At 42.1% G+C, this 72,089-nt stretch overlaps 2 protein-coding genes across 2 annotated transcripts; one reads left to right on the forward strand and one right to left on the reverse strand.

Annotated features, from left to right (window-relative positions):
• Window positions 1-6,158: 6,158 nt before the first annotated feature.
• LOC137906785 (phospholipid phosphatase-related protein type 5-like) lies at window positions 6,159-29,843 on the reverse strand. The gene is made up of 7 exons (XM_068751073.1): window positions 29,736-29,843; window positions 18,898-19,086; window positions 8,938-9,058; window positions 8,417-8,667; window positions 7,534-7,710; window positions 6,557-6,687; window positions 6,159-6,267 (listed from the first exon to the last, which is right to left on the reverse strand). Exons 1-7 carry the CDS (start codon window positions 29,841-29,843, stop codon window positions 6,159-6,161), a joined length of 1,086 nt encoding a protein of 361 aa, XP_068607174.1.
• A 17,762-nt stretch (window positions 29,844-47,605) lies between these two features.
• Window positions 47,606-55,431, forward strand: palm3 (paralemmin 3). The gene is made up of 6 exons (XM_068751375.1): window positions 47,606-47,650; window positions 48,429-48,509; window positions 50,599-50,711; window positions 51,294-51,370; window positions 52,147-52,170; window positions 53,639-55,431. Exons 1-6 carry the CDS (start codon window positions 47,606-47,608, stop codon window positions 54,607-54,609), a joined length of 1,311 nt encoding a protein of 436 aa, XP_068607476.1. The 3' UTR covers window positions 54,610-55,431.
• The last annotated feature ends 16,658 nt before the right edge of the window (window positions 55,432-72,089 follow it).

Here is a 72,089-nt window from a genome sequence, read left to right on the forward strand (position 1 = left end):
CTATAGATAGATATGGATATATAGACGCTGAAAAAAAGATTGATTGTGCCATGCAAAGAAAGAAATGTTCATTGTGAGGATATGGCGGTGGGGGTGGTGTGTGTGTGGGGGGGTGGGGGGGTCTTTATAAACTGCCTCTGCGGTGGGTAGTAAATCTCAACACTAAAGCACTCTGCTGTCTGACCAGTTGGTCGCAGATGGGATGTGAGGTGTTCTCCATTATGCTGCGCTGTTTATGCAACATCCTTTTCTTAACAATCAACCCCAGGGGCTCGGCCGCAGCACAAAGCCAGCCCTTCCTCACCGTCCTGTTCGGCCTCTTTGTGCCAGCAGCTCTGGTGCTGATGCTGCAAACAGAATTACACTTGACAATAAAAGGGCGAAAAGATACGCATCCACATATTAAAGGAGCCAAGCCTTGTTCTGTCCCTTTCTGTTCCCTAACAACGGTCCTTCTTTAATCCACGGCCATCTCCTTTGCCTTAGTGACCAATAAGAGAAGGTGGCTGTTTGCCGCACCGTGCCACAAAGGGATCTGCCAGCTTACTGTGTCTCCCGTTCAGCGCTAACACACCCCAAACAACTGCAGAGACATCTGAGAATGCAAGCAGATTGTTGCTGGAAGTCTGAGTTGTACAGCTTAAAGAGGAAAGGTGAGAGTTCAGCCCCCCCCAGGGTGCCCAAACCGTGGCGTGCCTGTCAGGTAGTCAATAATCCCGTAGAATTGGGAGGCATTCTACATCTCTGGGAGCCTCAACCAGATTGCATTAAAGGTACCGGAGAACTCAAACAGCAGGATTCCGACTGTGCTTTATGCTTTGGCTGGAGATAATGATGACGGCCCGGCATCCAGTTTTTTACATTGTGTGATGCTAAGACAACCTCTTCTATAATTACTATAATAATATCCAGGAGACTTTAGTTTCCGCTAGTATAAAGCAAAATCTATATTACTTGTGGTTTATGTAATGTCTAGTTTAGGTGTGGCTAAAGACGTGTCTCTCGCACAAGGATTAATTGTCTGTTTTATGAAGGTCTTTGAAGTCCCCGGGGCTGACCTTCCTACATAAATGTTCAAATGTAGTGGATTGTGTTGAATTTATAGTGTCTCCTTGGTGCTTGATGATTCCCACTGCCTCCTTATAATCTTCCTAATAATGGGATCAGAGAAACCTGAATAATCCAATTCAATTCAGTCCAAACCCCGCGATAAATAACTTAAATGCCTAATCGTTCTGCGAGGCTATAAAATATCGTGTTAACGTTACACCTCCTTCTGCAGAGGAGGCTAAATCAACAAAATAATTTATACAATATAAGCTGAAATAAAGGTTGTAATATAATGCTGCCTCCTGGGCTGCCTCATTGCAATAAATGTTGTTTGACTCTGACATTTACTAAGCTGTTTATTAGTTTTATCTATGTTTAATGTAGGCTTATCAAAGTCATTCATCATCGTCATTTTATTTATTTTTTCACACAAATTGTTTAGAAATCACCTAAAACCTCACCTATTGTAAGGCTTCAATTATCAATGACAATGTTTTAAAGCAATTATTTCATATTAACCCTAAAACAAACATGTGGGTGTGTAATTTTCCCCATATCAGCTCAAAATGTGTTTTTGTTGTTGTCATGGCTCGGTTTAAATCCTCTTTGGTTTTTCTGCCTTTCTATGCTCGCTCATTTAGTTTGTATCAGAGACAAAACTGCAGAGAGGCAGCAACAATTTAAATTTGATGTAAGGCAATGGAGCCCTCAAGGCGCATTTTCCGACACACATACATGCTCACACGTACAGCGATAATGGCTCCGTAATTGCCAGAGGCAGACCACGGAGCACAATCAGGAGGCTGCAGCAAGGCACAGCCCAATATTTAAAATTTATTACGACAGATAGTACATTTTTATTACCCAGGGGCCACTGATTTGTTTTGGGATTCGATAAACCACACTCATCCACATAGTTCTTATCACTTTCTTTTTCTCTGCCCCCCCCCCCCCCCTCTCCCACCCTGCCTCATGCACTCAGAGTGGTTCAGCCCCAGACAGCATGTGACCTCAGGGTTAGGAGCATTACACCAAACAGAAGACAGACACTGAGTCAGGGAGCAAAGTTCATTCAACACCCTCCTAAATCATAAATGAAATGACAATTTGGGTTTGGAGGACAGATTATCAAGTGTCTTCTTGCACGCAAAACGTTTCTTGCACAATGAAACGTCAATGTTAAAGGATTAATTTTGTAATTTAGAGCCGTATGACAACAGAGCGGCTCAAGTGACATCACTTGAGGACATTTTGCTCCTCGTAGCGCGACTGGATACTTATTCCACTTTGTCTCAGATGCGACAGGACTCCCTTTAAAGACTTGTGAGCATGTCAGCATGAAAAAAAAATAAAACTTCTTTCACGAGAGCCAAGCATGCACCATATGTGCTGGCACACATACATGTTTCATATTTCATCTGGCTGTGTCAATCAGATTCATTTCAGCTCGGCAGCACTTGGAGTAACTGAACGTGGAAGCAACTGAAGCAAATACAAATCACTTGTGTCTCAGAGTAACGAGCAAGATATCCAATAACAATAACACAAATATAAATCATGCTAAGTGGGAGCAGCATTTAGAATTAAAAGCTCATTTGGGAAGCATGCTCAAATTTAGCCAAACATTGAATGATCCATTAAAATGAGTTTTTCCATTCACCGCTGATGGTGCAATTCCTGCTCTGTTCACATTGATGACATGAATCATAATGTACTATCTTATTATTTATTCCCCCCCCCCCCCCCCCCCCAGTGTGTAGATTGCAAGATAATTACAGTCACAAGCCATTTTTAATTTCACATGTAATCTATTCAGCTGAGTGCTTTTGTGCACTGATGCAGGACTTGAAAATGTCAGTGATTCATACTTGGATCGGAGTGGAAGTATTCTAGTGGTGCTCAGTTTGTAGGTTTGGGAATGAGGAAGGGGGTAAGCAGGACTGCGTGTGTGCATTGTGCTAACAAGAGAGACAAATAGGACACAGAAGCAGGAACAGAAATAAGGGGGGGGGGGGGGGGGCAGGTGCATCACTAATGGCTTTTTAAAAAGGTTATGGCGTAGAGCTCTTATTTTCTAATGGGGCTCCGGCTGTGCTTGAGAAGCAATTTCCGGAAAAGATAATGTTGTTGAGTGAGTGCAGAGAGTTCTCTCTCTCTCCCCCCCCCCCTCTCTCTCTCACTCTGGTTTGGGTGTGTAAGTGCTCTTGTCATTTACAAGTCTGTCAAACACAAATAACACAAATACAAAGGAACAGGCCAGGGGTGGGGGGGGGGGGGGGGGGTCGGGGCAATTGAGAGAACAGGAAGAAATTGATCATGTCAACATTTCATTTCTATTTATTATTGGTGACCTTGCTGACCAATGATTCGCTTCATGTCGGACCAGCATTGAAGGCATTTTAAAAAGCTCAGTTATGTATTTATTAAATTTATTATCTTAGTATGTGTTACATTCCTAATGGGCCATTTCTACTAATGAAATACTATTGAACTAATATTAAAACTTGTGCATGCACACACAGGCTCTGGCTCTCCTCCTTCCTGCGTTAGCTAGTAACCACTGCCCCCTTGTGTCCACAGCACGCAATTACAGCCTTTTTTAAACAACATCTTTACAGATATATAAAGATACAGATACTCCTCAGTGTAACCTACCTATGAGGTCCAGCTGTGTGCTGTTAGCTGTCATACATTTCTCCACTTTGCTACTTTCCTGCTCTGAACCTTTCACTGACACAAAACAGTAATTTTGTGCTGTTTTTACAATTTCAACATAATGATAATGTAGCATGTACCGTGTTAAAAAAAAAAGAGAAAATAATGGAAGAAAAATCCTTCAATCTTTATTCTGAATCAAGTTTATTGGCAAAAAATTAAAATTTATCAGCTGTATACAATAACGAAATCACACAACAACAGTTAAATAGTGATATTCAACAAATATTACATTTGATTATTTCCCTAAATATAGCAGAACATATCTTATTTTCTCATTCGTACGGATTGCATGTCGATGATTTATGTACTAAGGACTTTCAACGGAAACAAGACCACAAGGGCTTTTTTGAAATGCGCCTCTTAGACAGGATGTTTGACTGTACTCGTACTGTAATACATACTACTGTTTGACTGTACTTGTACTCTAACATTCTATCTAATAAATATATTCATCATCATCATCATGGGAATCTGTGAAGTTTGAATTTGAAGCAACTGGACTTCTGGCTCTTCAGCTCTCACCAAAGAAGCTTCTTCGCATCTTCTTCAGGCTCTCGGATGAGAAGGGAAATGTCTTCAGAGCCCAAACAGAAGCCCTGCCGCACACAGAGACAGACAACCACTCACACACACACACACACTCACACACACTCATACACTACAGACAATTTAGAGCAATCAAATCACCTAAGCTGCATGTTTTTGGAGGAAACCGGAGAAAAAACCACGTGGACACGGGGAGAACATAGAAACTCTGCACAGATAGGATTCGAACCTGGAACCTTCTTGCTGTGAGGCGACAGCGCTACCCAATATGCCACTGCGCCACCTCCCTGGTATTATAGTAGCACAGCAAAATTGGGGCAACTTTTCTATTGCTTTCGGGTAAGCAGAGGTGAACGTCCTTGAGTTTGCAAACCCTTTTGTGACTTCAGGGCTCAACAGAAAAAAAAGAAAAAACCATCAGGAATGAGTGTTAGGGTATCGGCCTATTTGTGAACAGCATCTGATTTGCAAATATTTGCTCTTATGAGGGGCAAAATTCACGAGCTTGAATAATCTTTGAGATCTTTTAGTCTTTAAAAGTAGCATTTAAAAAACAAACGTAGAATCTGTTGCATTGGCCTGTTTAACGGCTCGGTTAATGCAAACAGCTGATAAATATATTTTGCCAATAAATTTACAACAGTTTGAATAATTTTGCTTCCATTGTTTATACTTTACAAACTATACAAAACTCAAAAGTCCTACAAAAGTCCTTTGTCTGCATGAGACAGCGGTCTGTGCCATTGGTTTTAGTCAGCATGAGCAAAAGATGGTGGCAAATAAAAATTAGCATCAACCACTGATGTAATTATAGACTCTTATAAAGATTCATTTTGGAAAGCAAAATGACCAAACACATTAACATTTAGATACAAGTAACTAGAAGAAATAAAACATGAATATGTTGAGGGGACACAAGTAACAAATGAACTTCATAATTGAATAGGCAAAAAATGTTTCTAAATTATTCACAGCATGGACGTAAAAACCTACAGACTTTAATAAACACACGCCTGAATAGCAAGTAGATAAACCTATATTGGAAAAATCAATTTCAGTGATGAAATAAACAGCGCCTAAAAACCAAAATGGCATCACAAGCACAGCTCGACTGTGTTAGAAATAAACGCCACAAATATACATGAAGAGATCAGACTCGTATCACCTGAAACAAATTAGATACGACACAGTTTACCAAACGATTAGTTGGTTGACCTGCGTTATCATTTACAAAAGTGCTTTTGTCTCTGACAGCATCTCTTTACTTTGTTTTACGCAATATAAAAAACAACAACAACCTCTACCACAAGTGACGGTACCTGCATTTCGATTTCAGAAGTCTTTTTTTAAATTTTTATTCCATGTCCTTTTTCCACGTTATTGTCCTGAGGATTTCAAGCGGTCGTCTCAGTGTGTGAACCACCAGCGATTGATATAAAAAAAAAAACAACCTCAGGATAAAATTAGGAGAAATATATTTTTTTTATCAAGTCATCACCAGCCAACAGTCAAGGCGTTGCTTCCAAGTCTGTGTGGGAAAACAGGACAAGCACACGGGACACAGTATTGCTTTGACCGCTCTAGCTTTGGTGAGTCTTTCCATCTGAAACAAAGATGAGGTGCTTGCTGCCAGAAAAACAGGACAGAGAAGGACAGATGGACATGTGTCCATCTCCGATTGGTCCCTTTGCCGGTGACATGTTTCTGCCGTGCTCGTCGTGTGCGTCTGGTGGGTGCGCGACTTTGATTGGTGGAACTTCAGACCTGGGTTGACTTGACGCGCCGCAGAGGATGCCGCCCTTCCGGGTGTGCGGGGCACGGCAGGGGGCATTCCGAGGGCAAGTCTAGACTGCGCTGGTGAGGCAACACCGTGATGGGAAGAGCACATCTGGAGGGATGGGGGACAGGCTTGGCTGATGGTCATGTGATCTCAGAATATGGTAGCCCTGGAGCCTAACAGGCAGGGAAATGCAGAGAAGAAGAGGTCAGGAAGGAGGAAGGCAAGAAGAGCAAAACAGCTGGTAGGCAGAAACTAGGGGGACAAGAGCAGATAAAACGTCTCGACTGGGAGAAGAGACAATGCAAAAATGATGAGGTGTATTGGTTTCCAGTGGGATCCAGTGACTGCATGTGGCTCTTTACTGGGCCTCTCTAATTTCCGCTGTCATTTTGTTTATGACTTTTTCCGTTGATTATTTTGGAATCTTTCCCCCCCCCATCCCTTACCTGGAGGCCACTTAACTTTTCAAGTGGACTCTCCACACGGGGCAAGCTGAGAAGAGGCAGTCCCACAGGGGGTTCCGGGTGCTGCGGAGGCGCCGCATTTGGCACTGCTATCTGGGTTGGTTGGAAATTGTTGATCACACATGAAACCTGATGGAGAAGAGGGAAGAGGTTCAACTGCGGTGCCGAGACGACTTTTGGGTTCGCCAAAAGTTCCCATTTCAAAGGGACGCGATATTGAAGAAGGCACTTGCAGTAAGGGAGGGAGAGAGAGCGATAAAAGAAAATGAGAAAATCTGAAATACGACAGGAGGCAAGGAAAGAAGGTTTGTGTTGGGGAAGTACACCAAAGAGCACTTTGATGTTAACATGCTGGTATTAAAATGAGATCTGTATCCAGATAACACGCCCATTTGATATGCTTGGATATTTCCTTTAGATTTGCAATCTGATATATATATTTTTTATTGCATTCTCGTTATCCGATCTACTGAGAAAAGATATGTTTGCTCCAAAGAAAAACCTGCACAGCAGCAATTTAAGGTGATGGTGATTTAAAAATCAGTGCAAACTTCCTGTTTCAAAAGGAGTTATCTGGGCTTGGAAAAAGCTGTGTGTGATTGGCTCTTTCATTTATTCACTCTCGTCCAGAGGCGTCTTGCCATGGAGGGCCGAGACACTCCAGGTTGTCTTTCTCTCCAGCAGCTGATCTCACTAATGAGCTCCTTCTCTCAAATTCAAGGAGGTGTTGATAATTAAAATCACCTGCCTTAGTGACCGGCTGGAAGGAAAACCTGCAGCGTCTCGGACCTCCATGGCACAGTCCACTGGTGAAGTATAAGTTACTGCTTCATTTATGTAATAAATATTGGACATGATATCAATATATTATTAATCAAGTAACTCCACATATGCATCTGTATGTGGCAGTACTGCATCTCCATTTATTCACAATAATCAAAATGCGCCAGTGCTCCCTCTTCTTCTCCTTCTCACCAGAAATGCTGCGATGGCCCCCCCGGTGACGAACCCAGCCAGGACATCATTCCAGTGGTTCCTGTGCTCGGTCACCCGTATGACCCCCACCAGCACAGCCAGAGACAGCAGCACCAGGCACAAGGTGGGCTTGGTCAGACGGGTACCTTTGGTCTTGAACACCAGGGTCACATACATCTGGAGGAGGGAAATAGATTTGTAAACTTAAAAATGTCACCTCATTTGTTCCTGTTCTGTTGCCTCCGCGACCCGGCGCCGGATAAGCGGTGGAAGATGGATGGATGGATGGATGGACCTCATGTTCATTGATTAACCAGGTGACGATTCCACCTGGCTTCAGCGACAAACATGAGATTCATTCATTTAAATTGTGCAATATCTTGAATCAACCACAAGATGCTGCACTCTGCTCTGAGTTTCCAGTGCCTGAAAGGCTTAATCTGGTACAAAAGGAAGGCACCAAAGAAACAGACATGATTGGGCCATCCATCCATCCATCCATCCATCCATCCATCCATCCATCCATCTTCTTGTAGATGAGTTGACCTACATTTTTTCCTCTACAGCCGCTGCCTTGAGAGTTGGGGGTGTTGCTGAGCAAGTCATTGTGAGTGAGTAAGTGATCCTTTTCATATTTAAATGTGTAAATATTCATTAAAATTATTAAAACTAAGTATTGGAACATTCCATGATCAAGAAAGTGCATAGTGTATTCCTTCTGCAATTATCTTTTTTTCTTCCCAAAATGTGTTTTTCAGCTGCTTTGGTTAAAATATGACAAAAATATTTCACCGATAGGTTATAATTATTTTAATTATCAGCTTAGCATAATGTTACCCTTTGTGTGTTTCCCTTTACCCATCACCCCACAAACAGCTCCTACCACTGTGTAAATGGCCGAATAGAAACTGAGTGCCGCGTCCTTGGAGGGGAAGGATTTGCGTGCAGATGCCACCAGGTAAGGGTTTCCCGTGCAGACTTGGTGCTCTGTGATGTACTGCAGCGGTGACTGGCAGCCCAGCGCTGTGTAGTTTGGCTTGCAGGCAGACAGGAAGTGAGGCGTCTGGTGTCCTGTCACCACTTGACCCGCATTGGCAAAGATGGTGGTGGTGAAGAGGCCGAATGAGTAGACGCCTGTGTAAAAAATATAAAGATGAAAAAAAATAATAATAATAATGAAAAAAGGAGTTTGCTAAAAATAAAATGGGAATCAATGAAACTGGTATTGGTCAGAAACAAGCATCCAAATGGGAATTGAGTAAAGAACATCAACAGAGGACAAGGGTGACCAACATTAGCCGGCATTAAACTATAGCGTGTTCGTGTCTTCTAAATGGGAACAGAGGCCCTGCTTGGTTAATGAAAAATGTGACAGTATTAGCAATAGAGAACTGCAGAACTGACCCAGGAAACGTACGATTCTGCGGAGGAGTGGGTTGAAATAGCAGCAGTCAGCGGTCACTATGGTCTTCTCCTGACTTCCCTCAGTTTTCACAAAGAAACTGGTCACTTCCCCGATCAGGATCTGGAACAGAAAAACATTTTAGTCCATCTGTGTGGATGCATGTCAGATTGATCATCTTCATAAAATCACTCATGTGTTCATCCCTCAGGTTTGGAACAATTACAGTTGTCTCGGTTCGATTCCCGGCTTGGGCACATATGTACACTGTCGTTGTGTCCTTGGGCAAGACACTTCACCCACATTGCCTGTGTGAAAGAGTGAACGAGTGAATGTCGGTGGGGTCAGGAGGACTGATGCTGAGATTGGCAGCCTCGCCCCTGTCACCTTACCAAGTATGGAGTGAATGAGTAATGCTACATACAATGAAAAGCGCTATATAAAATCAATGCATTATTATTATTATTATTAAGGTTGAGCACGTTCAAGAAGGATTGTTTCATTACTTTATAGCAGATCAATTTAAAGTAGATTAAGAGATTTGTCTTCTTTCTGAAACATTGTGAGATATGTGTTTTTACCAACAGATTACAATGAAACTGGGAAAAGGGTGGTGCATATGCCATGGGAGAAATGAACAAATCTTATAGAGGGAATTTTTATTTTCCCTCCTTTAGCTTCAAGATAAGGCTTTTTTCCAAGGCATTTTTAGCAGTTGCGCTTCATCCACTGGAAAAGTGAAATGTACCAAAATAAAACCATTAAATTCTAGAGTACAACCAATTAAAGAGGTGGCGCTGAAATGTAATTTATTTTTTTTGAAAGTTGCTTCAACAGTATTCTGAGGGGGGAGCCATATTGGTAGCAAAGCTGTCGTTGCAATTTGACTTTGGGTTTAATTCGATTGAAACTTGGCAGAAGTGCAGTAAATGTTCTTTTGAGTGTGCTTTTTGTCATTGTATCAGTAGATGCAGAGCCTCTGCCAGCCTTTACATTTTTATATGTTTAAATACCAAGCCTGACCAGCAGGACATTCATCTCCTTTGACAGGGGAACGACTTGACTTTATGCCATGTAAAACAATTCCTGGACACCATGCATGCCATCCCTTCACACTGAGTCTGATCAGTGCTCCCCTGCTGACAGAGGCACGGATAGATGTAGGCTACACATTCATAAAATATGCACGGCCCAGGGCCCAGCAGTGTGGCACGGCGCTAATGAACTGGGTCCAAGTGTTCAGTGTGTGACAGATAAAAAGCTGAGGTTTAGCTGGCACTGAGGTTATGGATGAAGTTGTGGAGCCGCCGTGTGTCATCATTAATTCTATCTTTGGAGTTATGACCCGTGTGCTGCCAACGTTATGCGGCGCCGACGGCGTGCGGAGAAATAGATGTTCTGGGCTGCACTGAGATCCTTATTTAATGATGCAACGGTTAAGTGGTCGCATTAAGGCTTGTGTTTAAATGTAGGATAACAGTAACCACAAAGGTCTGTTCGCCATACAGATTCATGAGAATGTGTATTCTTCTTAAGACACTTATTGGTGAATATCTTCAAGGTGAGGCGGTGCGTATAAAGGACGGGTGAAGATAATTAAAAAAGATATGTGTAAAACTCCTAACACTGGTGGGTCTGGATACAATTATTGCCTCCTAGTTCTTAAAAACACGATAAATATTTTTCAACTTTTCTTACACCGGCCGTACTTGAAGGTTCTCCTTACTAAGAACCCGAGTGTGGCTGTGATTCATTTATCGCCGCGGGGGAGGCTGTTGTGGTGGGTCAGCCATAAATCCTTATTCCTGGAGCTTGTGGAGGTTTGGTATGGTTGGGCTGTTGGATGTCAAAGATTGAGCAGCTTGGATTAAATGCAGCACAAATTACTTCAAAAATAATAACCACAGGGAAGGTTATTTGATTCAAAAGGAAATTTGCATACAGCCAAAGAATTTGTGCCCCTGTTAATGGGAAAAACTCAGTTTGTGCTGACGTGGACATAATATACCCCCCCCCCCCCCCCCCATCATAAGGAAATGTGTGTAAACTGACAAGATCTTGTCAGTTTACATACATCTTTGAATGACGTACAACGAGATGCACACATGTACAGATGCAGCCTTAAACTCAGTTAGAATTGTTGTGGTTTAAAATGGATTAAAAAAAAAATAAAGTGTTCATAGCATTCTATTATTAGACTAATTAGTGTTCTCGTAATAGAGTGTTCGGCATTCTTATGCGAGAACAGTCAGTGTTTACATAACAGGATGTTCAGCATTCTTAGCTGCGCTGCGTTCTTCCAGCTACATCCCTGGTAGTCTTGTGTGATTTATTGATGATAGAAATAATCCTTTGTCTCTATTGCTGATCAGAAATAGAAATAGAAATTGTAGCACTCATTGTGGACACTTGACGGCACTACTGCTTGGGACAGGTGTTCACGTTGACAATCCAAGGTGAGTGAGCGCCCATGCTGGAAAGCCATGTACTGAAAAGTGTGCAGAAATAATGCTAATTGCTTTACTCGTACCTGATGGCTCATTGATCGAGCCATGCTTTGATATACTTGGCAGTTACTGAATGACATGTGTCTGCAAAGCAAAAGCACAAATGCTCTTGTCCTTTTACTAAATGCTAGCGCACATCATTTATGTCTTTGTGGCCTTTGGTCAAAGTTTTAGAACGGAACCGACCGGAGCAAATGCGGAAATCACAGGGTAGCAGATGTTGCCGTAGTTATCTGGAAGCCAATGATAAGTTGTTTAGGCTGCATTGATTTCATCCTCTGGTAGTCAGATGATTGAGAAGAGAGTTCAGAGGCGGTAGGAGGATGAAAATACAGGCAGACGAGACAGAAAGGGAGAAGACAAATGGAGAACAGAAAATAGGACGAGAGTGTGAGTGGCAGAAAATGGAGGGGAGAATGGTAAAACTTAGAATAATAAAAAGGCGGATGAAGAGGGGGATGAAGGATGACTTGCACAAGACACCTTCCCGTGCTTTTGGGAGCAGAGATCACATAGTTGATGTTGATGGTGTGTGTGTGTGTGTGTGTGTGTGTGTGTCTTGACAAAAGTTGACAATTAACATCAAAAGTATAACATTTTAAAGAAAAGAAAGGTCGGAAAGATGATCACAGCGCACGAGGGTGCTTTAGAAAAAAACAAAAGAATAGAGAGTAGAGCTCTAAACGAGCATCAAATGATAAGCTCTGACTGAAGACAGCAGCTGTAGCGAAAGACGCATCCTCAACGCTCATCCGACGTTCGCTTTAAATTCACAGCTTCAGAGTTACAAGTGGCTTTAAGGGATGGGAAGAGACGAATGTGAATAATACACTTCGTCCCCACAGAGGTACAATATGCACGTCGTGCACTGTGACTAATGCTGACATTAATCGGACCGGGAACAACGGATGCGGCATTAAATGATGTCACTGCATATAAAAAGCAATTTAAGCTCAAGTGGGAGTCAGAAAATGTTTCCGAGTGAATCATATCTGCTGCAGTACTAAATTCTTCATCTGTGTGTTTACGGATCTATGATGTTTACGGATCTTTGATTCCATGGAAGACCTTTCCTCTCGTTTACCTTTAGAGAATAATGCAATGCTGACTGGGAGCAACGCCTCAGTTCTTCATTCGGGAGGATCGAGCCAAGTCGACATAAAGCTGCTGCAGATATTACATGAGTGACACTTGTTGACACTGTGAGCCCACACACACACACACACACACACGCACACTCACACTCACAGAAACACACATGCAGACACACAGCAGCGATGGTAACTATGACAATTTAGCTGCTTCAGCTTCATCATCACCCACACCCTGTCCGTCCGTCTCCTTCACTGTGCCAGTCGGCTTTTATTCCATTTTGCTCGCAGCCCTGCAGCGTTCCAGGTCTCTGTGAAGGGAAAGCTAGTCGACCACAAAAAGGATTCTATTCCAACCTCTCATAATGTCTCTCTTTCTTTCCTGATTCAAATATAAATTGTACTTTCTTGCCCTCTTCTTTCTTTCTTTCGCTTTCTCTCCCTCCTTCTCCCATGACTCAAATTAGTCTTAGTCTGGCCCCTTTCATCATCTCCCTGCATTCCCTCTTATAGTTCCTCCAGCCTCTACCTCATTCCTCCAAATAGCCAGTATACTTTTCTTCCTTCTTCTCATTATCTAATATTCTTCCTAAAAGTTTTCTTTGTTTCGTTCTGGGGGCAAAAGTGAAGAAAAAAAAACGATGCTACGTTAGTGTGGGAACAGACCTTGCAGCTAATCTTCCAGAGCTAGAGTGTGACTTTAGAGGGCTGGAGGTCACCAACATCCTCAAAATCCACTGTGTGACACAAAACATGACAGAATAGTTTCTCCCCTTGATGCCCTTCTTCATCCTCTTCTCTCTGCCATAGGGGGCTCCATTATTCATGAGAGATTGTCTTGAGGATTAAATGTGTGCAAAGTTCAATCCGATTTGCATACAGTCACTGAACTGAAGTGCGCGTTGCGTGCACCAACGTGTGCAATTGTGAGTACACTGATGTGTGATAGAGTGGAAATAAAAGATAGGAGAGAGCTGCGATCAACCCAGGAATATAATGGCGTGCATAAATGGCATGATGCGTGCGTGAGCGGATTTCTTTTGGGTTGCCTGTCAGAGATGACAACTCAATTATAATAACAATAGAAAGTAAATGCAGAATAGAGAGAGAGAGGAAAAAAAATGAGAAAAGGAATAACATGATTTGTTTAACATCACGACGGCAGAGCAGTCAGGGATTTTGATGGGAGTCTTGAGGTAGGCAGGGCTCAGCCACAGCACAGCATCCCAACATTTAAATCATCAAACGCATAGACACAGAGCACGGCGAGAAAACCAGTTTCACATTCAAGACATAGAGGAAAACGTATTCCTTGCTACGGTCGGATTTGACATTTACATCATTCAAAGTGAGTTTTTGTAAGCCTGCTGCATTTCACCACAGCTGAAGGTATAAACCTTGTGGTTTGTCGTGTTTAGCAGAAGCGACGTTACAAATGTAACTTCATTTCCCATTAATGTGATGTCGTGTTGCTATTTTTTATGACAGCTTTTCTCTTTCCCGGCTCCTTTTTTGACAGAGTAATGCAGCAGCATCGACACAACAGCGACATATCTGGGATCTGGGAAGGTCTGGGATTAAGCTCAGATTATATGAGGCTGCCATGTCAAATTTCCTCCCGGCATTCCAGACATTTTTTTAAATCAGGAATAACATGCACCTCATTGTTTCATAAATGACTGAAATCCGCTGTAGGTTTCTACCGGAACTGGCATAAACTGGCCCAAAGCAGAGCCACTATTCCTTGTACTTATATACTAGGGTTGCTGTTTATGACACAGACATGTCAAAGTGACCTTGGGCAAAACACTGAACCCCAAATTGCCCCTAGTGGGCCTGGCAGCGCCTTACATGGCGGTAGTCGCCCACTGGCGTGTGAATGTGTGAATGTGTGGGTGAATGTGAGGCATTGTGAAGCGGTTTGGTCAATGTGATGGCTTCTTCTTCTTCTTCTTCGTCGTCACCCTGACCTCTAATCTTTGGAAGGCATGCTGCAATTATTCAAATCTGCATCTGCTTTCTGTTGCCCTCTTCACAGACTGCCCCTCCTCATCTCATCACATCGAGGCTGGAATACATACAGAGCCGCAACCTTCATGTTATCCTTGGGGTCGACTTGACCCATTCATACTTCATACTTCATATTTCATAATTTTATGGGTACAATCTATTAAGCATAAAATGATCATGATAGTATTTTTTCAATGTGCTGAACACTTATTGCTGTTCTGGGGTAAATTTGACCACAAGCTGTTTGAACTGTGTAAAACAATTGTAGTCCTGATAATAATTGTTCACTGATCTTATATTCTGTGTTCCTAATTCTTTATCATGTAATGTTTATTGTAAAAGTTCCTGCATAGATGGCATTCCTTGTGTGTGTGTGTGTGTGTGTGTGTGTCCTACTACTCACACCTATGAAAGTATCTATAATATTCTGCAGTAGCTCAGTTCATTTAGTTACTTTGTTTCCAGTAGTGAAGATCAAACGGTTCAAAGGGCTCCATGATTCTCCTGCAACATTGTTTCCTTTACTTCCTGCTTCGATCATAAAGATGGATCTTCTTCTCTTCCAGACCAGCGTGTCTCCATCTTCACATCTTAAATGGAACATCTGCTCCAGAAGGCAGGCTTTGTAGGTCATGAGGCAGTCCCAGCTTCTTTAGGGTTCATCAGTGTGTTCAGTTATTTGGTGGATGTTTACTGGTTCCATGACAGTTTATAAAGTCCCTGACTAGAAAGTATAGTTAACCCTTTAAAGCCTAGTCTGTATTTGATACACTTTGCCTTTCAGGGTTTTGAGACTTCTACACCATAAATTGTAATATTTTTTGTTTCTTTTCAAGATAAATATTTTTTCTAATAAATAACTAACTCGAACGTTTGGCCTGATGGTGGCGCTAGAGAACAGGTCAACGTTTCATTATCAAGGGGTTATTTATGTATTCAACAATTTCCTGTCAATAATTTTCTGGAGGCAAATATCCCAGAGGTCAGAAAAAAACGTGTTAGTAATATTTGAGGATGACAGGAGGGTTAAAACGTCGAAACACAATGTGACTCTGACTGCTTTCAGCAAATGTTCCTGGCGATATGGCAGCAACGACGGCACACTGCAGTTGTTTGTGTCTCAGGCGCTGTCACAAATCTACTTTGGAATGACTGGAATAATATGGTCTGTCTCCGGGTTTTGCCCCAATCCCATATTTTTTGTTATACGGAGCTGAATTATGCATGAAGGCTCTCCTCACAGTTTAAAAGACTGCAGAGAACAAATTTGGCATCAGGCCGACCCACTTGTTCCCCTTTCGCTTTCTTTCCACTCTTCACCATTTAGCTTCTCAATGCCATTTTAGACTTATTATTCCCCCCCATTCCACTGCCGGGACTTGGGTTTGGTACATTTTAAATGTTTGTTACGGGCGACTCTCGTGTATCGTCCTCACTTTGCCTTCCCCTTCTGTTCAAAGGTTTATTTTTAGCGGCATTCGAATGGAGCTGCCAAGGGCAGAGGCATTTAGCATTAATGCTTTTCCCCCGCATAAATAGCCCAGCAAATACAATTCTCCATTCTTCAGTCACTGGCAGCCTCGTGTCCTTTTTATTTGCTCTTGCAAGTGTGTTTTTGTGACATAAGTCTCCAGGTGCTGTGATGCCTCTGCATCTTAAGTCTGCAGGCAGGATGGGCCTGTGACTGTCACCACCATGTAGTGTGCAATAATCACATATGTATGGTGTCACTTTAGGCAAATATCACATGCACACACAACTAGTAAAGGATTCAACTGGCAGTTCCCTCTACAGTCGGTACAATAATCAGCATCATCACTGAAATGCCACCTGCATGTGTGCATTTGTGCAGTCGTGGAGAGCCATAGAGATCGCCTGCAGCCACTCTGACTAGATCCTAGCGCTACTCACACACACACACACACACACGCACACACACACGCACACACACACGTGTAACAAACACACACCCACATCTACAAATGCAGGATCCATTTTCAGTGCCAGTGGAGGAGTAGATGTGCGGCGTCATCCACCCACACGCTTACCTTCACTGATGCACTATTTCACTCACCACCTCGCTTCCTCTCTCGCTTTTCCTGCCTCACATAGACTGCGCTCTATACTCTACTTCTAATAAAGAAACGGCATTGGCATTCAAACGTATAGTCAAGTCTGGTGTGGGCGTTTGTGCTACAAGCTAAGTTTGATATGGAAGCCACCAGACTGGTGGTTTAACCCGATAAGGGTTAAGAGCCTCAAGCCAATTTTCATTATGCGTCTTAGTCGACACTCTCCTTTGTCATGCATGCAAACAATGTAAATATCTTGCGAGCTCTGCTGACAATCACATCAGAAAATAATAATATTGGAAATGAACCCATGTGCGTCACACGTAGCTGTGAATTTAAACACGATAAACCATTTTAAACATAAACGCAGCATTTCTGACATCCATGTTTACTGGTAGTCGTCTTCATCTTCTTCACTGCCTTTTGCTGATGAAATTGTCCGGAAATGTTGGGAATGTTACCAGGAACAGATGATTCAATTTTTTGTGAGATTCCAGAAATGATCCTGGATTATGCATCAGTTTGAGGTTTTCGTTAACATTGCAGTCAATAGAGCTTCAAAATCTGTTCTCCTTGCAGTCCAAACATTAAATGGTGTGTGTACGACTATCTCTATTCATGAGCAGAGTGAATGAGTGAATGCTGGCTGGTGTAAAGCCTTTTGAGTCCTCAGCCCAAGAAGAAAGCTGCTATCTAGTTGGGATTTCTGGTACGAGTATAAGAATATGTTTGGAACTATATTCTTCACATGCAAACAGAGCTCCCTTTCTTGATTTCAGAATCAATGTCTGTACTGCGACTTGAGGAGTCTCTCCATTTTCCATTAGTGGTGAAAAGTCTGAGTCACAGCAGAGAGGAAAAAACAGATGCATATCTGCTTTTCTATCGCATCTAGCACTGGGAAATTGAAAGCAGTGTTTCGGCAGCATTATTGCATGTTGTTGTACTTTGGATTTGTGTACCCCGCTAAAAACATTTATCACCCACCAACATTTTCAGCAGTTATCCATTCACACACAGAGGCTACATCCCATCAGGAGACATAACACTTCACGCGTCCGGATAGACCCCCCAATAAATGCCCAGCCTACTGAGCCGCAATCTCCGTTTCTAAATAATTACTTTTGCTGCTAAAAACTAAATACTTTTGTATTTTGACAACTTGAAGGAGCATAAAAATCTCAAATTAGGTTACTCAATGGCTGTACATTACATACTGTAATGTTTTTTTTTGTTTTTTTGTCGTTCAAACACTTTGCTTTCATTGCCCCATGACACTTTAAAGTTATGTTTACAGGACACTCCTGCAAATAATCCGATTCTGTACTGGAATCGTGCACGACTTCTCCCAGATGGTATTGCGTTTACATGATGTGACTATATACCTTTAAGTCATCAAAATTACACAGTGCAAGACTGCCTGTATCTGTGTGTGACCTTATGCTTTGATGTGGGTTTTTTTTTTTTTATGCATGTATTTTTGTGCATTGCAGCCTTGTTGTAATGCCACTTGAGTGTAGGACATCAAAAAGGCAACCGCCTGGAGGCAAAGCGGTTTTGAAGAGGATCTGATGCCAGGCTTCAGTACTAATTATGTCGAACTACGCCGTCAAGAAAGAATGGCTGCTGTAATGGCATTCCGCATTGTCATTACAATAATTATTACTGTTTCTTGCCTTCTTCATTTTAAACTGAGTACCAGTAGTAAGTCGTCTGGAAAAGACGACTTACTGCAATGGATAAAGTATTTCATCGTATGTTTTTGATTTTGATGAACGTTCACTCTGCCAAGAATTCATGACCTACAAATTAAAATGCATCACAGGTGTTGAATTAATAATGGTGCTTCAGTATTCATTTTTTAAGCCTTGAAGATGATAGTCGGATGAAGATTAGATAGCTGTGCCTCTTCCTGAGCCCTGATGAGGGAAGCCATTTTGAGCTGTTTTCTGTTTTTTAAATTCTGTTTTAGTATCGTGCAGTGTTGAAATAAGGACTCTATGCAAACTGTAGCCATCACTGGCTGCTCTATGGAGGACAAATATAGTGCCGGTTGCCATGGTTATGACTGATAACGCATTCACACAAAAGAGCTAAGAGACCACGAGGACACGCACACACTCTCACACACACACACCTCTCCTCTTTCGCTCCACAAGCACCACATGAAGATGAGGAGGAATGATCTGTGTCCTTTCATGTAGTTTGTGTTAGATGTGGGTGAGCATGTTGAGCACCTGTAGAAATCCGGTTGTTCTTTAACAAGTTGAGCACAAACTCACCGTCACAGTTGGGATGGCGGTAACGAGGGAGTAGACGAGGACAGGCGGCGCCTTGCTGTTGTCCTCTGGTCCTGGGTATGGCTTAGAGTAAGCTTTGTCGAAGCAGAAGAAGCCCTGGATGTGCACGGGGAACGTGTCCGTGTACTCAAAGTAGTATGCCAACAGAACGATTCCTGCCATGATGACCAGCTGGAAATAAAACATATTGGTTCCAGCTTCAGGATTAGATCCACAGGAGAGGGTAGGAGTAGGGAAGGGAAGAATATATAAAATGTTTTCAAGGCTAAGAAATAAACAGTTTTCCTTCTTGGAGCAACATGATGGATCCTTCCATGATGTGTAAAATGAAACAAGTGTGCATGGAGAGATAGTGAGGGATGAGGATGAGAAGGAGGGAGGGAGGAAGATGGAAATAGAGACCGAGTGAGACAAATAAGAGACAGAGAGAGGGGGGAGAGAGAGCAATGCCAGAGTGAGAGAGATCCCTTCAGCAGCATCAGTATGCAGAGTGGTGCGAAAAAGAATCGAAAAACTGGACTGAAAGGATGATGATGATGATGGGGGGGGGGGGCAGAGAGGGGGTGAAAAAGAACAGAAGGCAAGCAGAGAACGAGAGAGAGCAGAAGAATAGGTAACAGGCTAGCAGAATATGTATGTGCATGTGTGTGTTGCTCAGGTCGCTATCGAGCCACATCGCTATTCTGTCCGGTTAAAAGACTTGAATTGTGTTCAAATGAAGATGGAGGGTGAGAAGACAGAAAACATTGGAAAAAAAATAAAGCCATGCCATTCTGCACAGATGAGCTAATAATTCATTGATACTCCACTAAACAGCTTGTTCCAGTTCTCCGAAAAGGAAACCAAACATTTAGAACTGCATCGCGAGCTTCTCTCACCTGTAACGGAGAAACTGGAGGTTCGTGCAGTATTTGTTTGCCGGCCGGGAAAAGGCTTGCAACAAAGAGCATAAGGGAAATACAGCGAGCTGCTGACCAGCATAACTTAACTCGTACTGTCTGTGAAGGACGATCTCATCAGCAGCACAACACTTGTAGCCGCCACTGACAAGCTGAGCTGGTTCAAGGCAGGACAGAAACAGCAGTTTGGGGTGGGTGTGGGTAACAGGATTTGGATTTGGTTATTAATCGGACATTTACATTGTAAATGATCACTTTAATTACGGTATTGACTAAACAAAAAAACTAATTTGGTCAAAGATTTGCCAGCCACAAAAGGAGTGGGTATTTACTGATGTCAAATCCAGAGCTCAAATGAGGGGGTGGGCAGAGGAGACCAGTTTCACTTCATATTTTGCTCCCCCCGTCAATCAAAGCTGAAAGTCATTCTGTTGGTGCCTTGTACTACAGTACTACAGTACTACGCTGGCCTTCCTGCAACGGAGACCTGGCTGCTAAGTGTGGCCAGTTACGAAGCTCCAAATATGACAAGAGAGACCTCAGGCTGGACAGAACAGAATCCCAATTTTAAAAAGTCAAATTCAGAGCTATGATGTATTTGTACATGTATTTGCGCCATGAGACCTGGGACATTTCTGGGACATTTCTGGGACGTTTCTGCACGTTGTCTTCATTATCCCTCTCCTTACTCGGACATCCTCCCACAGTCCAAAAAAAACATTCCCGACGGATGAATCTGTGGCTTTAAGTTACTGATAAGTGTGAATGGTTGCTTATCCTTCAGCGTGCCATTCCTGCGATGAACTGGTGATTTATTTAGAGTGTGCTCCACCCCCCCAATCCACTCAGGATTACAAAAAATGGATGATGGATGGATTTTGCACAGTTCTGAAGGGTTGATAGAGGTAGAGCGATGCTTTTACAGCAGTGAAGGGGAAGCGTTTCACGGTGGTTGATCGCCGAGGAAACATCCACCAACATTTTTTTTATCCTCTTCAGCAAAGCGGCAAAGGAACCGCTTGGACTAACGTGGAAGAGGAGGCTTCTCACTCAGTTGAGCTTTAACGCATGGGGAAGAGTGACAATGAGTGTGAGAGGAGTGAGGCTGACCTAATTCAAACTCCCTGCATTATATTCTCTGATCCATTGTTTGATCTGCTTCCTTTTCCTGCACTTCTTCAGGGGCATTGGAAATATGTGGCTTCCCCTGCAAAAATTCCCAAAATGGATGAACCGATCTTCATGTTGGTGACACTGTTAAAGTAATTCGATACATTTTCAGGGATAATGTTTCTTATCTGAGCGTTTTTTTAAAGGAAAATCCAGAGGGGGATAGAAACACAAACACGTGTGTGTCCACATATTCACCCATGCTAATGAACTGTGCAAACGCCGCCGGTTTGCAGTTTATATTTAGCAGCTCAATGCTGCTCTGTATTTTTCCATGTTTGTTTCCATGTACACAAGCTTTGTGTGTGTGGGAGTGAGTGGGTGTATGAGTGTGCATTTCCCTGTGCATGCATGTGGGTGCGTTTCCATGTCTGAGGAAGCACTCTGACATGGGCATGTTGCGTTGAACATCAGCCACTACGCTCTCCTTGCAGAGGTACAGAAGGCTTGAGGGAGGGAAGTGTGGAAAGGTGGGAGGATGAGAACGAGGGAGGGCAATGGAAACCCATCAAAGTTGAAGCACACATTTGAAGATAACTGCAGAGAAACCTTCCTGGGAGATGATGCATTGTCATTTTTGCATTTACATATGTATTATTTAAGTACCTAAAATTCGGTGTGCTTACAGGCAACACTGTTTGTACAGAATATCACATGGGAAGTCCAACCTTAACCACTCAGCCATCACGGTACGTATGCTGCAGAAGCTGCTGATTCATCTAAATTCCTCATTATGTCCAACTGGAGGTGAATGCAGGGCGTGCAATAATGCATATTGTAACATATAATCAGATTTAAAGGCCCTGTGGGAAAGCCATCGACATGTAAATAAGGTAAAGACCCCCCCCCCCCCCAAAAAAAAATAAATGAAAAATCAAAAAAATAAATGAAAAATAACCAAATGAAAAACCTCCAAAATAAAACACAATAAATAACAACAAATTAGTTGGGGGGAGGGGGGGGGGTTAAAAGAAAAATGCAAAAAGATGATTGCCAAAGGTATACTTTGGCAATAATCTCTTTGCATTTTTCTTTTAACATACCTGCATACAGAACTTACAACTCTAAGCGATGATAACAAACGTCAAACTATATTTTCCTCCTGATAAAAAAAATCCCAAACGCCAAATGTATTTTTTGATTGAAGGGGTCTTTTTTTTTTTTATTTACTTCCAAGTGCCTACCATGGTAAAGGTTGGATAGGTTCAAGTACAGAACAGGAATTGGATTTTCTAAACTATTATCCTAATCATGGTAAGAATATGTACCTTTCTTCATTTGGGTGTAAAATAATTTATAAAGAACCTCTATCATCATGTTTGCAATAATGAACGAGAGTTAATGGAATGATCGTGATCATGGCTTTAAGATAAATTAAGTATAAGGAACTACTTTTGAAACATGTCTAATGGAAATCCTATAATCATTCACAAAATAAATATAAATATATCCTGGTGAGAAGATCGATTGCTGTATGCAGCCAGTCGTACGTTGGTACGACTGGCTGCTACGTCTGCTTTTCTCAGATTTGTTTCAGGGCAAATGAAGTAATATCAACTAAATCCTGACATTTGGCATCATCAGGATAAATTCTTACACGATTTAATATTCTATTTTTATACCTAAAACAAGGATAATTTAGAATGATATGTTTTATGCTGTCGTCTATACAAATATGTATCTCATCAGGAGACCGATGAGTTTCCGATGTCAATGCGACCTCCTGATTAAATAAAGTATATTTAATTTTTCAAACCAGCCTCTGTTTATATTCCAGCAAAATTTAGTAATGGTACCTTTTTTGTGATTCATGCAGATTTACTTAAACAAAAAAAAATCTGGGCTGGTTTCACTGTCAAGGTTTGTCAACTGAGGGATTATATATAGCGATGAAATGAAATTCAACTGCAGCAATATCTGTCATCATAAATTTAGCCATGGGATGAAAACCAGGGTTTATAAAATGAAGCAGATTTAAGATGACGACCCTTTTGTAGTTGTACCAGTAAACTTAAGAGACGTATCAGGCCATGTAATTAAGGCTTAATGTTCACACCTCTGCACTTCAAAGGGGGGGGGGGGGGGGGGGGGGGGGGGGGGCAAGAAAATCAAAAGAGACTAATATGGAGTTTAAATGATGAGGAACATCTCCTGCCTGTGAAAGTCTTTTAACCAGAAAAGAGGTAAATAAAATGTGACAGTAATAAGATACTGTGGTTAGAGGGGGTGGTGAAAATAGATGTGGGCATCACTAATATCCCCTGGGAGCAAACTGTGAGCTTGCACGTCTACCCTTGGTCTGTGTGGAGCAGCCAGATGGCAGAAAAGTCGACTGATAAAGTCAACCATGTTTGCAGAAGGTGCGAATACATTGATAGAGAGGCCGGTGCCAAGACGACGGCACCCCGCTGGGAAAGAAAATGAATATCAGACTGCCTGGCATTTAGCAGAGACATGCAGCTTCACTTTGCACTCAAACTGTCTCTGTCTTTGAATGAGTACCACTGTAGTATGAATAAGCACTGATCAATTTTAAAATAGGCTGTTCTATCATATTGATTGTTTGTGGGGTGGCACTGAGGTAATACATCCTGATTAATTTTCAGGCCTTCCTGGTGTGATAACAGTAAAAACAAAAAATGTCATTATTATTATGTATGTTGTTGTTGAAATGCATTTTATGGTAAAATATCACAACTCGATAGTGCAGAGCTTCAACTCCTTCAATAAAAAAATTCTCCCTCACTGATTTTTACTAAATGACACATTTGTTTTTAATGTTAATTAAATTAATTGACCTGGAATTAATTAACTAGAAATGCATGAGCACCACTCAGTAAAAGCATGCGCTCATCAAGAAAAACATTTTCTGTTCGGTTGGTTTCCTGAAGCTGCACAGAGTCTAAACTAGCACGAGATGAGGCCGTTGTGATTTGGACTCCTGATGAGCCAACATAATCACTTGATCACATGATTGGAGCCATGGACAATTTCACAGCAGCCGAGGTCTTATGTCTCTGATTTCCTCGTCTCATCTTATCTCATCTCGTTAAAAGAAGGCGAATGTATGATTTTAGACCATAAAGTCAGAGAAATGGTAAAATAACAATACCGTATAGCAAAATATAGTCTGATGAAAACTGAGTGAGCAAAACGCTATATATGTAAAATAATAGTAATAAAAATAAAATACATACAAAAATACATACAAAAATAATAAAAACATTTCGACAGAGACCTTTCACTCCGCATGGAAAAACAAACTAAGGAATGGGCCGCCCCCTGGTGTCAAAACGTTGTATAACAACATACTGAGCAAGACAAATGTGAGACAGATGAGCCAATTGATAGGAACTAATAGACAAGCTCGACTAGAGGGATAAGTGTGTTAAAGAGGAGACTGGAAAAGGCAGGAGAAGGAAATAGAAAGAAAAGGAGCATTTAATGAGACCTCAGCACATTACAGAACGTTCCAGAGGAGCCCACAGAGCCGCCGAGGAGTAAAGCAGCAGGAACAGAGAACAACAGGGGGCAGGAGGCGAGAGCGGGAGCGAGCAAATAAGGATATAATGAGAAACTGCAACAGAGCGAGGTCGAGAGAAAGATGTAAAACACTAAGAGGGTGCAAAGGAAAAGAAGTGACTCAAAGCAGGCGTTCATTCCCTCTCTCTATTCATCTGCCTCTGTTGTCTCATTCTGATTACCGGATGCAGTTTATTTATTTACTGGCATTTCATCTTAAATAGTTTCTTGCTTTTGTCTTCTTTCAAAAAGCATCGCCCCTCTACCATTCTCAGGCCTGTGCGCTCTTTCTCCTCGCCGTCCATCGGTGTGAAAACGCTCCTTAACCTCGCTCACACACCTGCTTACACACTCACTGTTGTGTCTTTGCATCTACAATTTCTGCTTCACTTCATACCTTCCCACCATTCTTTTCCTCCTTTCACTTATCCCTCCCTTTATAGCAGCAGCAGTCCTATAATTCCACGAATCCCCAGTCCTCAGGCAAACATGCCCCCGCAATTTACAAAGGGAGCAGAATAAAGCAAATCCAGCCTCACATACGAACATGTTTTCAGAAAAACAATTCTACAGTGCAACTAAAAGCCTCATCCCAGAGCGTTATATTTACATATATATAAACAGAATTATTAATGTAAATACATTCCTATTTTCTTTTAGATATAGGGAGGACTGCTTATTTTAATCTATTTCTTTGGTACCAAGGGTAATAATTTCACTGACAAATGCATACATTGTGAATACCTTGATTTAGTCTCTTTAATTAGAATCTATGTAGACGACCTTAGACAGAGCGGCATGCAGCACGGGCAGCAGAGAGAGCCAGTGTGCATCTCTGGATCCTATAAATATGTGTGACTCTGAAAGAAGCAAGAGTGTGGGACAAGATTATATCTTACATGAGCAATATCTTTTAGACATTTGCATTTGAATTTCTCATTTGCCCTCGGTGATACAAACCTAAATCGGCAGCTTCTCTAGACAATATTCACAGATGATACCGTATAAGCTTATAGGCAATACTGGGCGACTATCACCCCCCCATTTCCTATACCTAAAGTGAGAAGCAGCCAGCTAACAAGTGATTCAAACGTATACCCAGAGCGCTGAGGAGTCCCAGCGCAGAAGACAGGCGGAGGCAGGTGCTATTCACAGAGGCTGCAAGATAATGAGGGAGAAACTCGGGATGAGTATTTGCAGCGCTGTGGTGCATCTCTGTATGTGAAGGGAGGACACGTGAAAAAGCTTTTTGGTGAGCCCTTCTTCAAACATTTTGGCTTGGAAGTAAGATCATTGAAATCAGTCAAATGCTCTGGTATAAGTTAACATGTTCAGGGAAATGATAACATGATGCTTGCCATAACTGCCTCTCCTATTGAGGAATATTAGCTGTAAATGACATTTCAATTTAAATTGCCCATGAAGAGGTTAAAGAGGATGGAATGGTTATAATTAGTTGTCAATGAGAAGATGACTTTAAGAGCTCCTTCAACATTGCACAATAATTCCACAACTGGTATGAAAAGATGCACTAGAAGAGTGGTTTGTGTAGGTTGTGTAAGCAGACTCCGTGCTGAGCAAGGCAGAAATTGTGAGTACAGTTAGGATGGAACTGTCTTGATCTTGGCAGAAATAAACTAGTATTGAGGGGAAAAAGAGAATAAAAACACATAACAAATGTGTTGCTCAGAGGTCGAAGTTATATCAAGCCCAGCAGGAAATATTGCTTCAGTAAGACCATGCAGAGAAGGATGTTTTGTTGTTGGCAACTGCAGACCTGATGCATTCAGCATGTTATTCATTACTGCACAGACCTACACTGTGCTGCTTTTCCACACTTCCGCCACTAAAAAGTGAAATACACTTCAGGCTGTCTGTGTTTCTGACGCAGCAACGGTTGAGCAATACCATCAATAAACGAGCTAAATGTTTCCCTGACGTTGATGTAGTGCACTCTAAAATCTATGATCCGCAACAGCAGTAATCATTATGACTTATTTTCTGCATCAAAATCAGGCATTGATATTACACATTGTAGTCCCACCCAGTATGTAGGACCAAAAATGAAAAAAGAAAAAAATAACGAATAATTAAAAGGAAAAATTACATTCAAAAATGAAATACAAAAAAAATTATATAAATGGAAATAAAAGCAAAAATACCAAAAAATATATATATACAGAAATAAATAAAAGTTAGTATGAATACAAAATGTTTGGTCCTCCATACAACAAGTTCAGTCAAAGATTCAGGCAGCTATCTTGGCTTCAAAGAGTTGAAGAGTGAGCATCAGAGTTCTCAATATTTCACAGGAGAAAATGAAAGTCATTTCCAAACTAACTACAGCGTAACCTGTCGGTGACTCTGCTGATGTCACTTCAGGCATTTTCTTTTCCACAATATATTGCATGCTTTAATTTCACATATGGAATATTCGGTAGAGTTCCAAGAGCTTCCATAAAGTAGAAGCTATGTCAGTATTATAGTGGGACAGAAAAACATGTCTCACAGGGAGACTCTGAAAAGGCAGGCGCAAGAAGACACAAGCCAAACACTTAAGCGTATAGACTCTGCACTTGACATATTATGTGGTCTAATTTTCAGCCGTCTGTTTACTATAGCTCGCCGTGTCACAGGAGGGGGGAGACGCATCGAGGTGTAAGGAAGGAATGAAGGAAAAGGAAGCCATGCTCCTCTGAGCTGGCGCTATAAGCTGAAAAGGAAAGTTGGAAAATATACCGTTGGAAAGTTGTGTGCTTTACATAATTTTGTTTCAGATCCATGCAATTCAATTTGTCAAATCTTCCTCGTCGTTTGTACGGGACACTGATGAAGTCAGTTCTCATATGGTCAGTTTGGTGCCCCTGAGCTAAAAGAGCAACGCACACATAGTGTAAAGATAAAGTGATGAAAGGGAGTTGTGAGAAACGATGCACAAAGAGGGGGGAGGGGGAGGGGTCAGAAACAAGATCACAAGCGAGGAAGAGGAACAAGACAAGTAATTTGAATTGAAAATAAATGGGTATAATGATGATGAATATGCTAATGTAACAACAAAGTAGCGCGTGCCCTCAGGAGGGAGCTATGCTACACCGCACTGATGCATGAACACAGGAGGGGAGCGGAATCTTAAAGATGCTCTTTATTAAACGACTGCACTGTACACGGATTCATTCAGGTGCATAAACAGCCCATAAAGTCAAACTAGATTCATGTCGACCCCCCCTCTGGCCACGTTCAACAATAGATACGCCCTAGACAAAAGGTAGAAATGATAATGATGACAGAATAAGAGGACGCCAGTAAAAGCAGGATCAGCATTGGTTGCAGACGGGATCTCCTCCTCAGGATGGAGGCTGGTCACATCCCCTTCCAGCCTGTGATGCAAGGTTAACAACAGGAGAGGGTCTACCTTCCTGAAGAATGAGGAAGGAGCGAGTGAACAGAAGCAGGAAGAGACAATAAAACAGTGGAGAATCACAGCTGGGGAAAAAAAAGGTTTGGGGGAGAAAAGAGGATGGAGGTCTTTGCAATAGTTGATGAAGTGGTTGTTTTTTTACAGTAGTTGATGAAGGTTTTTAAGTAAAGGGAAATAATGGAATGATCCATGGTGCAAAATATGTAATTACACAAAGGAATACTGGAGAGCAGAGAGAATCTGTATAAAAGGAATGACTCAAGAGACTGTTAAAGAGAATACTGGAAGAGGGAGGGGGGGGGGGGGGGGGGGCACTGACAGATATAAGCCTGGAGATATTAGAGATGCACTATGAAAAATTAGAAAGCTGGAAAGTCGTTATAGCAAGTCCTCGAGAGGATGCTGAGAACGAGCCAAAGCACAGTAAAAAAGCCAAAGCACAGTAAAAAAATAAATAAAAGCAGATTAAGATCATGTGTAAACCTGCAGAATATTCGTGCTGTAAAGAGAAGAGGGGTCAATGTACAGTAGGTGTGTTGAAAAGTGTTATGTGGAAAGAGTGGAGAACAGATTCAATTGTTAGATGCCACAGAAGGAGAAAAGAAAAAAGCACGTAATGACCGTCAAGGGAATCCTTTGAATCAGTGATTGAGCTCAAAGAAAAGCGATTAAAGTGGGAGACTCAGTCCACGAGAGTGAGAAAGACACAGTCAGCGAAAGACACTTTACACACAGAACTTTTTTTTTATTTGATTATTTCAAAAACATCTGACAGCACGAACTTTTCAAAAGATAAGCGTTTGTCTGAGCCGATGGGACAGAGAAATGTTCAAATCCATCCTTGGCGCTCTCGTTTGCCCAGAGGCTAAATCTCGTCTCGTCTGAACTTCTGACTTATCTAGTGGATTCCCTGTGGCTCCATTTGATTCAATGATTTTCACCAAACCTCGAGCACTAATATCATAATCCACATAAGAATGCAATATTACACTTTTAGGGTAAATTCAAAAGAAAACAGGCTTGGAAAACAAAAAAAAAGCTAATTCAGCTACTATTGCTGAAGCTCAGAGGACCTGCTGGCTTGGATCGTGTGGCGTGGACTAACTTGGGTTTCTGCTCTTAATTATGCCAATTAATTCTGAAATGTTGCTGAGGCCATGAGCATCTTCACCAGGTCATTAAGGGATTACAGGGAGGGAAGAATAGGCATGGGAAGAGAAGAGGAGCGGAGTAATGGAATCAAGGAGTTCATGAGCAAAAAGGGACTCTCAAGAGGGCAGAATAACTCCCGCTGAATGCTATCAGCAAATGACTCGTGGATTTAGGGTAATTACCCATTTTGACAATTTCATCAAATCAATAACTTCTTTTGGGAGTCAGTGAATTGAAAACAAGGCCTACTAATTCACACAATTTCCCGAATGGCAACCCCATTGTTGCTAATCCGCCGTGAGAAACCGGATTTGACAGGAGAAAGCAGCGAAAGAGGAGAAGAAGACAATATTTGCATCGGACTGTAAAGTGTCCTTTGATGTGTCCATCAGGTTGCTGCTCCCGGAGCTTTCTAAATGCTAATAGAGCATGAGGATAACTCTCCATTTCATGCAGCATTTACACAGAATATTTCAAACAACTTGAACAGTGCACGCCCACGAAGGCCTGAGATGATACAGTCTCGACTCAGATTATGCAGCCGATAGTGTACCAGATACCCGTAGGTTAATATTTACCATCTGTTCAAAGCGGATAGTTTCAGGTACGGTTGACACCACAAATGTTTTCAGTCTTAAATAAATCCAAACACTTCTTACCTCCACTAAGAGGAAGCATGGCACAATGTAGGTGCTCGTCTTCTGGAGGCCTTTGTCGTCAGGAAGGCCTTCCATCACCCGCCTCTGTGGCAACTGACCTCCAATCATCTGCAGGGTCAAGGATCAAACGCAAAGCTTGAATTCAATTTGGGATATCGTGTGTGTGTGTGTGTGTGTGTGTGGGTGTAGGCCTATACCCTGGCGTACTCCTACTGTGGAGCTGTCCGTGGTGCTGAAACGCGCAACTTTGTTTTGGAGGGCCCCCTGAAACAACGCTTCCCCCCACACAACAGAACAAAAGCGGCGCGTTTCAGCACCACGGACAGCTCCACAGTAGGAGTACGCCCGGGTATAGGAGGCCCATAGGTAGGGAAACAAATCATTTCACACGTTGCAGGTGTTGATGCAGGTCTTTAAAAACAGCACACGTATAGGCACAAATGCAAGGTTCGCAAACAAGTAGATCAGGAAAACGTGCAACAGGTTTTCGATGCAAGTTAATCGTTTGCGATTGTCCATACCAGGTGATTAACTTCACAAGCACGCTGTAGTGAAACGTACCTTGCTCAAGTACTGTGCTCAAAGAGAGTTTAGAGGTATTTGATCATTTCCATATTGTGATGCTTTATGCATCTACTCCACTGCATGTCTTAAATGGACATATTACACTTATATATATATATATATATATATATATATATTATTCCTATATTAAACTTTTTATATAATCTATTTCTTCTTCTTCTTCTTCTTTTGGCTTGTCCCTTGAGGGGTCGCCACAGCGAACCAACCTTCTCCACTTCACCCTGTCCTTTGCATCGTCCTCCCCAACACCAGCCGCTCTCATGTCCTCCCTCACTACGTCCATGCATCGTTTCCTAGGTTGACCTCTAGCCCTGTTCTTTTTATATAATGAGTATATTTAATTTATCTTAGATGGGGAAAACAGACAACCTTTATTTACTAATCCAGTTTTTTTTTTTATCATTTACAGATTTTACACTGCACACATATTGCAACAGTACACAACAGAAGCGCCATGTATCAAGAGTTTCAGTCATAATGAGCACTTTTTTTACACCGAGGACTCGTAATGTGCTTCATATTGTCAATTACACTGCCTGAGCACAAAAAAAAAAAACAGAATCCTTTTATCTTTTATCACCTGTCAGGGTAATAATCTAGCTTTAGCGCACGCCTACACAAGTGAGATATACACAGACTCACTCACCCTTTTGCAAAGAGGGCCACAAAAGAAAGGTTTTGCATGATACATTAAAAATGCACACATACAGGTACACACCTTCCCACAAGCCAGCACCGGTAGACAATAAAATGTGTTGGGAGGGGGGTGAGGTTGAAAGGAGGAGAAGTAGAACTAGAAACAGAGGAGGAATGATCACAAACAAAAGCCTGACAGAAAGAGATTAGAGAGAGGCAAAGCCATGATGAAGATGTTTGGAGACTCCTCAGAAGTAAAGAGGGCATAAGAGTGAAAGCCAGCAGACTCAGCAACGGGAAATAATAGCGATCGGAAAGATAATAGAAGCTGAACAAAAACTTTAGTCCCCAAAGTGAGACATGGAGGAAATGGGATAATGGGATAAGGGCAGGAAGGACAGTTTATGAGTCGCCCAGGGCTCTCTGGTATGAAACAGTGTCGGCAAGTGTTCTTTATGAAGGACTACCTCAAACGGCTTTTGAGACAAATAGCAGACACAAAAATTTTTTTATTTCTGATTATATCAATCATAAAGAAAACGCCTCAGCAGTCTTCTGTGTAATGCTATTGAGCCAAACACCAATTGCTCTTGACTCAGATATCGAGCCTCTTCTTTCATCTCCGTGACAACAATTATCTCGCTTGACTTTATGGACGAGGAAAAATGTGGTGCCGTGTCAGCCCTTTTTTCCAATCAATGTTTGTTTTCAGTCCGATGGGAGGGAGCCACTTCACAAAGTCACATTGCACTTATATTTAGTCCCTTTATTATCAGTAATATAGTAAAATGTTGCATTTGAACAAATATTTTGCGAGTAAAAAAATAAATAAAATCACAGCAACAATCTCAAAGAATAGTGTTTAAATACAGATACAGGTAAATATCATGTATACAATTTGTAGCAGAGTGCACAACAGGAATGTCTCACTTTGTTCTCTCCTATTTAAACATGTAGGATTTTGGGGAATCCAATCCCTTATTCACTGAAATCACATTAAATGCTGTCTTAGTTCATGATGGTCATTTATTTATAGGCTCACATGTGACTCGTTTAGGGACAAAATGGTAGAAATCCCCCGACATTTCCGCCGAAAATCTTGCTGCAATGAGAATTTGCTCAAACAAACGCGCAGTGCTGAATGACTGACACACACACACACACACACACAGGACAGTGCATACAAGAGTCACTTTATTTGGGGGTGTTAATTATTCATTCTGTGGTTCACAAACTTGTTTTCACTCAATCTTTATCATCAACTGTCTGCTCTAGAAATATTATAAAATAATGCAACTATTTAAATACAGGAAAGGTTTCTGATCTGGCTGAGCATCAGCTACATGATGTACTTTCATCGTGTAGTATTATTTTATTCATTGGTAAAAAAAAAAAAACAAGCTGTACAAGTTGTGGCATGGGGGGGGGGGGGGGGGAGGAGACAGTGATGCAATTAATATTAAATGTTCCACTCATCCAAAGTCGTGAGAAACAATCTGTTGTAGGGTCAATTGCATGTCTATGAACCTGAGGTGCAACACAGGTGGGATTTTGTGAAGGATGCTCTCTCTCTCTCTCTCTCTCTCTCTCTCTCTCTCTCTCTCTCTCTCTCTCTCTCTCTCTCTCTCTCTCTCTCTCTCTCACACACACACACACACACACACACACACAAACGACCTGTGTCCAAGAACAGGCAGCAGAAAAAAACGAGACAGTAACTGATTGAAAAGCTCTCACCTTAAATCTCTCCGCGGGGTCTGTGCTGCTGCACAGCGACCGCTGCCTCCTCCGGGGCTCCGTCTTTACGAGGATGCTCTGCTGCTGCTGCAGACTCCCATTATATGGTTGCGTTGTAAGTCTTTGTCTCTTTTCTTTTGCCCCTTTTCAAAGCTAGATCAACCTTCACCTCCGCCACTCCGCCACCGAGAAGCCGTCGGCCACGAGAGTGAATACTGCCACACTGCCAGGCACACAGCCAGCCTAGTCTGTCTGCCTACACTCTGCTGCTCGGTCTCCAAGCTGAATATCTGAATATGATGATCTCCAAAAGCACTTCAAGGCTAATTAGTCGAGTGAAGGGATCCACAGGCTGGTGAGGGAGGCTCCTCGGCACCGTAGTTGAGGATGGATTCGAGGAGAGGCGGAGGAGAGAGGCAACAGAGAGAACGAGAGAGGATGTTTGTGTGCATCTATCTGAGCGCCGGCGTGTGAGGAGAGGCAAAAAAAGGTGGATGAGAAAACCGAGTAGGACGAGGGAATAGGAGAAGGAGACAGCTGGAGTGGAGAGTGAGCGCGGCAAAGAGCGAGCATGTTTGTGAGAGAAAGGAAGAAAGAGAGCGGGGAGGGGGCGAAGGAGATGCAAAGAGAGGGAGAGAGAGAGTGGGGGGGAAAGGAGGAACTCTATGTGTGTCAGAGACAGAGGCAACACAGTTGCTAAAATTGTAGACATTGTGCAGTTTTGTACCCCAGGAAATCACTTTGTTACTGGATACACTATTGATGTGTGTGTGTTTGTGTGTGGGTGTGTGTGTGTATGTGTAATTACGTTGCCAGCAATCTCAAGGTAAAGTGTAGCAGTGACTTGCCAAGTAGTGAAGGGACAGGCCAGGCATCCTGCGAATGGCCTCATGTAGGTCAGAGGTCCCTGATATCAAATTCACCGGCACGCAGTGTGTCTTTTTGTGGTGCCTGTGTGGGTGTGTGTCTGTGGGCGACTCTTTGTGTTTGTGCATCGGCACTGCTTTATCTGAACACATCCTCTGTCTATCTCCAGTCCAAAACAAGCGATCCATGTTTCTGTGCTTGCATATTTGTTGATGTTCGAGGATTTGGTACGTGCAACAATGCAATTACCAAATCTTACTGACCTTACCTTACTTACGAGCAATAGCCATTTATTGTCATGTTAAAAAAAACAACAATGAAGACATCAGAAAATGAAATAAAGGACTAGAGCTTGTCAGCAACAATGATCGGGGGCCGGCTGTATTATTTAAACGATGTACATTTGGTACTAAGGGGCCCAAAGTTTACCAAGAAAATATTCCTCACACCATCACACCATCACCAGCCTGGACGACGGATACAAGGAAGGATGGATCCATGCTGAGACTCATCAGAGCAGCATCCATCCATCCATCCTTCCATCCATCTTCTTGTGGAGGAGTCGATCGTCTCATCTACAGCTGCTTTTCCGCCGTGTGGGTCACGGACGTTGCTGGAGAATATCCCAGCTGGCGATGGGTGAGATGCGGGGTACACTCCGAATGCGTCGCCAGCGCATCGCAGGGCCAAAGAGAGACAGACGACCGCTCTCACACACTCATACATTACAGACAATTATGGAGTGATCAGTTCACCTAGTCTGCATGTTTTTGGAGGTGGGAACACATCAGAAGTCATAAATATGGAAATGTCTCTGATCGTAAGCGTCCTTCAACATCTCCATAGTTACAAGATGAGTTTGAGGCTCCAAAAAAATAGAAAAGTGACAGCACAAGGCAATTATATTTCAATTGATGGCAGTATTTCTCTGGCTCCAGCCCTGGATCCGCCCATCCTCGGGACAAAAAAAACATAAAATGGACTAACAACATTTCCTCACCAGAATTTTGTTATTGAGCAATAAAAACTGTGGTGCCACAGATGTCATTGTTCCCATGGCAACACACTGCTTTTTACAGAGTACAATGACAAGTGAGCAAATTCACATATACAGATATCTGCACATTTAGATATTTAATAGTGCAAATCCAGCACAGATAGAACAACTAGCACTTAAATATGGCATTGCTCACAAATAGCTAATAACACTTTCTTCTCATGCTCTCATAGCATCAAACCTGAGACAAGTAGCCCGACTCAATGAGAAAAATGAACATGAATGAAATGAATAATACGCAATGATTTTCTGATTGCCAATGAGCACACGCATAAGAAAACAATATCGCACTGAGCGAGTCATGATGCTTTATCATCTTGCTTTTCTTTATCCTCATGGTCTTCAGTGCTGTGCTGTATTTAAGCAAATATATTATGCGTCTTTTACAGCCTCCCTAAAGGCAACTGTACTATCAGACCAATCACCTGAATACAGGCGATCAGTTTTATGTTGCATTGCCTCCACGGGTTGAAGCCTTTAGATGCACCAGTCTGGTCCAACTGATTAATTCATGTGATAAAATAAATATCATCATGGATTTTAGGAAAGAAAAGAGTGTAAGGAGCAGTCAACTTCAAGGGCAAAACACAGAAGGTAGGACTCTGTAAATAGGGCAAATCCACACTGTTGGGCATGTGCAGCCTATAAACAGAAACAAGTGCAGCCACACAGGCAGTTCACTTCTCTCTAGAGTTTCCTGTTCATACACTTCATTTCTGTATGGTGTTCCTGGGAATAACAGCTATACAGTTCTGTCTTTAAAGCAAACCCAGCGCAGTAAATTGTGTGTTTTATATGTAAGAGTGTAGAGACTGGGCTTGTAGATTGCTCCCTGAAAATATCTGATAAATTTATTCGACCTTGAAGTGGCAATTTATGACTATTTTTCAGATAACTATGGGTGTTTATGAAGAGTATTTTAGTGTAGTCAGATATTGATTTAGTTTTTTGAATTACAAATGTATTATTTTGGATACATTCTTATCAGCCTTGTTTATGTATTTTGAATGCAACATATCATGCTATGATACCTGCACCAGATGGCAGACAGACAGACTGGCTGGTGTTTCACAGCTGGATGTGAAAAATGCGCAGCTGTTAGAGGGACCATCTGGCAATTTTCAACAAGCTTTGTATCATTTGGTCTTTGGTTCAAATCACAGATCGCAGTTCCTCGTCTTAATTACACCGACCCCGGGCCGTGCTTAGAACGATCCTGGTATTTGCCTGGTATTCTTGTCCTCACCTCCGACCAATCATCGGTTGTCATGCCTACATAATCTAATCAAACAACAAAGGCAAAGGCATTGACATATTATTTATTGTTTAAATGTGGCTCGTGCGATGTGGCACGGTTTGTTTTGTTTTGTTTTGTTTGCTTTTGTCATTGCCTGAAATAAATAAATACCTAACCTAACCTAACCTAAGGCTAAAGCCAGTCAGAAATAGAGTAATGTGGGTCATGGTGGCTGTCTATTCCCAGATGAAAGTGTAACTTATATAAATTTGTGGGAATGACGAAGCAAGCCATCCTTCAGCTAGTAAAAAACCCCACACAATCATGAGGCCTTTTGATGGTTTCCAAAAACTCTTTTTGAGATTCTGCATACCGTATTGTAAAGGTTGCACTGCTGTTCTGACAAATACCCCCCCCCCCCCACACACCTATGTAATATAGAACCATGCACACCGAAGACACTGAAACAGTTTTGCCATATTACAAAGGAACAGCCTTGTGATATGAGCCTGAGAGCTCCCACTATCGAGCTACTCATGAGAAAACTCTCCTGTCTTGGGAAATGAGAAGTAGGGCGAGTCAGTGGATGCGCTCATTTCGTACACCATCACTGTGGATCACAGCCAAGGACATTCTCACTTCAAATAGCCATGCAAGGGAATTTCAGCCATAAAGAATTAATCCAAAATTATATTATGGAGATGATACAGCACAGGTCGGCTCAGCTGTAATATGTGAAGTGAATAAAATAGTGACCCTCTCTAAAGATAGCGTTACACTAGTACTTTAGGGGCTTGTATCCCAGATTTGGACATATTAAAAAAGCAATTAATCATGAGAAAAGAGACTGAAAAAGAGACTGAAGTATACTGTGGTGTAAATTAAATATGAGTAAATCTTAATTAAATATACATAATAGTTGGCCTAGATTTACATCATGATCCAGAACATAAAGCAGATTCCTTTCAGTCATGGTCAAAACTTTATTGTTGCCATACCAGGATCAAAATAAGGACAAAAACCTTTATGTTTCAGATGTAAACAGTATAAAGCAAATCCCAATAAATTCCCTCTCAACCAATACTGCAAATGATCTGTTTTCTGGAACTGCAACACTGCGTCCCAGGGTACCCGGATGGATGTGATGCATGTTGTGTGTGCTATTAAGAACTCAGGAAACACATATGGAAAAAACATAACTGGAGATTAAAAGAAGCCCCTGAAAAGAATGGAGTTTGAATCCTTCCAAAATGCAACATCAGCTGACTTGGATTTAGCCTTGAGTTGATTATTTACATCTGACACTCAGACATTGCTTCAATCAAGCGAAGCAAAATTTTAAATTAGGGACAATCTATAAGGCAACTATTTTACACCAGCATTTTCTCTTTCATATTTAAAGTTGACACCCCTTTCAATCAGTTACTATACACTTCAGGTTATATGGAAATACTATATTTTCATGCAGATGGAATCAGTATTATTACAACTGAAAACCTTGACAACATGCACAAAAAAAATCATCCTCCTTAATTTCAAGGTTAGTTGGAGCATGCCTCCACTATCTTTATTTTGGCTTCAATCAGAACACAGACAATAGTTTCCCCACTATGTTAAAATAAATCATTAGCAGCATTACAGAAAAACACTGGGTGGATCTTGATGAAAAAAATCTGAAGCTGGGTCTTGGTCTAATTTAGATCCCATTAAATTTTGAGAGCGATTCGGATAGCTATCTGAATACTAAAAAAAACACACACAGGATTTTCCCATTTACTTATAATAGAGACTTTCAAAATATCATATCTTGTAAAATATGCATTAAATTGATTGATTGATTGTGCCTTTGCAGAGGTTTGTGCTTTCTAGTTATTCTTTTTAATTATATTTTTTGTGATATTGGATAAAATACCGTAAATGCTGAAAAGGGATCCGTATCCAGTTCAGGATTTCAATAGTTCAAATTTGTATTGATCAAATGCAAAAACAAAAATGCTGAGTTCAGCCTTCTTTTCCTGGCTTTCCTGTGAAAGTTCTATAAGCGCTTTTGGTTTTCTGTGTAGAACAGCTTCACTCAGCGGATGGTGCAGCCATATCGACGCTCCAAACACAAGCAGAGAGCGTTTCAACCTGTTGCTGATGACGCGCTCTGAGTCTGCAGTTCCTCGGAGCGACAACAGGAGGCTGCGGCTGCGTCTGCGTGTGCGTCTGCGTGTGCGTCTGCGTGTGCGTCTGCGTGTGCGTCTGCGTGGAGGGCAGGTCTGACCGGAGTCAGGTAACCGCCGCAGTCCCTGTTAGAGACGAGACCAGACACGCTGGCAGGAGCGCTGCCTTTCTTTCTTTCTTTTTTAATCTTTGCACTACGACACAAACTTTACAGAAGCGTTTTCAACGTCGTTAGATGCAGTGACTGGAGTTGACGCAACGCGCGTAAAGTTTTGGAAGCGACTTGATCTGAGTCGCAAAAGCAGAGGCGACGCAGGTGTTCTAACTGCTTCGTGTCGTATTTGATATTATTCTTGCCACATTATTTATTTATTTGTATCCGACGTCCCTGCTTTGAAAAAGGAAATAATCGCTCTCCTGTTTATTTGGACCCAAGTTATAAAGCGGCAAAGTTTTGAGCAGGTAAGTGTTTGATGCCTAATTACTGGAAACATTTCTCCTCCATTTCCCATAAAACATCTCGGTGGTCGGGTATCGTCCTTTGAAGCGTTTAGGTGAGTTGGACATTCGTCACAGCTGTGGACTTATCTGTTAAGCATTGTAACCCCCCCCCCCCCCAAAAAAAAAAAAAAGTAATTGATGAGAAACAAATGTTAAAAAATAATTGTATTGGTATTTTCTAACCACATTCGGGGTTTTCAAATTGTTAAATAAAGTTATGCAGTGACGGGTTCACAGTTAAAACCTGTGCATCTCATTTTTTGTTTTTTTTTAATGCATGAACACACAGAGAGAGGTCAGTAATACAACACACACGCGCACCACGCACACACACACACTCAGAGGTCACTAATACAACACGCACACACGTACACACACACAGAGGTCTGACTTTCCTTAGGTTAAAGCACGCAGGTGTCTCAGGTGCTTCTGATCACGTGTGGAACAGAAGCTACAAGCTCAGACAAACGCCTGTATGCAGCTGGGTGTGCTCATTCAGATGTGTAAGGACTTTGCACATTGTTTTGTTGACTAAATGTCAATGGCATTGACATGTTTGTTGCAGTTAAGCATAAATTGTTGCTTTTTATTATTACTTATTTATTTGAGAGTGTATCGAACAGTTTTTTTTTTTTTTTGGTGGTTTGGATCGTTATGTAGCTTTTGTAGGGTAGGGACATTGACACGTTTGTTGCTCCTAACAACATGGAATGCTTGCAATGTTTGCACAGAAATTGGTCACAGCCTCACGAGGTCAACCCCGTGCTGCTGTCTGATTGTTGACATTTCTTGTCTCCAGTTACTCTTCTTTGTCGTTATTTCTTCAGTAATCATGAATAGATATTTCTACTCCAGTCTGTCATTGACCGCCACTGGTATGAGCTAAATGTTTATATAATTCTAGTTCTGACACTACTTGCCAGTTTGGGATTTTGGACATGGTTTTAATTTTATATATTTGTTTTTATTATGTACTTTGAAAATGCAGCATAGATCCCATGCTAGCCATTTGCCAAGCATATTGCTTTGTCTCTGCAAATCTAGCCAAATGCACAAAGAGGAAGGGATATGGGTAGACAAAAGAGAAGATAAAAGAGCTGAAGAAACAGTGTAGCTGCTGACACCAGCAATCAGATCATGTTGGAGAGAACAGAGGGAGTCAGGTTAAAGACAGAAGGACATGAATGTTGAAATATATACTTTCTTTTCTCGGCAAATCTCGGCATTATTGTCTCTTTGTTGTCTTTCTGGCCCTCAGTTGCATTTACTGTGTTAATTTCTAATTTTTTTTAAATTAGGGATGCACAATAACCAATATGTGCAAAATCCTCATGTTCAATACTAATAAGATAATGGGTAATTTCACATTTAGACAGACTGCAGAAACACACGCTGCTTTAAGCTGCTATTATTATGGCTGTGCAGAAGATTAGTCTCAGATACCGGGCGAACAAAGACTGTCCACGACGACTCGGTGCCACACAAAATGTTTCCTCTGTGCAGGAGAGAGATTATTCTGTTAACACAAGGCATATTTTTATGCCTATTCCATCTATGAATTTGTTCTGCTGAGTTGCTGTAGTATCTTTCTTAAAAGGCCAATCTGCCACACTAATATTAAATGGACAGACACTTGGAAAGAAAGCCCAAATGCCTCTTTTTATACCTCAGCTTCAAAAGACAAGTCCTGATGTCACCACCTGGACGGGACCGGAATGTCCCATTAGTTTCTGGATCTGACTGTAGAAGTCATTATTTTAAGTGAACCTGCTGCTTGTGTGTAAAAGATGTGTGTGCCCCTTAAAGCACAGTAAATGTGTGAATTTTTTTTATATTGCATTGGATTTACGTGTAAAAATAAGAATTAGTGAAATTGAAATGCAGGCTAAATTGCTTCACAGTGACCTCACCTGACCAGGACATTGTTTTCTGCATTATCTCAGCATACATGCACACTTAAGATACTGGCAGGGAAGAGATTTGGTCTGAATTTGAGCAATTCTTATTGTTTGTCTCCTCTCTCTTTTATGGGGGGGGGGGGGGGGGGGGGCAATTAATGTAATTTTCATACAGCATTCTTTAAAACATTCTGAGTTTAGAGCATTCTGAGTGTGCTTTACACACACACACACTACTTTTCTTTTCAATAATGATCCTTTAATCAGCAGACAATGATTAGACAGTCAAATATCCTATTGTACTTGTGAAGGTTGGGATCTGAGATTATCGCTAAGACAGAACGGAGTCGCCATGGGCCAGATAATATTTGCTACTGAGCAATTAGAATCAAATGTTCTTCCAGTCTAGTCCAGCCTTACAATCTTGAGTTCTCTAAGTCACTTTTAAATATGAGTGTGTTTCAAAAGATTTAGGAACTAATGAAAAGCCTGGATATTTTTAATTCAGAGACATTCCTGTTTAATGCCGTCTGTCCTGAAATAAATCCTCCTTTCAGGTTAGAATGTTGCTCTTTTTTATACCTCTTTTTTTGTCCTGATGGACAGTTATTTATTACAGTGGATTTTTGTCCCTATTTGTGAGACAAAGACTGAAAAACAGATCACCTCAAGATGTCACAAAAATCAAGCAGGCTTGGCTGCGGTTACGACGTCGCAATATCTGGTGAGCTAAGATATTCTGCTCCACACTGTAGGAAACAGTTATACTTCTGATGCTGTTGGCACCTGCTCCAAATTTACTAAACACCACAAACCTTTAATGACTGGCAAAATGAATGGTTAAATATTTTGTTGTGTAGAGGGTTGACAGGAAGATGTCACAGTTATGATGCCAACAATCTGTTGCATGTTTCTCAAAATCTACAGCTTAAGTGTAACGTGGTTGTCGAGTGAATTAAAAGATGGAAACGTGTGTTAATGCCATGTCACATTAATTTGAAGAAACTCACTTATTTGTGTGTGTGTCTCAAAGTCAGCATCAATTGTATCATCACAATGGTAATGCCACTGAGGGATGACACAATATTGGGTCCTGGGAATGCCGTTGACCCCGGGTCAAATGTCCGAGAGTGAAATATCACTAAAAAATAATATCGAAAAAGTTATTCCTTCCACATCCCACAAAATTCAAAACAAGTTTCAAACTTGCATGGAAATTCAGACATAGAGTCATCCAATGGGATTTGGATCTTTCATTGCCTTTTAAACTGGGAGTGTCGACAGAGGCTGGTGGAAAGACGTCTCCAATTTCAGCGGCGATGGTTTCGGTTTGTTTGTCCTTTTGTGGTAATGAAGGAAGAGGAAATTGCACCATTGGATTGTAGTTTATACTAACACAAGGCCGTATCAGGATGATTCCTGTTCATGGTTTAGTTACTTTTACCAACAGATATTTGAAATATGTATTGCTTTTTTGCTGCATTGTCATGTGAGATGATGCGTGTTGGCATCACTGAGCTCTGAGGCCCTGCAGCACACAGGCCTGCAGACTCTGTGACAATGGGGGGGGGAAGTGAGCCACAACCGGATTACACCAGTTCTGCATTCCTCTCCAGACCTGTTTAGCGTAAACACACATGCTTATCCTGGGCATGCGCGCGCACACACACACACACACACACAAACAGACATCACAGGGGTGAGCCAATACACTTGCTGAAAGTACTAAAATAAGCCGTACCAGCAAGGAGAGTGTCTGCATGTATTTATGTGCGGAAGCAAAAAATGTTTTCCTGTTGTTTATCAACGCTGGTCCAGCATTAATGCGTGCTAACTTCGGAATAAAACGAATTCCTGAGCTGAACTGCATTAAACCGTATCACCAAGCAAATATTTCTTTTGATGAACTGGCCTGAGACACAGCTCACACACTTGTATTTATTACAATCCATTACTCTGTGAGAATACAACAATGGAAAAACCTGCTTTCCATTAACACCGTTAAACCTCATTTCAATGCAAAGCATGGCAAGAGCAGCCTGAACAAACAGCCTGCAGCCAAAAGCATCATTGACAATCCACACTGACTGTGTTACAAAGCTGATTTGAACTTTCATGAAAGGGACAAACTGCATCCAGATCTCTGAGTAAACTTTTACCTGAAACATCACATACAATAATTAATTACTCCTTATTCTTTATGGGAGCTTACTGGTGAAGTACTATGGCCAGCCTCGGGAAAACCTCCCTGCCTTGGTTTGCATGGAAAATACTGACAAAATGGAGACTGGCACGTAGCGCAAGGCGTGACAGTGTGGACTAGATGTGCGAGCGTGGTTTCAGTGGAAGTCTAGGCTGACTGATTATATTGTGTCGCCGCCTCGAGTGTCTTGTCACGACTTGTGAAAAGGTGTCTGAAGCGCTCATCGCTCACTCCGCGTCGCTTTGTCTTGTTCTCATTCGTTAAAAGCCGCCGGTTCCTTGCAGGCTGTTCTATTTATGTGATGTCTCTGTGTCTGTCTCTCTTTTCATTTCTTTCATTCTAACTTTGCATTTCTCTAACTTTCCTGCTGGTCTCGAATGCAGGTGAGATGGTCTCAAATGTCCTGAATGTCTTTTGACAGCTGATTCACCGTCAGTGGGGACAGCCCGCATCGTATTGAGTGTGTCAAACGACACGCCGTTTTACAGCGCCGTGCTTCATTTACATGCAGGCCTGGTTGAAGTGTGAAGGCAGCGTGAATTGCTAGGCTGCGTGTGTGCGAAGCCATTTAGTTAAAGCTGTGGAATTAATAAGTCACCTTGTAGCCCATTAAATAGTTTTTCTTTTTTTTTTCCACCTCTTGCATAGTTAGCCAAACGGCAGGTGCGAGTATAATCTGCTGTGTGTTTCTTCTTCATACTCAAGTACTGGGGACGAAGGCCTAAACCAGCCTCCCTTCTGTTAAACAGACTTACCTGACAGCTCATCGCTAATGCCCCCCCCCAGCCCCCTTTTTACGGCTCCATAGCATTCATTTCTCCCGATTTTAGTCAAATTGTCTGTGCATGAATCTCGCACCAGTTTCTGCACTGAAAAGCCGGATCTGTTGGCAGATTTCTTTCGATAGTCACAGTGAATCTGTTTGACAGTCTTGAGCCCAAGTGCTGCCGTGTAATTGTCAATGCCCGTATCTGCAAAATGAATACTCCGATTACTCTAGGATGCAGACACACACACACATGCAGGTGGAGGGTGAGAGCGAGAGCGAGACAGAGCAGTGGAATGCAGTGTTTCATTCTGCTGACCTGTCAATCAGAGGATCCTGGCTCTATGCTGCTGCAGCAGGACCATCCGAGCTTCGCTAAGTCCACCCATTCCACCCACCCACATACAAAAACACACGGCTATAGATGCATTACACGCATGCACATGCTCCGCTACTGTGTGTCAGATTTATTTCTATGTGGATAAGCAGCATATTATCTCCAGTAATGCAATTTCTGCTGCAGAGACTGTCGAGCAGCTCAAAATCAATAGCTGATGAAAAAGCACTTTACAGCCGTTCCCTCCAGCCACCCTTCTTCCCAGAGAGTGATTGCACTGTCTCTGATATAACTTCTATCTACGTACAAGGTTTTTTTATGCCGAGTTACGCCGGGCTCTTCCTGAGTGATGGCTCGTGGAGACAGCAGAGGATGCCCAGGTTCAGAGGTCGGGGTCGTTGTGATTACATGTCTCCAGTCGTTGGGAGGACAGCAATGTTTTTTTGCTCTTCCTGTTCCCAAACACACATGAAGGGAAGGATTTTTTTTGTTTGTTATTTTATCAACATGGCTGCCTTGGAATGCGCCGTCTTCCCGGCCCTGAAATGTTAGTCCCAGTCAAAATAGCATTTTGTTCCTAACACCTTCTTTTCTCTGCGCTGATCTAATCAGGTTTTGTGCTGACCGTACGTTCACTTAAGGACATCCAATGGGCTGCCCTGCTCTCTCTCTCTCTCTCTCTCTCTCTCGCTCTCCCACCCAATTTATCCAAGAAATGGAGCAGAAACTTGAAAAAGTATACAACGTTCTAACGGCAGCACCGTTGCATCATCACTCAAAAACACAATGTCACGATGACCTTCTATTGACCCCCCCCCCCCCCCCCCCTTCCTTCCTATAGACCTGAAGCTATTTGCAGTGTGCGTATGTGTTCAGTGACCTGGTCGTTGCTCTTTGACCTTTCTACGTGCCTCCCCAAGATTCTGTGCATCATAATTAGAAACCATCAGTCGGTTCAAAGGACCGGTTAAATCATTCTTCAGGTGAAATGCCAACCATCAGTTATTTTTATCACTTCTCAAGTGTGAAGATCTCGTATTTATAATCCACTAGTCCCATTTTCACTCTTGATACAGTCTACTGTGAGTAGTGAGCTGTAACATTAAATGATTCTTATACCGTAGTTTGTCATGCCAGACATCTAACTGTTCCTCCATCTGTTCACACACGGCTAACAATGCTATACTAGCACTGAGCATACGACTGCATGGCTCCCTGCTAGGCAAATGTACGTTCTTCAATAAATGTGATAATGAAAAGCAAACAAGGATTCTGGAGGAATGTTTGCAAAGAAGTTCACATATACGGTACATGCACAGCCGAACACTCTTCGTCTTTAATTTACCAATTTAGATATAACACTCGTATTTTTGATTTTTTTGGAAGTACAGTACAACAAATATGGAGGTTTGTTTAGCCTTTTGTAGCTCCAGATTGAGCGATCGTTATCGCGCAGCATCGTGAGGACTCGTGCAAAAGTCGTCCGAAGAAAGAAAACTCGTGCGAAAAGGCAATAAAAGCATTGTTGATATCATCCGAGCCCTTTTCAGTCAGATGTTATTAATATAAAGGACTTTACGGGCACACGCTCACTGCTGGAATGAGTGCTCAGGTATTGTGTGTGTGATTGCTGATGCACATTACAGAGGAAATTATTTAAAGGGAGGATTTTACAGCTTGTAAACCATTAATCATGGGAAATATCCATGCTGATGACGAGGCCGCGACCCGGCCCCGGATAAGTGGTTGAAGATGGATGGATGGATGGATGAGGTATGTTACGGCGTTAAACGAGTAACGTAAACATATATATGTATATAAAAGTAAAGTTTGGTTCACCACATTGTTGCAATTTCATCCAGGTGCGTCAACGGTGGCAGGTCTTCTGCTGTCTGAGTCTGATATGTTGACGTCCGTTAACAAGTCCAGGGTGCATTGTGGGTTTTTGTTGGTTCCCACAGCACAGCTGTGGGTTGCTGTGCTTTCTGAATAGCACACGAGGACTGTGGGAGGTGTGTGAATATTCACAGTTAAGGTGCAAAGATTCATGGCCAAAGTAAAGATTTAGCATCTCTGGCGTGGCTCCTTGATTTTATAATGCGGGCACGGCCGAGTAAACAGCAGACATGATTTATAAAAAGTCCTGAATGGTGGTAAATAGCGGCAATATCTTCCATCATGGTCTTCCACATAGTAGTTTTACTATTATGTGAACTTGAGGCAGATTTTACATTGCCCCTGTATTTTTGGGATTCTTGGAAGTGTTGTGTTCTTTATTTAATTCATGCGTCACACGTCATCCCATTTTGTGGACAAGCGGTTCCAACATGGCCTCGTCCCGCGCTCGTCTCTCCCTCTGACCTTCTTCTCCTCTTCCATCCTGACTTTCTCTGTGTTTTAACTTTTTGACTTTGTCAGCCTTTTCTTCTTTACCGTCCTGCATCATGTCTAATTATCAAAGACAGTGTGTGTCTATGGGGAGCCCCTCAACACCTCCTCATCAAAGCCTCTGTTTGTGTTTGCTTGTTTATCTCTGCCTGCTATTCTAGGCCCTCTCGGAGCCTGATGAGACGCTCCACTCCCTACGGAGGCTTACACTATAAGCTGTCACTGCATCCCCAATCATTCAAAACACTGCAAAAAAATAGATTTTGTGTCTCTGCCTTATCTCTGTCTCTCTGATACATTTAAATGTACTATATATTATACTAATATATATATTGTCTGTCCATCCATCGTCTGTCCCAACCATGCATCACTCACCCTGAGAGTGCTGAAGGGTTCCTTCGGTTAGGGAGGTGAAGTTTCTTACTATTTTAACCCCCCCTCCCCCCCCAAGGCCCACACAGATCTACCGTACTGGAGGAAGAACAGGTGCATCTGCTCTGAGCTTCTTTTGTGTCAGAAATGAGAAACCCACCTTATTGATCATCCTGTGTCAGTCGCTCATTGATGGCCTTTGGCGGATCTCGCAACTGCAAAGATTTTTGTGTGTGAATGCACATTTGGAAAGTCGTACTTTGCACTTCAAAGCTCTGTGATGGCGATTAGCAACATCGACTCTGACAGCACGTTATTTGTTTCTGAAAAGGTGCACCGCGTTGCTCTGAACCGCTCCACAGCTAAAACTCAGTTTTTGATGACTGACTGTTTTTTTGGGCTTTTATTTTTTTATTGTAGAGCTCTTGACACGCGGATTGTTAGTGGCTGGAAGGCTTGTTGCTATCGTTGCTTAAAAGCCTCCAATTTCATTTTCAATGTTGGTATTTAACTAGAATTGTTCATATCATATTAACAGTGTTACATGCGGGACTAAAATAATCCATTGCTCTCCTGGATCTCTTTTTTTTAATAACTATTTTCTTAAAGCAGACTTGTGGCTTGTGCTGGCGGGAACTCACTAATGACTGAGTTGCTGTGAGCTGGTTGCTAAGTATGACTCGTCTATGCTGCTTCATGTAACTGAGTTTTGGGAAGCTCAAATATTGTCCCATTTAGTGTCGGCTGCCGGGGAAAACAAATGCCTATTGTCGTTTTCTTTGCGATGCCTGAGGCGGTCTCATGAGAGACACTAGATGCTTCATGCGGGGCATATATGTTTTGAGAGAGGACAGGAGTGTGGATCCTGGTGGTTTTTGCAGACGTCGGCACGTTCCGCGAACGTATATTTGTCTAATGACATGCTCTAAAAATATCAGTGGCCTTGGGCTTGCTACTATATCCTCACTTGTAGGACGTGGTGTGAGTATTGGCACTTTTCAGATGACGGGAAACTTTACGATTTTCAAAAACCAAAGAAATCAGACCATAAAATAAAATTCTTTCTTTCAGTTCTTGTCTCTGACCTTCATCCCTGTCTTGTTGTGTTCCAGCTGTCAGAATGGATGAGGCGGACAAATACCAACAGCGACTGGAGGTCATTGCTGTGAGTCTAAGCACACACACACACACACACACACACACACACACACACACACTGCATTGAATTGGGATGCTTATTTTTGAATTTCAAGGCAATCTTCCCTCGCTGTGCTCACCATCCGATCATAAATGTTTGCACATGCATCTGCTTGCAGCTTTGTCGGTGCCGGCCTTCGTGCGTTTAAGAAACTGGTGAAAAAGATTCTAGAGCTTCGTACTCCCTTATATCTTGATGTAGATGTTTGCATAAACTCCCTTATTCACTATTTACACATTTCTACCAATCCTAAATTAACTAATTATATGTTAAATATCACAATGATTCAAGATTATGGTTTCAATGAGGTCTGTGAATATAACTGCTCATAAAGGACATCTTTTTATTCTATGTTGTTCAAATTGGGCAAAATGTCTATTTATTTTAATGTCGTTTGACAAGTATGTTTTCCATATGATGAATTGTACGTCGTCTCCTTGACAGCTTCTTGTCAATAAAAATAAAATAGCATGACAGTGTTACAGGAGAGTGTGAAACCGAAGATACGCCTGCCTTCATTTCAAATTTGTCTGTGCAGAGAAACTCCCTGTGCCTATCTTGGCTGTTTTGCCCTTTTCTCAGTGACGTTTTATTTACTGCGGCCTCTAGCCTTTATTTTTATGATATTGAGAATAATAATCCATCCAAAGGCCTCTTCTCCCTGCCGCGCTACTCAAACTGAATATTCCTACATTCTCTCTTTTTCTGTGCATGTTCTCTCCTCTCCTCCTCCTTTTTGTCTTAGGAGAAGCGTCGGCTACAGGAGGAGCAGGACAAAGTGAGGAGGGAGATGGAGGAGGAGAAGCTCAGACTACAGCAGCTCAAGGTCTAACACACATGCAGAGGATGGACCTTGTCCCATTCATTTTCACACGCTTTTGTATGCAACTCATTTCAGCTGAAATGCTCTGCAGACCCATTTTGGCGCGATAGCGAGGAGATAGCATTCAGGTTTATTTCCTCTTCTCACACATACACACAGCTGAACTGTACAACCTTCTAGACTTCCTTTGCTGAAATCAGTTTAATGTGAGTGTTTTTTCACTGCAAGTCGCAGAGCTGCTCTATTGTTTTCACAGAATTTCCTCTTCCTACTGGACTGTTACATTTCCTTCAGGCACATTCCTCAAATTGTGTGAAATTTGTGCAGCATGTGTTTACATGAATGCAGGTATGCGTCCTTGTACAAGCGTGTGCATGTCCGTTTGTGCCTAATGCCTTAGAGCTTTCTGAGGGCAAAAATCAAGATGCAAGACATTTAAAATATTTTTTTTAACATTATTTAGATATGTGGCACTGACTTTATTGCCAGCAGCAGCTTAAATACAGCTCCTGACCTGCAGTGACGTTTAGAGAGGGCTGCATCCAGCAATCAACAGGAACAGGGAGGGGAGCAGAACAGGGTCTATTCTGCACTGCAGCAGAAAACATAGAGATGGTTATGTGGTAGGTAGCTACTGGCTAGCCATTGGCAGATTTGGAAAGCATGGTAGGAAATAGGAGACTCTGCAGACACCATGCTTTGTACAGTTGGGCAGTAGGGATAGTGCTTTGTTCTGTATAGCTTCGTAATTGTGATGCAGATAATTGTCATGGGTATCCTGTGTTGAATTATGTAAACTGGGCTTTGATGAAAGGGTTGAAGATGTTTCACTTCAGTTCTCAATAGCTGGTGAGGAATTCCGAGTGGGAGTGGCCAAAGTTGTTGTGTCATAACAAAGGTCGATGAAACCCAGTTTTGGGGTTTGTCTTCACACTTTTCCTGCAAGTCCAGTGGACTTTATTCCGCACAGAGCTCTACCATGACCCTGAAGACCGAGAATCACAGGCGACCTTCTAATTGGATTTCCCAAAACGTCCTTGATGACAGGACTGTGCTTGTCAGGGCCAGATGAAGATCAACATTCCTATATCTAATGCAAAGGCACTTGACAAAGGTCGGCTTATTGCACCATGGCTGCCACAGTGACTCATAAAAGGAGATGCAACCGCTTTCTTATATTTTTCCATTTGACAGCTTGTTCTTGCAGGTATTTTAAGTGGAATGTATTTATGTGAAAGTAGCTGTGATAATTATAGACTTTGCTTCATAAGTCTGTCAAATGGCATCGTAAGTTTCGTAACCACTATCATCAACGTAATTCTTATGCAGCAATGTGATTTCTGATTGTTCTGTAAAACGTTTTTTGCTGTGATTTGTGGATGTTGTGTGGAGTTTGTCTGCAAGCAGAAACAAATGTCCAACTTCATCAAATGCCCACATAACACAACTGGTTTAAAGGAAGAGCTGCAGAAGAATCTTTCCTGTGTTTGGCCCCTTGCTTTTTCAAAATAATTTTAACCGACGAGAGTTAAGCACAACAGCTACCTGCGATGAAAGCATATCATTTGTCTATACTAACTGGCAAAGGTTGTTACATTTCTTAACTAAACTTCTGTTATCTTCAAAATAGATAATGTGTTTATGTAAAAAGAAAAACTGACCAAGTCACCATGGAAATCTCTAATGGCTGTTTTCTTTTTCTCTGACACCGACCAAAGCAAACGTAAAAAAAAGAAGAGCTTCTTTGTCATAACGTTAAAGTAAAAAGCATCATCTATACAGCGCTTATCTCGATGTGGCGTCACATGCAACACCATCAAATTTGTGTTCCACCTCTATTTTTATCTGCATACATATTACATGTGTTTTGATTAACTGTTATGTGTTTTGTATTAGAAAATCAATTAAAATGCTTTATTGATTGAGCAACCAAATCTTTGTCTGATTTTGGATTATCCAGAAGAGTAACATAAGAGAAAAGACCCCCCCCCCCACACACACACAGTGTCATAATGAAGAAGAATACTCACATCTGGCTCATTCTTCTCTCTCTTTCCTTCTTTCTTTCCTCTCATCCTCTTTCTTACTCCAGAGGAAGTCTCTGAGAGACCAGTGGTTGATGGACAGCGCGCCCTCATCCCCAACCTCCCCAGACGCTCCTCCGTGTGGCTCCCAGGCACAGGAGATCGAAAAGCACAGTGACAAGTATTTTGTGTGTGTTTGTGTGTCTGAAACAAATAGAGCATAAGTGTAATTCACTAGTTGCCTCTTTATGTATAACGTATACGTGTAGCATTATCATTTCTATGTATGATGATTATAAAACAAATGTATTGTTGCTATACATGATGCACAATTTGTGACAGTTTAATGCCACAAGCACTGAGAGTAGAAAGTGTCTGAGGTATCTAGTCTAAATCCAAACATTCAAAATTGAAATTTCTCCAACAGCCAATAAGTCAGAGTACAGAATATTCTGTGGATCTTGAAAAAGTGGGCAAAATGAGCAAAAACGGCTGGCATTGAATGAGTTAATGTCTTTGAGTCCCTGAAGACGAAGCTCCAAGATCCATTTAGTTAGAAATGGATCCGCGGGTCCTTCGCACTTTCTATGAAAACGTCACATATACACAAAACACAAAACACTATGTCCTCTGGGAAGTTAAAACAAAAGAAAAGCGTAGCTTTACTGAGATTGGGATCGTGGAATAAATATTTAAGCAACAATTTGAGCATTTTGAAAAGAAACATTACAATCTACAGATTTTCACGGTGTGTCCGTCTCAGGTTGGAGTCACAAAGTCAGCAGTTGGACGTGGAGGGAGAGAAGCTGAAGGAGCAGATGGAGGATGGTCAAATGGTGAGCAAAATACACACAGGACAGGACCACTCGGGGCTTGAAGGGGGTTGGTGGAATATGCCTTCAACAATGTAGCTTTGATGTAGCACCTCATGTCTAAAAGCTCCTGTAACCTCAGCAATGTAGTACCTGATCTGCTCTGACATCATCTTTACACATACTGCAGTACAAATATACATAGTTGGCCCTCATTGTCAGATCAGAATACTTTATTAATCCAGCAAGGAAATTGTTCAACCTTGCAAACGTGAGGAAGGATAATAACTGCTCACTCAGACGGGCAAGTGAAGGTGATTTTCTGATGATTCTGTTTGCGTAATGCTGTCTGGCAGGACAAAGGATGTGATGCCATGTTCTGGTGGGCTTTATATTGATAGGGGCAAACATGATGACTATTTGTCTTTGCAGAAGTAAGGTCGTTGAGCTGATGTGTGAAACTTGGCAGGTTCAACCTTTCCGAAGTTGTGAAGTGTTTTTTTTTTTTTAGCTCAATCACCCCCCCTTGTGACATTTTTCTCACCTAATATCACCATGATCCATTTGATGCTGTGGTCACTTTAACTCGATCAGCACAAGCTGTGCTTCTCTGGGCTGTGCAGCGCATATGAATATATTTAGTTAGACAACATGAGGGGAAGTATTTCATACAATAGTTTTATATGGTTCTCTTCTTTACATTCAAAAATACACCAGAAGCTGAAGCGGTGCAACAAAAACACCAGCAGAATCATTTTACATTGTAATTCTTCTCTGTCCTTGCCCAACAGGAAGTACCGGTAGTGAAAGTAGGACAGGCTAGCTCAGGTAAGTGGATCACACAAACCTTTTCCAGCAAGATATGTAAATTACAGTGGTCATTGTGGAAAATTGCACTGCCATTAACTCTGCCCAGAGAACATTGTACATTGATGCACCTCTCACACTGCACAGGCGTTAACATGACCTTTATTCAAGCGGGTTGAATTTTTCATCACTGCAATGTGTCCAATGCATTTCAGCCACATAGCATTTATTTTCATACTGCTGCCATAAAAATGGTAGGAGTTTAGTCGTCACTGTGTTCAGATCGTTTCCTGCAAATTATATATTATAGCTTCACTACAATTTAACACGTGGTGCATCAATCATGATCAGTTGTTTTTGCCTTTTGACATTTTGAATTTGGCATTTACCATTATGAGGTGTTTTTGGTGTATCCAAAAGAACTCTACCTCAAAACGCTAGCTCTAACGCTACTCTCACTTCAATATGACAATACATGTTTATTAGAGTAAATACGTTGAACAATTCATGTTTCCTTTTTTGATTGCAACACTCATTTGGTTATTGTTCATGGAAAAAGAAGTAGCAGTTTGTATTTAATTTTTGTTGTCTTCTACGATGCGATCTCAGTGTTTAAGGCATTTATCAAGTCATTTATCCACTGGTGCGTTTATTAAGTCGTATTGTAATCAAGTCTTATTGTGTGGTTAAAATTCTTTCTTCTCTCAATTCTGTTCACCAGCGTTACAATAGATACAAATGATTTCCTTCTCAGAAATGGTCCGTGCAGTTGTGCAGAAAAGGCAAAATAATACAGCAAGATTTTATTACAATACTCTCATAAAGCTCATGTTCTGATTGAAAAATAAATCTTGCACATATTGAATGCCGTCTGCAGCCTTCTTGACGTCAACATTTTAGGTCTTCCATTCTTCCTTTTAGTGAATTCTTAACCAATCACTACTTTACTCCAGTCCTTTTAAGATGCAAGTCCCCTACAGAGTTACGTTGTATTCACTGATTTCCTGCCAATTTGCATTAAAAAGGAAGACGTAGCTGTGCAAACCTGCAAACCTGCATACTACAAGTAAATGCTTGCTGTTATGAATATGTACACGTGTGAATAAAGACATGCTCGTGGGGCTTTTACTCTGAAGAAAATGTAAAAGAAGGTTCTAAGATGTGAAATTTACCATTGGGTTTACGTGTGAATCTTTCAGGTTCTGTAACTTCAGACTGCATCATCTCGATTAGGATCTATCGAAAGCTCTTTGTATCTTATATTCACCTCATCACGGAGCCTTGAATTTGGTTGCGTTTTTACATTACTCTATTTCATTTTGGGTTTTCTTCTTGTTATGGTAAAAAAAAAAAAATCACCCTCTGGCCATTGCATTGAATCAAATAGAGGCTTATGTTCACTAGAATACAGGTGATGGATGCCCTCTTGCTTAAGATGAGCATTTATCCTTACAACACATATGTTTGATTATTTTTTTTCCCCCTTTAGAAATGATTGAAAATGATCTGAAGATGAGCCAAAGTCCACAAGTGGAGGAAACTGTAGCCCTCTTAACAAATGGTGGAGGCAGCCTGGAGGCAGACCCCAGTCCCACTGCTCTACGGTTCAAGAGTCAGTCCAAAGCCAACGGACCGGTTGTAGCCTCTGAGAGCATCAATAGTGAAGATGTAGAGCCAGGCTTCTGTGTTTCTGATGCAGAACCAAATCCGGTTTCAAATGTCGGCATTAAAGAAGATGAGGAGGATGGGACTCTCATCATAAGAGCAGAACGCGTGATTGTCACAGATGATGATGATGTACCCGAGGATCCTAAGCCCCAACAAGACCAAGGGAACGGCATGATTTCAGAGGAAACACCTCTGCCGAGGTCAGACGTAGGACACGAGGGAGGGGATTCCGAGGAGAGGGTAAAAGCGGCTAAACATCTGGACACATTCGTGCAGCCAGAGTTCGGTGAGACAACTAAATCCACTGAGACAGAAGCAGCATTTGCAGATGGAGTCATGCAGGATGGTGTGAAGGAACTCAAAGGCAGGCATGGGGAGGCAAAATATGTAGGACATGATGAGCAATCGGAACATTCCTCCTCTGTACAGGTGCAATCCCTGTCTCAGGCCACAGAGGGCGCTACAATGTCTCCGGTGCCGGTATACTCTCGAATAGATTCTAAGCCTGAGCTGGGGGCTCAGAGTGCAGGTGCAGTGTCATCAGAAGGAGCTGAGGCAGCATTAAAATGTCAAGATGCTAGGATTCCACATGACCAGTTCCAGGAGGTGCCCCTTGCTGATTCCCTGGAGAAGCAGAAGACCGAGGGGGGGCCAGAGGAGCAGGAGCCCCTTCTATCGGAGGGGAACTCGCAAGCAGAGCCGGCAGCAGCAGCAGCGAACGCCCCTACCAGTTCAGAAACACATAATGAAATACCAAAACACAAAAGCTGCCAGTGCTGTTCTGTCATGTAAATACCTTCTGTAGATTGCTCTGCTTTACATTTTACAACACACTGCTTCCCGAGTCTTTGTTGTGCGTGTCCATACTTTACCAAATCAGTATGTCCACAAGGTATTTCTAATTCCTCTGTCCCCCCATTCGTCTCGTATTCCTCTTAAAACCTCCTCAGCCCACGTTTGAGCTTTGATTTATTCAGCAGTAAGTTGACTCTTTCCAGCTTGAAGACAGGAAAGCATGGTGTGGACTAGACTTGGCAATTGGTCTTGTTTGGAGAGCTCTACTCAGGTTTTTCTTAATTGTATTTGATTATCCTGCTTAGTAGTATCTACAGGATCATATATGCAGTGTTCTTATGTTATTTAAGAACGATAATTTTAAAGTGCCTGAAATGTGTGACTTTTAATTTTTCATCTGATGAGCTTTTGAGAGGCTCCTGACACCGCTCTTTACATGGATGTATATACCGTACAAACCTGTGAAATCTAGTGTCTGATCTTTGAAATGAATGATTTAATGATTAAACTAACTGTTGAAATACGCTGCTCCATGCGCTTGATGTTCATCCAGTCTCTTCTAATGGTGGATGTGCCTCAAAGCCAATCCACAGAAGCACTGTGTGTAAACATGATGCAACCGATCTGTCCTAATCTATCGTGACACAGTTTTTGTTCTGTTTGTTTTTTTCTTTTTTTAGTGGTCCTCCCTTGTAGAAAAGAGAGAAGGCAAAAGTAAAGTTATGAATTAATTCACGTTATAAATATGTCAGTAATCCCTCTCTTCCCTGTAGTCTTGTGCTCTCTCTCCCTCTGTTTGTCCCTCTTTCTGTCTCTGTCTGCAGGTCCTTCTGTCCGTGGTGCTGCAGAACCGAAGGTTTGCAAACATCACAAATGACAGACAGAGAGCGTCCCATGAGACTCGACCTTCCTGTTAGAAATTCCTTATATTAATCCTATTCAGAGTTTGACATGTTGCCAGTTTTCCAGCCTCACTTTGTGCCTACACAGGACACTTTCCTGGAGGGTAGTGCACCTTGGCTTGAAAATGTTAATTGGAAATGTATTTGCTAGCCCATGTTAATCGTCACGCCCTCCTAACAAATACTTTGGACACCCTAGTTTCATAGAAAATGACCTGTCGTTTCAATTTTTCCAGAATAACGCAGAATGTTGCAAAACTGAAACTTCCAAGACAGTTTAGACAATAAAACACTGTTATATTAGTTCAAACCTACGGTGCTAGTGTGTCTAGTGAGACGCGGCTTCAGGAAATTAGTGCAGAAAGGTTTATGACTGCAGCTGCCACAGAGCTCTAGGAGAGCTAGTAGCTCTTATCACAAGCCTATAAGATTAAAATGGTTCGTCCCTGCTATTTACGTTGTGCTGCAAAGAACTCATTACATTACTTGATAAAGTATATGATGAAACAACTACTGTGCTACTTATTTCTACTCAATCTTTTTTTCTGTCAGTGCGCACGGGAGGACTCTGCACCTGTTATTGTGAAACTGCATGTTCTAGTGCAACTATAAAGAGACGACCGTCGACACTTGCAGTTCATTTGAGCTCGACCTCAACCTCCAGAGGCATGTCTGCCGCGCAAGCCATCACTTTGCTCTCCTTGCTGTTGATGAGCCACTCATCCATTCAGCTGCCGGTTCAGCCGTCCTGCCAGGACCTGGTCAAGCCTTTGGATCAAATAAATCTCGGTGACATCGAGGGAAGATGGGCTATGGTTGCAGACAGCATGAAAGTCATTCGAACAAATCAACCGATTTCATTAAGCGACAGCGTTACTATTGATTTTGTCAACTCAACATTCATCAAAACCAACCGTGCTTGTGAGCAGTGCGAGTATCTGATCCGCAGCCTCAGTGATATCTCAATCGAAGGTCCCAACTACAGCTTCAACATCGGCGGCGTCTTTTTCATCAATGGGACCTTCTTCCAAACATCCTGTTTGGACTGTATAGTGATGAGCTTCAAAATGGACTCACCACATTGGAAGACTGAGGAGTTGTGCCTATTCAGCAAAAGCAGGGAGGTGGGAGACGCAGAGATGAAGGAGTACGTTGCTATGGTGGAGTGTCTGGAGATGCCTGCACATGTTGTGATGGATCCGAGGAAGAAGCTTTGTCCACGGAGCCTTGCACACTCAGCCTGAGGAGAAGGCAAAAAGATTTTTGATGCACGCAATCTGTTGAGTGTGAATAAAATCAGTGTGAACACGATTCACTGTGAGTTCTGTAGTTTATACGACAAACAAGTGTGCTTTCATAAATTAGCAACTAAGAAAGACATAATTACCATCAATAATACTTATTACCATCAATAATAATGATTGAGGGTGTGTTACAACAATAATTTACATCTATATTAATTATATTCATATTGTTTTGAATTCTTTAGATTTCTGCATTATTATTCGTGACAAAGACAAAGTACACAGAAAAAGTGAGGAAATTTGTGTTTGGTGGATTATTTTATGGTTGTACGTTGTAACTGTCTCTTGGCAATAAATCAAACACCTTTGGAAAGCCTGTTCCTTTCCCTTTTATAATCCACATTTGTAAGAAACAAACATTTGTGGGATGAGGCAAAGTTATGTGTTGAATATGAGGCTTGTACCCATGAAAGCATTTGTTAGAACAGCCAAATATATGACAAAAAAAAAAAAGAACAGCTTTTCTTAACTGTTTGCTCTTGTTTGGTGGAGTGAAGTTGGAAGTAATAAGACATAAAGGCAATTAAACAATGTATTCATTTAATAAAGTCTCATTAGCTAAAAAGCCACAGGTATAGAGTGGGACCAAAGGGAGACCGGCCCTAGTTCCTTGCATGCGTGTGACAAGATCAGACGTAAACGCTGATGAGTCTCTTGACTGAACTCAAATGTTGGCTCGTGTAATTATGCTGCACTTTGCTTTGCCATGATAAATGTGACATTCTCCTTAGCTGTATCTTGAACTTCCACGTGGCATGGACTGAAATATTGTTCTGAAGTACAAATGCCACCCCCCCCCCCCCCCCCCCCCTTGAAATAAGGCACAGGTGAGTCAGATGTGGGGTTTTAATTTTTACATTTTGCTTGACCAACACTATGTGACTGACCATGAACCTGCAACATCACCAGATAAGTAAACATCCAGTGTAAACAATAAGTAACCTAGTAAACAGTTTGTCCATAAAATGTACTAATTCCAATATTGATAAACTGGAGGTTTAAAAAAAGAATGCAACCTTTTCTATTACGACATCCCTGACGTAGCTGAGATATACATATTCCAAAAAGACAAGAGTCTTGCAGAGTCATTTTGGTAAATTGTGAGTCATGTTCAAACTCTAGTGATTCTAAGAATCCAATGCATTGAGCAATTCACAATGAATTTGTTCAGCAAGTTGCTTTGTACTCTAGGCATAGTTTACTAGCGTTTACCATCAGCTGTGCACGTCTCAATTTGCTGTCTTTTATGACCCTCCCTGCCCCCTCTGAATCTTTCATGCTGCTGTTAGTTGTACCACCCAGTCGTCAGAGATGCAACAATGATCATTCTTTACTTCATGCACTTAACTCTCCTGGTTGACTTTAAATTAAAAACCTTTTTTTAAACAAATCAATGTCATTTCACAATCAATGAATCAACAATTGGAGAAAGAACTTTGACCTTGTAGTTTAACAATGTTGCAAAACTGGAGGCTTTTGATATATTGTTTATTTTATATTCCACACTGACCAAAAACAAGGGACTCTGTACTTTGTTATCTCTTTATTGTGAAACTATCATTTTTGAACTGACTATAAAGCCAGTCAGACCGATTCACCAGCACCAGCATTTCAAACAACGACCTCCGAACTATCCACGATGGCTGTTGCTGCATTTGCCATTGCTGTCCTCTGCTTGGTTTCTGTGAGCCACTCGGCTCCTCTGGCCTGTGAGGAGTTATTCCGACCCTTGGATCACATGGATCCTCTTTATTTGGAGGGAAGATGGGCTTTGATTGCCGGCAGTATGAAAAACAGTAAAGCAGCAGACATCCTAAGAGGAAGGGACAGTATAGCTGTTGATTTTCACAATTCCTCGTGCACCCAAGTCAACAGTGATGGTGGCCAATGCGAGTATCGTCACTACGATATCACGTTTGAAGGTCACATAGTCACCGTGCAATGCGACAACTTTAACTTTACTGCGACCTTCTTCCACACATCCTGCCAGGACTGTGTTGTATTCTCGATGGATATAGAATCACAAACTTACAACACAATGGATTTCTTCATGTTAAGCAGAAGAAGAGAGGTGGACCAGGCACAGATGGATGAGTTCAGAGCCCAGGCGGAGTGTTTGAAGATGCCTCCACCAGTCCAAAAGGATCCCTCGAAGGAACTTTGTCTACAGCAGACTGTTGCCGATCCTGCAGCTAAAACAGAAGAATGAGCGCTGGGAATACAAGGCTTTACAGTCTTAGACATGTGTACATATAGTATTAATAAAAGCTAATGCACGCCATCCTCAGCAGAAAAAAATAAAATATCTTTTTTACTCCATTGCTTTTATCTGAAACAGTAGAAAATATAAATTGGTTACAGTCTTATAATATTGTTATTAAACGGTACAAGTACAATAGTAGTAGATGGTCCTGCGAATTATACTTGTATGTCAAGGTATTACAGCACACATCAACTCAGATTCACTTCTAATTTTCATGGTTGGTGTATAAAGATATACAAAGAACAATTTTGGTGATGATCCAGATCACCATGTGGATGGTCTAAATCCAATTACGAGGGGAACGAGCTGCTTGGCGGAGGTCTGCGCTCTCTGAGTGCTTTTCTAGTTTATTCATGAGTTTTTATTCATGAAGTTGACCGCACAAATATATAGGTATATAGTTTCATGAGACATAAATTCACCAACTCATCCATTAGTTATTGGTAATTAATGATACACATGGTCAGTGTAGAATTCTCAATATATAAAAGGCAACAGGGTGGCTGCAGCACTGTGGTGCACAGCAAGAGGGTCCCGAGTTCAAACCCTCCTGGGACATTTCTGTGTGGAGTTAGCTCTGGGTTCTCCAGCTTCCTCCCCAAAAACCACAAAAACCTGTAATATAGGAGAATTTGGTGATTCTAAATTCCCCAGATTAGCACAAACACGACTGAATCAATATGGACTTGTCTGTCTGTCTTTTCACAATCACAGAACTGAGCCTCTGGCATCCAGTGTTCACACTCATTGAAAAAAAATGGATGTTGAATCAAATTATTTTTTATTTTGTCAAACAGTTGTACATCAGTTTATGAAATCGCTTATTTTTTTAATTAATAACTTTTATTACTCTTTATGCATTTTTTAAATGCTGATAAATAGTCACACGTTTCTCCTCTGTTGGCTGTTTGTGGACTCTGGGGAGAAGCTGGAACACACAGAGGAAGCCAGCAAAAAGGTACCAAGGCAGGACTCAAACCCAGAACCTTTCTGATCTGAACAGCAGCTTCTGAATGTAACCGGATGATTGGGGTTAATTGGGCAGGCAGGTGTGGGAGGGAGCACCTGTGGCCCATTTACCACTGATTGGGGGGGGGCGTATATAGGTGCCTCCCCTCCCTCGTTCCAGCGTCCTCATTTGTGTTTTCCCCGGCTCGGAGGCAGGTTGGTCGTAGACCGTCACTGCTTGTCTCTCCTTTTCATTTGTTAGCTTTGTCTCTCCTTTTCTTTTGCGTGTTTAGTGTTTTTAACGCAAAGCTTGTTTTTAGAGCGTAAATAAATACTTTGAATTCCTATTGCCGTGCTGGTCATCACTGTGAGCGGACCTGTGCGTAAGTGCCGTCGGGAAACCCGCTAGAATGAGCTGGGCACCAAAAGGAAAAAAGAGATCTTTAGGTTGAAAGTCCTAAAGTGGCGTTGTTGGCTAACCATCGTCTAGCCCCATATGCCCAACGCCACATAAACAAAGAGGATAGGAAACCTTCCACCTTCAGCAACAAGTTTGACAGACAAGAATTTAATCATTGACATTTTTTTTTCAGTTTACTCTCATTTGTCAGCGCTTAACTTGTTTTAATCAAAGACAGTGCATTAATAACTAACATTATAGGCCGTGTTTGTCATTCATTTAAAATCTATTAAATTAAACCATAAGGCAGAACATTTAAAGGGGTTAGAATATTATTTTTCACTGCTGACTTTGATGACTAATTCTACAGAACCACAATCCAGGAAAGATCCAGAAAACAGTGTGCCCTTAAAAACCAACAAATAGAAATCTAAAGTAAACATTTAATCAGCACAGACAGTTCAGATATTATTTATGTCACAATTTCAAAGTCCAACGTCCCTCTGCGCCGGGGAATTTTACAAGTTGTGAAATAAAGTTTCTGAATCAGCTATAAAAAAAAACAGCCAAATCACTTCGCCAGCCACATTCTGCATTCAGGACTCCTGTGTGACTCTCTGCCTATAGACCACCCAAGATGGATTTCATCAGCTGTCTCATTGCTCTCCTCTCCTTGGTGTCTGTGAGCAAAGCAGCTCCACGTGATGCGTGTGAAGAATTGCTCCGGCCTTTGGCTCAAGTAGATCTTCAACATTTGGAGGGAAGACGGGCTTTAGTTGCAGGCAGTCTGAGCAACGTCTCGTTGCTGCAGATATTCAGTCAGAGAGAAAGTGCCGCTATAAACCTTTCCAGCAACACCAGTGACGCAATTTCCTACAGACGCAGCCTCCGTTTGGACAAGTGCTATTATGGTTCCTACAACATCTCGCTGGAGGGCAGCAACTTCACCTACGACGGGACAGAGAAAAGCAAGTTCAGTGCAAACTTTGTGCACACATCCTGCCACGACTGTTTGCTGATGCGCATGGATGTGGAGTCAGGGAAGCGGCTGCATTTTTACTTTTTCAGCAGGAGGAGGCAGTTGGAGGAGACCGAGATGGAGGAGTTCAGAGCTCAGGTGAAGTGTCTGGGCCTGCCGGAACCGGTTCTGATGGATCCCACCAAGGAGCTTTGTCCGGAAGAAACCCCATCCCCAAACTGAAGAAAGAAACTGAGACGATTCATCTCACCGTGCTGAATAAAAACACGGTTAAATAAATTCGCACTGTCTTGGTTTTGTGTATGTGTTAAATTAATTCATGTTTGTAATGTTTTTTTTTTGCGTATAGATTCACAAAATCAACGTGGCACAATTAAAGCTCGACTGGCATTGAAGACTTACAATGCGTCTCTGTTGTGTTATTGTGCATATAATTGTAACACACACACACAGTAGCGGTTTTGGGCACCGGCGAATCGGGCAAAAAACAACAACAATTGCGGTCGCGTATTTGGCCTGTGCCCCTGCTTGCTGAGAAGGTGACGTGCACAGAAGCAGAAGTTGTGTGAGGAGGAGAAAGTACTAATAATAAGCTGATATTTCAGACAACAGCTTTTTACGAGCTGTTTATTTTGTGTGTCTAAAATAAAACCACTTGTGTTTTTCATACGTCGAATTGGATTATAAAACCAGTGCCTCTGGCCTAAAGTCAACAATGCTACTGTCTATTTATCATAATGTTTGATAGGGGACAACCCAGGGGACATTTTATTCATTTATATTCATAAACAAAAGTTTCTTCTCTACAAACATTATTCATTGTCACTGCTGGCCTTTCTTAATGTGTCATTTATTATTGGGTATTTAAAAAAGAAGAAGACTATAACTATGTATATAATATCCACTTCACAAAATAAATGTCTTCCTCATGGCTCATTAACATTTGATTTACTCGAAGAATGAGAGAAAGTGAATGAACAGCAGAATAAATTGGTTTTTTTATGTTATGAACTTTACAGCAATGAGGCAAATTATTAATTAGTGTGACATCTCAGGCCATGTGACCCCCCCCCCCCCCCACACACACACACACACACACTTGTACAATTCCCTATAACTTCTGCTATTTCCACGCCTAGGAATACTGTTTTAATGATCTGTGCTCCTTCCTTTACCAGAAATTGGCCAGTGGTGGATGTGTTTGTTAGCACAATAAACACATGGGCTGTTCTACCAATAATCATCATGAGAATATAAGGACTCTATGTATAAATACATTGGTGCAGTAACTGATCAAATTCAGATGCAATCTCTCAGAAGAATGAGTAGCGTTTGTACTTCCTCTGGAAGTTTTAAAGTAGGTAGAGAAATCTCATCATTAATTTATCAGTCATTCATGGAATGTTTTCCACGTTTTCCATGATTCTTTTTATATTGCAAGCTGAATATAAAGAGCAAAAACCACCTGAGCCAGCATATCCCCTGCCTGCTCGGAGTTTGTGCCATTCTTCCAGTGTAATTTTGCCTAATTGGCACACAAAATAGTCCTGTTTACTGTTTACTGTTTACTGCACATTAAGTTCCAGTATTTCAACATTGCTTGTTGTTCTTTTTGCGTGTGTTCTGTGAATAGTTTTTATTTCTCATGGAGAAAAAATAATGACAAAAGACGCAGAAGACTTGGGTTCATTAATGAATGCAAATGAAATTGTGCTCAGTTAAAGTATAGAGGCAGATACTTTGTGAGATGAGAAATAGTTTACGGAGGCTACACGACACTGTAGCCTCCGTAAAGAAGAACAATTCTCTATCAATTCTCCACCTTTGTTTCACCGTTTGACCCTGTTAGCAGCGTCACTGAATATATTAACTTGGCAAATATGGAAGTTTTGATGCATACATGATATTTCAAGTAATTCACCTGACTGCCATTATTCTAATAAAGTTGTGGTACCCTGCCTGTAAGATTGATATATGTGAGATATACAGTACAAATGTCACTGATCTGGTGAAAGATCAAAGACCTCCAGGATTTTATGGCTTCTTTACTTGATTTTACGTAAAACGAATTCTCAGCAAGTACATGTGTAAGACGGAAATGCAAAGACAACAAATGTTATATTCTCATCAAATGTTTGATGGACATTGTTGATTTATATATTTCGCAAGTCACAAATTTCCATTTGTTTTGGAGAACATCCAGAGGCCGGATTTGAAATGTGCTTTCTCTGTGCACTTTGTACTTCCGTGATTGTAACCAATCCCCTCCTCAAGCCTCCAGTGTCGCGTAGAGTCCGTAAAGTTAGAGTAAAGGAAAATAAGATCTATCAAAATTAAAAACATTTATACACTCAAGGAAGCCTTTATTTTAATAAAACATATACTATGAATGCCTCTCTCCTGTGCACTGCTGGGAAAGGCTCCATCAATACCCACCACCCGGAGTTCGGATAAATAGCGGTCAGGAAAATGAATGAATGTGCAATGAAGAAATAAATAAACGCAAAACAGCATCCAGAGTGAGAGAGAACCAGATGTCAGTGAACTTTAGTTCATGATGAGTCTTATTTTATTTGCACAATAATGGAAAAAAAATTTTAGATAAGGGGTACAGGAATCTTTACTGTGTTGCAACGCTCTGCAATCTCCGTTGTCTTTTTTTACTATAAAAGTGGACAACCCTCCTAATCCAACCTCACTCTCTTGCTGAGAAATAGCAACTAAGAGCACAGGAAGCTAGAAATCAACGCGAAGCCGCTATGATTTCAGCATATAGAGACATTCTTGCTGCGGTTTGCATTATTCTGCACTGCTTGTTATCTAATAGCCACTCAGCCCCTCTCACCTGTGAAGAACTGACCCAGCCTCTGGACAAAGTGGACCCTCGCCATTTCCAGGGCAGTTGGGCTTTCATAGCAGGCAGTCTCAGCCACGCGCCATCTCTAGCGGCCTTGGGGAACAGAGATAGCATCACTGCACACTTCTACAACTCCAGTGACACATCCCGCTTCGCTTACACCCACATCAACCGCTTCGGTGACCGGTGCCAGTACCTGCCGTACAACATCTCCGTCGCAGGAGGCGGCTTCACCTTCGACGTGGGGAAACGATTCAACCTCACCGGGTCGTTCCTTCATACGCCATGTCCAGACTGTATCGTGATGCACTGGGACGTCATGTCAAAGAAGAGAGAGTCCGTGGACCTGTACCTCCTGAGCAGGAGGAGGGAAGTGGAGGAGAAGGCGATGGAGCGTTTCAGGGCTCAGCTGAGGTGCTTTGACCTGCCGCCACCTGTTGCGATGGATCCGACCAAGGAGCTTTGTCCAGAACAACCAACCGCTGAGCCGACCAACAGGAGCAGCAGCTCAAATTGAGGAGACAGCAGAGGAAGAAAAGGCATGAAGGACTTTGTTACATTTACTCAGACACTATGGGAAAGTGTTTTATTTTTTCTGATTGCAAAGATCTTTATGTGAATTCTGTGAAGTTTTTGTTTAATGAATGAAACTGACTTGATCTGAACCTTTAGAATAAGTAAATCAATAAAGAAACGGGACACAATGAAAGCCTGAAGTGATGCTCACTCTTCTACCCTTTGTTTCTTCATGGTGCTTACGGAGTGTTGCTTCCTAATTGGATTAGCACAATAGATTTTCATATCTGCAACAAGCATTGAGCACACGTGCTTGTCAGTGAATGGTATGCAAACGTGTGTGTGTGTGTGTGTGTGTGTATACAAATGTTGAACGAGGGAGAAGATGGAGACCTAGAAGCTGTAAGTGTTTGTTAAACATCCACCACCCAAAGCAAAGTGTTTATTCTCAGTCAAACAGCATCTCCAAGGCTTTTAACAGGTATGCACATCTGTTTCATCCAAATTCTACAATTGTGTCAATAATTACTTTAATAGAAGTTCACACATACCAGCGTCAAAGTGACTAAAGCAAATCAAGATAAGTGATTGTAAACTGTGCAAATGTCCGTTATTATTTGATAGAAGCAGAACTAATTCTGATTAGTGATGAACTTTAGCTGTATTTAGTCAAATGTAGTTGCATTTTTACAAATACCCTTAGATAGTACATTAGGTCACTGTTTCCCTAAAAAAAGTGAGCAAGTTCATTTTTTAAGGCTCACTGCAGATATATTTTTATTAATGATGGTCATGATTCTGGATTCTCTTTTGATAAAGTGAGGGCCCTTTCTAGATAATAAGCATTTTAATTTGCAACTTATTGCAACATTGCTTACCCACTGCTGGAGCTGGATCACTTCTCATTAGGTTGACCCAGCTTTCTCTGAGCACCTCACAAAATCAGGCATACAGTATAATGGAATTAATTTCTTTGAGCAAATGTGCATGAGAGAAATGTTCTAAAATCCTGAATCCTGTTCCCCCCCCCAGTGCGCTGTCAACAGAAGAATGTTTGGAAATAGAGGGCTTTTCCAGTCTGGAGGTGGCTGAGTGGATCATTGACGGTGAAATAATCTCAGACCCAATGCAAAGTCAGAATATTCACAGATGGCCAGAGGCACGGCTTTTTGCTGAGCTATTTGATAGCCAGGATGATTTAACACCTGAGGAGATGACGGCAGCTGATATGAGGAAAGAAGAGAATCTCTCGCAGCTGAACTTCTCACCAGACGATATCCACAGCGAACCTAACAATGACACGTCACAGGCTGCAGCTGAGATGCATTCTGCATGTCAGTCTCCTTCTAAGAGGAACAACTCAGACAATGAACGCACTGCGTGCTCTCCTCCTTATGCTGCTGAAAGTGAGGAGGAAGAGGGAGTGAGCATTGATAATATGTCTTGTGTGCATCAATTTTCTAATCTATGTAGCAGAGGCAAGCCTTCCCAGCAGTTCTATTCTGCCGACGCGTCAATTTCCAATGAGCAGACATCAACTCGACCTGCAATTCCTTCAGCCAAACAGCAGAATGAGCTGTCGACACACAGCCAATGGGAACATGCCCCCAAGGGAGCAAACCAGGAAGCGGCACAACAGGTGCTCGGCCAGAGCTCTCCGCCTTTGTCCGGTGTTGCCATGGAGCTGTCCAATAAAGGTGGGGCAGCCTCTCGAGGCTCTGTTTGTTATGTAGCGAGAGAAAGGCATAGCAAGGCAGAAGAAACGACTGCAGAAGAGCGCAAGCATGGGGAGAAAGACGTTGGACTTCAGAGGGATGAGGTGCTGAAGCAGAAACATGGCGAAGGACTGTTAAAAGATTCCAAGACAACTCAAATGCAAGAGCTTAAGAGAGAGAGAAACAGATTTGGGTTGTCTAATAACCCCAGGATGGAAAGCGACTCTTGTGATGACAGCCAGAGCGACAGTGGCGTTTCAGCAGACTTCTCCCCACGCAACGCCATGGAGGGCATCACCGCTCAAACAGAGACTCCCATCGAGAGGGAGATCCGCCGGGCCGTCGAGCGTGAACAGAGCCTGAGACGGTCCAGAGGGCTTCTGAGCCCAACCACTTTGCCAGAGTACGTAGACATCCCTTTGAGGAAATCTGTCCTTTGCCAGTCAGCCGCCACTAAATCAGAGCGATGTCAAGGAAAAGGCCAGCAGTTTGCGGGCAGAAAGATGCAGCTTGAGATCCAGGGGGAGCTCCAGAGGGAACAGGATCTGGTAAAGCTTGGGAAGGTTCCAGGTTTCTATGACAGAGGTTCGGTACGCCAACTCAAAGAGAGGAAACGGCTGTTTGAGGCTTTTCAGACACCCAGTGATTCAAATTTGACCGTGTCAACCAAGAGTAATGTCACATCCACAGGCATGTCAACCTCAGAGTGCCAGGAGGACGCCTCATCACAGGCGTCCACAAAAGGTTCCGATGGTCCGATTCCTCTGATTGCCCGGGGTCCGGCCTTCGTGGAAGGGACAGGCTGTCAGGTCCTCATTTTCGAGAATGACTTGAGTGTCCCAGCACAGAAGCTTTACTTGAGTAAACCAGAGGCGACGCCCGTCCCTGCATTCAGCTCTGGAAGTTCCATCATTTCATTGTCCAGAACAGGAGGGTACGTTGGGATAAATGGCAAAGAGCAGAAACGGGAGAATGGAGAAACACGGGAGGCATCCATGGAGAACCCATTTTTCAAGCTCCGCTCCTCAACCAATGTCATCAGAGTGGAGCAGGATATCAAGGAGGCTAAAGAGAGGGAGAGGGAGCTTCATAAGCAGAGGGTCAGGCTGTATGGCAACAAGAATGGTGCAAAAGAAAGTGAGCTCCACGTAGAAGGACCAGCCTGCACAGAGGACAAGAGTCCCATGCTGACCTCTCCACTGAATGGACTGGCTGTACCAGACTCGCCATCGAGGGCAGTAACTGGACCCCCTGCAGGTTAGTGTAGCAGAAAGCGTTGGTCTTCTGCCGCCACGCACAAGCACAACATGACCGTGTGTTAGTGTGTATGTCTTCTGGCTGTGTGTGTGTGTGTGTAATGTCTGTATCTGGTGGTGGGATGATGAAAAAACCCTGAAACAGCCCCCTGTCTTATTAAATATTTCAGGTCAGTAGGGAACTACGAACAGCTTTCTCATCCAGTGTTCGTAGATAGGAGCGAGAATTTACCACGGACCACCATGTTTTCAGTAAATTATTAAATCCACAATAAATAAAGCTTGACAAAAGATGTGTTGTGTGTCAAGACAAGTCTAAAAACAGTATTCAAAAAATGCCATACTTGTCCTTGGATTGTTGTGGAGATATAAAGGAGGTGTGGATAAAGGGAAAATATGATGCTGCCTATTCAACGTGCTGTAAGGGAAGCCTCTGAGGATGCATTGCTGTATGATTTCAACTCTGCCAGAGCAATACATGAAGCAAATGAGAGCATGCAAATTCCACTACAGGATGGATACCAGCTGAAATAGCTGAAAGTAAGTTGATAAACAGCAGCGTGATGCGCTGGCGACGCGTCCGGGGTGTGCCCTGCCTCTTGCCTGTAGTCAGCTGAGATAGGCTCCAGGAGCGCCCCCAAACCGGATAAAGGCGGATGAAGCAGCTGTAGACGAGGCGATTGAGGTGGACGGATGGATGGGTATTTGGTAAACCGTTGAAACAGTTTTCATAAATAAAGTTGATGTAATTTAAACTGTTTATTGGATGATTTAATTTATAGTTTAACTTTAATGTGATAATGTCCTGTTAAAATTCAATTGAAGAGAGGGATGTAGGTATCATTTAGACAAAAGTGTGTGTGTGTGTGGTGTGTGTGTGTGTGTTCACGAATAAATGTCAACTGACAGCTATATGACTTGACCAGGATGTGCCACTACAAGACTACAGGAGTGTTGGGAATGAAGCAATCATGTGCTGTTATACAACCTGTATTATATGACTTTGTTACTGTTGCCTAGCTTTTGCGTCACCATGTTCATGGTCCATACAATGCGTTTCTTTCCCTCTGCAACCTCTTCTAATTCTTCTCTGCTGCTTCACTATGTTCACTTTCACTTTGATTAAAGGAGGCTTTATTCCTCACAGCGTGGCGCACAAACAACATCACAGGATCCTCGCAAAATCCTCTGCTCTTGCTCAGCCTGCTCGCACTTCTGTTTTTATGATGTCTCTCTCTCTCTTGCAGCGAGCCAGTCAGCAGGCCAATTTGGCAAGTGGCCCCCGGTCCAGGCTTCAGAGGAGATTAACCGGCCAGAGGTAAGAGTTTTGGTGACTATTTATAAAAGATATTACATTTTAACATTGAAACCCCCATTTACGTATTCAGATATCAGTTAAAAATATCAACTCCAAGTTATTTTTACTTTTCATAGTTGCTGTATAAAGATTCCAGGAACAATTTATAACCTTTCGGTGATAATCCAGTTCACCATGTGAATGGCGTAAATCCAATTACGAGGGGAAATGAGCTGCTTGGCGGAGGTCTGCGCTCTCTTAGTGCTTTTCTATATATATTTTTTTATTTGATTATATATATATATTAACATACAATCATGAAAAAACAGGCAAATCATCCTTCGGATTCTCCCTGGAACTAAACAGATCTCAGGTTCCACTGTGATAAAGCATCTAAGTCTGGTAATTCAAGTATAGATTTATGATTGTGTCTGACCACGGCATGATCACGAGCTCACGCTGAAAAGTACACCGGTTTGAAATAAGCCCAACGAAGAAAGAAGCATCCCAGTAGCAAATATGGGCCACGTCCATCTGATAACGCAGTGAACACAGAGTAAGGAGCTTATCTGCACAGATAAGGGAGGAAGGCAAACAGCCCTAAGACAGAGCAGGAGAGCGAGGCAGCCTGAGCTGGTCATTGTGTGTGTGTGGGCGAGAGTGTGTGTGTGTGTGTGTGTGTAGCGATAGTGAAGAAGGAGAAACGTCGCACTGATTTCTGTTAGTGCTTCTTTGACTCTTTGATACAGCGGTATCTCTGATTAGAGTTAAGTGCTGCTCGGTGGGGTCTGCCCTTTTGCTCAGTGTGGCATGGGTTTGCCGGGCTTTTAACTGTGCGGTTCAGTTTGACATGCACATCAGTCAGATTTTCCTCTCTTTCCTCCCGCTCCTCTCTCACTTTCGCCCTGCTGGTTGGTTATCGCCTCCCTGCACAGCCCTGATTCCCGATTACAGCTGAGCAATAAACGGAGGATTGCTGGAAGAGCTGGCATCAGTTGCTGACTTAGTCATACTGAACATTGCCCTAGATCACGGTCACATCAACCTGTCCCTCATTGTCACAGCTGATAAATGCCTCCTCCTCTCCCTTTTTAAAAAAAACACACAATATTGCTCCTTTTTTTCTTGTGCTGGTTGAATGGTCATATTTCCTGCACCTTCATATCTGATGCTAATTTTCTACTCCCACATTTCACACTACTGTTGGCCTCCCTCCCTCTTTTACCGTACAGTCACCATTTACTCCTGCTATTCTTGTCAACATTAGGTTCTCGGCAGCCTCCGGGCCCCCAGACAGAAGACCCCTCTGGTGGAACGATGGGAGTCTGGCCTGGTGAAAGGACACAATGAGGATGGAAACTGAGAAGATGTTGACAAAACGGTTCAAGGAACGTAAGAACAGATTATAAGGGGAGAAATGGTGAATAGAAGAAAAGACAGACAAAAAAGAGGTCATGGATTGAGGCCAAAAAATGGGGTCGACAGGACTGGGTGTAACGGAAACGATTGTATGTGACCTAAATATGCTAAAGAATCCTGCAGGAGGAGAAAAACATGGCAGGAGAGCCACAAATGAGTTAGAATAAGTGCTATGCACGTTGGAATGAACACACTTACTCTCATGAAGGAGTAGGGAAGAAGTTCCAGAAATTTAGCAGACGATAGAAATCACTTCTATTTCAATTTAAAATGCAGACAGCAACGCATAACATCTTGTATTTGGACTCCGCTGTCAGAGAACATCCTGCAGAAGGCCCATCAACTTCTCAATGAGAAGAACTTTAAAACAAGACTGAACTTATACCACAGGAACTGAAAAAAGTCTCTGCATTTGTTGCCCAGCATTCAAGGGGAAAGGAGCAGTAGGCCCGCAAGTTCCAGACACTACAGTCCCAGACTGCATGTGGAACAGAGGAACTGACCTGAACCTGTACAGAAAATACCACTGACCGGCCAGACTTCAATTAGAAGTGGGTTCAGAACATTTTCCAATAAGGTCCTCACACAACCGGGGATGAGTGAATTGACCAGGGGACTGAACTCAGTTTCTCCCAGCGATACCAGTCGAAGATCTCATCGCAGGAACCGAATTTATGATCAGGAGCAACAACATGGGAAATGCTGAGGAAGAACATCTGGAGTTGAAGGTATCAGTCATTCTCTCCAGTGCAAGAGTCCCACCTTCCAGGCTCAGAAGGCATCACCATCCTGTCGGCAGACAAAGGCAGATGCACCGCTTACCAATCTCCTCAGTGAACGCACCGCCTATGAAACCCAAAAACGGATCCCAGCAGCTCCTACCGAAACAATTATTACATATATCATTACTGAGAGGAGCTATTAGCTTAAGCGCCATCCGAACGACTTTCAGATGACTCACACCTCCCTCCCGCCCACAGCCCGGCGGTGAAACTGGGTCTCAGTGACTCTCATTATGATTTCACAATGTTGGTGACTCCCACTAGGACAAACATCTGGAGCCCTCCACCAGCCATGCAGCATAGAAAACGTCTCTTGGATGAAAGTGGAAATATCTTCTTCTTCTTTTTTTACTTTAATAACAATGGATTTTTTTTTAATAATAACAAAAACAATGAGTTACTGTTTGATAATGCATAATAGACCGATATATATATAATGTGAGGGTAAAATGTGCTTATGATGACACATGGAATTCATGTAATCCCTCATACTATCCGGATGCCAAAAACACGAGGAAGAAATATTCTCTCTCTTTTGTTTCCTACCAGAAATATATCACTTATGAAGCACCATTCAGATTTGAGGCTAACTATGACATCACAGTAAACTTTACACCTCCTCCATAGAGGAGAAGCTACAGGTGCTCGGTGTGTGTGTGTGTGTGTGTGTAGGTTAGCTCAACAGTCCACGCTTTAGTGACCTCCCGGTCTCCTGTGAATTATTCATCTCTTCATTCTGACCGGACGCAGCCCAGTGACATTGTACATTATTGTGGCGGAGTTGCAGCAACCAACTTTAACCTTACAGTTATTAATGAACTTTATTCCTCATTCGGCGT

The sequence above is a fragment of the Brachionichthys hirsutus genome, chromosome 17 (assembly GCF_040956055.1).
Source record: "Brachionichthys hirsutus isolate HB-005 chromosome 17, CSIRO-AGI_Bhir_v1, whole genome shotgun sequence".
Classification (NCBI taxonomy): Eukaryota; Metazoa; Chordata; class Actinopteri; order Lophiiformes; family Brachionichthyidae; genus Brachionichthys; species Brachionichthys hirsutus.

Bases quoted from the DNA above. Each gene is read 5' to 3' on its own strand.
- LOC137906785 (XM_068751073.1), bottom strand. From the start codon at position 29,843: ATGATTGGAGGTCAGTTGCCACAGAGGCGGGTGATGGAAGGCCTTCCT. The intron at 8,668-8,937 runs GTCAGTTCTGCA...TTTTTTACACAG, and splicing joins CAGAATCGTACGTTTCCTGG to GCGTCTACTCATTCGGCCTC. The intron at 6,268-6,556 runs GTTAAGTGGCCT...CCTGCCTGTTAG, and splicing joins GTGGAGAGTCCACTTGAAAA to GCTCCAGGGCTACCATATTC.
- palm3 (XM_068751375.1), top strand. From the start codon at position 47,606: ATGGATGAGGCGGACAAATACCAACAGCGACTGGAGGTCATTGCT. The intron at 47,651-48,428 runs GTGAGTCTAAGC...TTTTTGTCTTAG, and splicing joins AGCGACTGGAGGTCATTGCT to GAGAAGCGTCGGCTACAGGA. The intron at 52,171-53,638 runs GTAAGTGGATCA...TTCCCCCTTTAG, and splicing joins AGTAGGACAGGCTAGCTCAG to AAATGATTGAAAATGATCTG.